General features: G+C 33.4%; 2 protein-coding genes and 1 long non-coding RNA gene across 4 annotated transcripts; 1 reads left to right on the forward strand and 2 right to left on the reverse strand.

Annotated features, from left to right (window-relative positions):
* Positions 1-16687: 16687 nt before the first annotated feature.
* LOC109173120 (beta-galactosidase 8-like) lies at positions 16688-52560 on the forward strand. The gene is made up of 20 exons (XM_019322383.1): positions 16688-16772; positions 42140-42283; positions 42424-42519; positions 48075-48187; positions 48297-48363; positions 48454-48546; positions 48646-48789; positions 48888-48976; positions 49085-49190; positions 49292-49379; positions 49543-49661; positions 49942-50106; positions 50184-50380; positions 50476-50585; positions 50978-51087; positions 51234-51347; positions 51499-51600; positions 51677-51888; positions 51973-52309; positions 52392-52560. The coding sequence occupies exons 1-20, from the start codon at positions 16734-16736 to the stop codon at positions 52497-52499; spliced, it is 2553 nt and encodes an 850-aa protein (XP_019177928.1). The 5' UTR covers positions 16688-16733; the 3' UTR covers positions 52500-52560.
* LOC109173138 lies at positions 32063-33671 on the reverse strand. 2 transcript variants are annotated; one of them, XR_002052853.1, is made up of 3 exons: positions 33461-33671; positions 33069-33114; positions 32063-32229 (listed from the first exon to the last, which is right to left on the reverse strand). It is a non-coding gene; the product is annotated as an uncharacterized LOC109173138 (long non-coding RNA). The 2 variants fall into 2 exon arrangements; XR_002052852.1 differs by having other exon boundaries at positions 33048-33114.
* Positions 52561-52715: 155 nt separating the features above from the next.
* Positions 52716-54400, reverse strand: LOC109173130. The gene is made up of 2 exons (XM_019322396.1): positions 53854-54400; positions 52716-53571 (listed from the first exon to the last, which is right to left on the reverse strand). Exons 1-2 carry the CDS (start codon positions 54227-54229, stop codon positions 52850-52852), a joined length of 1098 nt encoding a protein of 365 aa, XP_019177941.1. The 5' UTR covers positions 54230-54400; the 3' UTR covers positions 52716-52849.
* Between the last annotated feature and the right edge of the window lie 3100 nt (positions 54401-57500).

A 57500-nucleotide genomic window follows, 5' to 3' on the forward strand; every position in this document is an offset into this window, starting at 1 on the left:
AAATAATGGACAAAATGGTAAATATGCAAAAACCCTCAAGTGATAAAACCGGACTTGGTTATGATCCATCTGTTCTCAAGCCTCCGAAAAATTGACCAATTCTACTACTACTTTAAGTAAGTAATAAAGTTCAAGTAGTAAAATTTGTAAAAGGTCAAGAAAGCACAGTGAGACAAGGAATTGGTTACCAAACTGATGTCAAAATTAACACTGTTGGACTAAAGCATCAAAGAAACAATACTTCGTCCAAACAGTACATTAAAAGACAAAAGTTTGTTCCTAAATGGAAATATACCAATGAGTTTAGTGCACAAAGTCCTCATAGGAAAATGGGAAATCCGAGGATTGGGGCAGGGAGAATCTATCCCTCTAAACAAGATTGGTTTGGAAATATTAAACCATGGACTAAGTCCAGATTTAATGCTAATCACAGGCCCAAACAATCTATATCCCACGTGTCAAGAAATCGAGTCAATTTTCAAAAACCGGCACAAAAAATGTTTTCAAAAATTAAATATGATTATAATGTGTTTAATGGTTACCAATCACCTAAACTTAGATCAGTGAGTACAAGGTGGATTTGGGTACCAAAAATGACTAACACCCAAGGACCCAAGTCAAGTTGGGTACCTAAAAATGTTTAATTTGTTTACAGGAAGTTTGGTACTTCGATAGTGGATGTTCTAGACACATGACTGGGAATAAATCAAGTCTTGTGAATCATAAAAAATATCGAAGGACCAAAAGTCGTATTCGGTGGAAATGAACGATACGGCATAACAAAAGGAATCGGCACAATATCTAGAAATGGTTTGAAAATCGAAGATGTATCCTTTGTTGAAGGTCTAAAATTCAACTTGTTAAGTACAAGTCAATTTTGTGACAAAGGATATCTAGTAGAGTTCTTCAAAGAGAAGTGCCAAGTGAAAAATAATTCCACAGGAGAAGCTGTTCTCGAAGGAATAAGAAAGAAAAACATGTACGTTGTGGATTGGAACACAACAAAAGAATCAGTGTGTCTACTAGCAAACAACTCACACGCAACAAGTTGGGAATGGCACAAGAAGTTGAATCATCTAAACTTCAAAACCATCAACAAGCTAGCAAGAAACAAATTAGTTGAAGGTCTGCCCGACATTGCCTACAAGAAAGATCAAATATGTGATTCTTGCCAAAGAGGAAAGCAAGTCAAGACTTCTTTCAAATCCAAAGCTCAAGAATCTACAACAAGACCGCTAAGTCTACTACACATGGATCTATTTGGTCCAGCAGACCCAGCAAGTCTAAGTGGTAAGAAATATACACTAGTTGTTGTTGATGACTTTTCCAGGTACACATGGACAATATTTCTCAAAAAGAAAAATGAACTGGAGCAAAAGTTGCCAGAGCTACTGAAGCTGCTACAAAATGAGAAAGACTTGAAAATTGCAAAAATCCGAATGGATCGTGGAACTGAGTTTGTGAATCAAGTGATTGAAGCCTACTGCATTTCCCAAAGAATTCTACATCAACTATCTGCCGCACGTACACCTCAACAAAACGGTGTAGCCGAAAGAAGAAATAGAACGCTAAAAGAAGCCGCACGAGTGATGATTACGTCAGCCGAGCTACCTAAAAGATATTGGGCTGAAGCAATCAACACCGCTTGCTACACACAAAATTGGAGCTTGATACATAAGAATAAAATAAGACTTCGTACGAATTATGGAAACGGAGAAAACCTAAACTCAACTATTTCCATACTTTTGGTATCAAATGCTTTATTCTTAATAATGGTAAAACATATCTAAAGACTTTTGATGAGCGTGCAGATGAAGGAATATTTTTGGGATATTCATCTACCAGTAAAGCATTCAGAGTATTGAACAAGAAATCAATGGTGGTAGAAGAATCAATTCATGTCACATTTGATGAAGCTCATATGAAGGAAACCCAAAGCAACAAAAATGATCAGGAGATTTGTCAAGTTGAAAAATCATTTAATGATGCTGACATATCTTTTAAAGATCAAATTGTACAGGGTATGGAGCAATCGGATATTGATTGCAATAGTGAAGAACACGTGGAAGCCAATGAAGATGCACACGTTGAAAATCAAAACTCTCAAGTCAATACACAAATTGGAGATCAATCTGATGAGCAAAATGTGTCTACCTCCAATTTACCTACTGAACAAGGAAACGTGGAAAGCCCATGCAATCTACAACCTGACTTGAGATGGCTCAAAAATCACCCTCCAGAGCTAGTAATTGGAGATCCACGAGAAGGAGTAAAAACAAGGTCCTCAAGTATAAATTCTTTATTCTCTTGTTTTCTTTCTCAGGTGGAGCCCACAAGCATTGAAGAAGCACTAAGTGATCCAGATTGGATCAATGCAATGCAAGAAGAGCTTGAACAATTTAAGAGAAATGACGTATGGGAATTAGTTCCAAGACCTGAAAATTACAACGTAATTGGAACAAAATGGGTCTTTCGGAATAAAGCTAATGAGGATGGAATCGTCATTCGAAACAAAGCACGTTTAGTGGCAAAAGGATATTCACAAGAAGAAGGCATAGATTTCGATGAAACATTTGCACCCGTGGCAAGACTAGAAGCCATCAGAATATTTCTAGCTTATGCCGCATACAAGAATTTCACTGTCTATCAAATGGACGTGAAAAGTGCATTTTTAAACGGATTACTTGAAGAGGAAGTCTACGTTGAGCAACCTCCCGGTTTCGAGGTAAAAGGTGATATTAATAAGGTCTACAGATTAAAGAAGGCGTTATATGGGCTAAAACAAGCACCGAGAGCTTGGTATGACACCCTATCAACGTTCCTAATTAACTGTGGTTTCACAAAAGGCCTTGTTGATAAAACCTTATTTAGAATTCAAGAAAATGATCACATTTTATTAGTACAAATTTATGTTGATGATATTATCTTTGGAAGTACTAATAAAATTCTTTGTGAGAAATTTTCTAAGCTCATGCAGAATAAGTTTGAGATGAGCATGATGGGAGAATTGAATTACTTTCTTGGACTACAAGTAAAGCAACTCAGCGAAGGAATATTCATCAATCAGGCCAAGTACACAAAGGATCTTATAAGGAAATTTGGTCAAGATGGAAAATCCTCAATCAAGATCCCAATGAGCACATCTTTACGATTAGATAAAGATGATGAAGGCAAGGATATTGACGAAACAAAATATCGAGGAATGATTGGATCATTACTATACCTCACTGCAAGTCGACCAGACATATCTTACTCAGTGGGAGTATGTGCCAGGTTCCAGTCAAAGCCAAAAGAGAGTCATCTTCTTGCTACCAAGAAAATCATCCGATACTTAAAAGGAACAGTCAATGTGGGATTATGGTATCCCAAAGAAGGTAACCTTACACTAACTGGTTTCTCAGATGCAGATTTTGCAGGATGTAAAATTGATCGCAAAAGTACCTTAGGAACATGCCAGTTCTTAGGGGGAAGGTTGGTTTCATGGTTCAGCAAAAAGCAAAACTCCATAGCTACAAGTACAGCCGAAGCTGAATATATAGCTGCTGGAAGTTGTTGTGCGCAAATTCTTTGGATGAAACAACAGCTGAAAGATTATGGCGTGAACTGTGAAAATGTCAATATATTGTGTGACAATACAAGTGCTATTGCCATAACACATAATCCCGTGTTACATTCAAGAACAAAACACATTGATGTGAGACATCATTTTATCCGGGATCATGTTGAAAAGAAGGAATTATCAATTGAATATATCCCGACCGAGAATCAATTAGCTGATATTCTCACAAAGCCTCTGTGTGAATCAAGATTTTCGAAATTGAGACACGAAATGGGCATGATTGAATTGAGCTAAGTTTCTAAACTCTATTTTATCTATAAGCTCAATTTTTCATCTGATATTTTGACACTTTATCTGATTCAAATTTTCGTGCCTATGTGTCACACATGCAAAAAAATGTCACATCTTTTTAATGTCCACCTATATCTATTAAATGGTGATAAAGCACATAATGCTTATATGTCTTTCTAACCGTATATATATACATATGTACAAGTAGAAATCATCTAGATATGCCAAATCTTACCATTTAAGAGTGATAAGATGGTGTGATGATAAAATGTCTTAAATGAGAACACCTTTTTATGGTAGTTGTGCACAATAAATAGTCTAGAAAGAATAAACTTCTCTCCCTTCCATCTACATAAAAATGTGTAGATACATACATATTATTTTCGAACAGATTTAGTGCTCTTTGAATTTTATTTCAGGTAAAATCAGTCCGAGTATCTAAATTTTTGGCGCCACATCAGCAGACAAATTGGATGGAGAATATATAACCTAAAACTAACTATCAGTTAGGTCAAAGGTTGGAAGCTATTGGAATATCAAAAATATCCCTCACTTATTAAAAGTCAACATTTAATTGTGAGGATATTTGTGTAAAGACACCTCCTTTCTACCCAATCGGTTGGAGAAGCCACCATTACACTCAAATTTTCAAAAGCTTTTCATCTTCCATAGCCAAAATACAAACCTCTTCTTCCAAAAATTCTCAATCCCTCAAATCTCCTAAAAATATCAATCGCATTATGGCCACCATTGGAGATACAAGCTCACAACCGAATGAAGAACACACCACACAACTCAACCTTGCAAAGCTAGCAGTGGGAATCAAGGCCGGAGGAAGTTTTGACCCTCAAGGATTCCTCAAGGAAGCCGAGAACTCTCCTCTTGCACAAAGAATCATCAATGCACTTCAACAAAGCAATCTAATGAGGTTATGTTCTTACTCATATTCTGGATTTTATGATGAAGATGTAGCAGAGTTTTATATGAATGCCAAGGTTGTTGGATGGACCATTGAGTCCACCGTGAATGAAACTCTCATCACCATTGATGAACACGAGTTACACACAACCTTTGGACTGCCCATATCTAGTCCAGAACAACCACTGTTGGACTTAGATGTTCATTTGTATGATCATACGGAAATTTGGACAGAAATTCGGAATGAGAATGCTTCTCTCGAACCAAATCTTTCCGGTCAAAAATCTGAGTTGAAGTTGGAATATGAAATGCTTGTTAAAATTCTCTACAAATGTGTGTTGTGCAAATTAAATAGCATGGAAGATATTTCACCCGTAAGAATTGGTTATGTACATGCTATCATGAATGTGGTTAGGGGTGATTGGAGTAAGCTTGTCTTGAGCCGAATTGCTCACTTTGTGAAAGGTGCAAAAATAAGGAATGGGAAGTTCAACCGTATATTAGGGTTCGGTTTGCTCATTGGAGAGATTATCAAAAGAAAAGGGTTGACTATGAGGTCAAAGAAACCTTTTGGGAGTAATAGAATCCTGTTTAAAAATCATGAAGCAGTTAGTGATCTAAACTCCAAAAGAAAGAGGAAGCCGAGAGGTATCCCAGCTAGAAAGAGACCAGTTGCAGAAATTCTTGGTCTACCCTCTCAATCCCATGAAAACCCCACATCAAGCCAAAATCCAAACACAAGCCATAACCCCACCTCAAGCCTAAACCCTACCACAAACCAAAATCCTACCACATATCTTAACCCAAATGCAAGCCAAAGTCTCTTAAATCCTTTTTCCCAAATTGCCGAATTGGAAACAATGTTGAATGAGGAGATTCATCAAGTTGAAGGATTAGATTGTGTATTAGTGAATGAATACCGTAGAGTCCTAAAGTGGAGAAAATGGAGACTTGGTCCTTATGATGAGTTGATGACTAAGGGACCAAGCATACATGAAGAAGAATTGTGTTCACTAAATTGGATTGGCAATTTTGATGTTTGCCATGCAACCTTGTTGTCTACGGTAAATGGAGCATTTGTGAACAAATTGAAAGCCAAATTGGCTGAAGGTACTGTTGACTGCACTGTTCAAGATGATTTGCCTACTGAAGAAAATTTCTTAGTTGATATGGCCGAATTTGTGACAAGGGATGTTGAAGAAAATTTCACGTTTGATAGATAGTGGCTTATATGATGTGAGTGTGTTAAATCTCACTGAAATAAGTCAAGACCAAAATGCCATGCAAGCTAGTCAACATACGGAGGAAATTCAATCTATTAATGCAGAAAGTGCCCATGGTGACACTCACGTGTTACTAACTCCGGAAAGGGAAGGAAATATAGTGGAAAATCAAGCTCAATCTCACATGCTTGAAGCCGATTTTGTTCAAGAAGGAGCAAGGTGTTTTCCCTCATCCCGAGAAGAGCAAGAACTTGATGGCACACCTACAAATGAGAAGTTAGAAAATCTGGAGAAAGTTGTCTTAAGCCTTGTTGACCGAATGAAGAACATGTTTCAAGGGATCTACACTCATGTGGATCAAGTTGTCAATATTCAAGGTGGAAAATTCGAAGCATCTTTTGATGAAAATCGGAGAAGTCAACAACATTTGATTGATACCCACCAAGCACTTGAAAGACAAGTTGGAAGTTTGAATAACAATGTCAAAGGGCAACTCAATGAGTTCTATATTCAACTTTCACAAATCCTCAAGAATTCTGGAAAGGCAAATGAAGCAATTGCCATGAACCAAAGCCAAGGTATTCTTAATGTTGTTCATCAACATGAAAAGCAGATTAGTGATGTCCACACGGATCTCATCTCAGTTAACACCAAAGTGGGTTGTCTTCGGGGCTCTTATGAGAATATTTCCGAATCCATTTCATCTCTTCGTGAATCGGTTCACATACTTCTTGATTACGCCAAAAAGGGGGAAGAGAGATTCAGTCATTTGGAAAGCATGATTGAGATGATGATGACTGCCATGGCTAGCAGAAATGTTGGCACAAGCAGTAGTAGAGGTGGAGGAGGCAGATCTGCTGGAAGAAATGCACCAAGAAAAGGAGGATTGGAGTATTGGTTCGGTGGTGGTGAAGCTGGCAGTCCAGGAGGATCAAGCAGTGCAAATACCACTAACCGTTCTTTTCGTGATATTGTGTGTGCAGGGGGAAACATTGAGCAAATAAATTGGTACAACCGTGCAGCTCTTTATTTGGAATCCACACCGAGAGATGGTAGAGTTGAAATGCCAAAATTGGTGACTTTGAATGATCTACCAAAAGGAATGAAGAAAAGTGGTCCTAGTGATCAAAACATGTGGGTTTCAAGTGAAAATTTCAGAAGAATTCAAAGCTATGCTAGAGCCTTGATGATTATGGTTCTAAGGGACTACATCAAAGTCAATGATGCCGAGCTACAAGATGGAAAAAGTCTAGAAGAGTGCATCATATGGTATGAAGAAGGTATACTGCCCAGGAACAACATCACTGAAGCTTTCAACTACTCTTCAGTTGGGCAGGTATGCAACAACTTTGCCATTAGTGACAATTTCGTTGATGTTCAGAACCATATTAACAATGTGCTCAAGGAAAAGAGAAACAAAGCGATTAGATGATTTGTATGATTGGTACAATTTTTTTTGTGGTCCACGGGTACATGAATCCATGAATATTTTGGAACAATTTGAAATGATTCGAATTATCTGTTTATGATGCTATTAAGTTATTTCTTAATTTTATTATTTGTCTTGAAAGGTTATATTTTTAGCTTAGAGTGTATCAAATCGCATGAATTGGAAAAATGCAAAAATTCATTATCATTAAAATTCCAAAAATGCGAAATAGGAGTATAGTGGCTAAAAATACCTTTCCTAGAGTCAAAATCATTTGTTAAACTCATCTTGGCTATGTCAATGAAAATAAAATCTTTTGAAAAATAATTGTTTTAAAAGACAAGCCAAATGACTGAGTATAGGTTTTGGCGTCATCAAAAAGGGGGAAAATTGATAGGAATATTTTTGTAAGTTTTGATGAGCCAAATGTATCTTTAGATCCCCTTGGTCTTTAGGTCTTTAGTACAAGCATCATAAATCAGAATATTGAAATCAGAAGGAATCTACCATAGGAAGAACAAAATTAATTTGAGAAATTAATTTTGGTCCTACGAGTATTCATCCGTGAAAGAAGCATAAAGCAATGGCGTTGCAAGGAATGATCGGATGAGCTAAACGGCGAAATGGTAGAGGTCCTTACTCTAAACGATCACACCCGAGATCGATTCCCCCCCAAGGACTTATGCCTTTAATAAGGCAGATTTTTGAAGGAGCTCGATGTGTGCTCAGAAGAACACAATGTGTGTCAAAAGAGCACAATGTGACCAAATCTGAAAAGAGCACAATGTGTCCGAAGGAGCACGATGCTCACCAAAGGGTCACAATGTGACCAAATCTGAAAAGAGCACGATGCTCACCAAAGGAGCACAATGCTAAAAAGCACAATGTTGTCAGAAGAGCACAATGCATCAAAAGAAGCACGATGTTCAAGTCAGAGGAGCACAATGTGGCAAAAGAGCAAGATGATCAGAAATTGGATAAATTCGAAGGAATTTACTCCAAGTCCACTCCAAAATTGCCTGAAAGACATTTGATCAGAACGGAAAAATATTTATGAAGGCTTGAATATAAAAACTTATCCTAGAAATAAATTCTATCAGATGAATTTATTTCAAAGATTCGTTGGATATTCAAATTGACAATTAAAGTAATATTTTTAGAAACAACTAGAAAATCAAAGTTGTGCTAAAAATAATTACTTTGTCAGGCAAGTTGACAAATCAAATCAAAATTGAAGATCTACTACTGTCAACAATATCAGGCTATGAAGATTCAAAATTCAAATATCAAATTATCCCACTCCAACGGATATATTTGATTGAGTATAAAAAGCCATGAAGACTTGAAGACAAAGAGTGTGAGAAGAACAGAGAAAAACGAGATAGAATACAAGTGCAAAATTCAAAAGTGCTAGTGCTCAAAATATTCAAAGAGACTTAGTCTGAATAGTCTCAAAATCTAGTTGGAGAGAGAAATACAAATCCTTGTATTTGTAAATTGTAGAAAGAGTATAGCTGTGTGCAAAATACTCTAGTGAGTGTAGCTGTGTGCAAAACACTCGTAGTTGCTAAGTGTAGCTGTGTGCAAGACACTTAGTTGGCGTTGAGTATAGCTATGTGCGAAATACTCGGAGTTGAGTGTAGCTGTGTGCGAGACACTCGGAGCAGGCCGGGTGTAGCTGTGTGCAAGACATCCGGAGGAAGTGCCTGTGTAGCACTTGTTCACTATTGTAACTGTGTGTGGAAAATAGTGAATTTCTCCTAGAAGTGAAAGGAGAAAAGTGGACTAGGAAGATTACGCCACTTCCGAACCACTATAAATTGCCTCTCTCATTTACATACCGCACTTACATTATTTGCTATATTTATCTATCTCATCCGACTAACCCGTTTACTATTCACGATTAATCTTTATCATCCGGGTTTAGTGTGTTCTCACGTATGCATGTGACTCAAACTTCTCGAGCTTAAATAGTGATTTATTCTAAGCAAGTTTGACGTGTTGCATGTAACATTCGTCACACGTTCGACGTGATACGATATTTATTTACAATCTTGAATATTGTTATTATATATTGAGTGAACCATCTCCTTTATATATTCAAGATATCTCTGTCACTTTACATATCATTTGTACCTAACTTACTTATACTTGCTCACTTAATTTACTAGTTGGGCATAACTCTTTACTATTATTCCGCTGTGCAGTACAAACTTGCTCTATTTACTTGTTACTTAGAGTTGAAGTTACCAAAGAGTTATTTAATTTGAAAAAGCTTGAAAGTCTATTCACCCCCCCCCCCCCCCCTCTAGACTTTCACCACCCTATCGGGACCAACAAACCTCAATCAGTATCAATACAAAATCATGGCACGCATGCCGAAAGGGAAAACTATCTAAACTACGCCCCAAGCCTCTAGCGCGCTCCAGTGATCTACTCGTCTGTGCCTGAAAACCAAATATATCTGTTCAGCGAGAGATGCTGGTAACCCACTCCAACGCGTTGAAATACAATACATAAAAGATATATACATAGATATACGAAAACCATTTCGAAGCATGAAGATATATCCTAAGAGACTCTAGCTTTCAAAACAGGGGATAGACTCGACAGATAGGGATGAGCACAGTCAACAGTTATATCAAGCATATACAGTTTTCCAGCATAGAGAACAAACACGATAGATAGAGACAAGCACATAACCAAGCATATACAGTTGCTAGCATAAATCCTATAGTCACGTTCTCAAAACACACATAACAACATCTTATCCATATCTCATCACATAAACACACTTTGTTGGCGCCACAGGACCAATCGCATGCCCATACATGAGGGTCAGCGCATATAGCTCTGACACGGCCCCGCAGCACCCTGCCCCGTATCGCAACACGGAGGGGTTGATCGCAACCGACCGATGAACCGCAGCTCATCATAGTGTTTGATCGCAACCAAACAGTGGACCGCAGCCCAAGAGTATGTCATCTGACCGCAGCCAGGAAATATGAACCGCAGCTCATGTAGAAACGTTTGATCGCAACCAAACGGTGAACCGCAGCCCGAGAGTGTAAATCTGACCGCAGCCAGCTTCTGAACTGCAGCTCAGGAATAACCAATCCGATCGCAACCGGATTGGGGTATCATGCACACATAACACATAGCAAGCACATGCAACCCACATTAACACATTGGGAAGGGGGAGAAAACGTATAACAAAACCTATGCGTGATCCTTCACATACTAAGAATAATCCTAAGGGGTACATACTCCTTTTACCTAGGTCAACGGGATACCAATTCAACTAGCATGCAATATATAAGACTCATACAACCTACGAACGGTACCCGAAATATCAAACTAGACATAGGCACGATAGACGGAGTCCGTTGGGACACCACGGGGGTCGGGGAAACATCAAACGGGGAAGCCGGAATCCCGATGTGGGGTGTTTTCCAGCGGGTAGCCGGTGAGTGAGGGTTCACCCGCCGGCTGCCCGCCGGTGGCGTAATTCCGGGCAGCGGGGCCGGCTGCCCGCTGCCGGCGTTGCCCATGTTGGCCGCGGGTAGGTGGCGGGTCCCCTACCCCCCACTGACTCTTTTTCACCAAAAATGCCCCGGGAACCTTTGTGGAACCCGAAACCATGCTTAGACACTTTCAAACGCAATTGACAACAATACGTAGACAATTAATGGATTCAAAAGCAAGAACATACGGCACATAACCTATCATGCTTTTCTAAACATAATCAACACCCAAACATACGAATTCCCACCCAATATACCAAGAACAATACCATACGAGTTCCACGATACAACCTAGGGTTCTAATTACTTTTAAATCAACAAGAACACAATTCATCTTCTAATGTCAAGATTCGGTAGGAATATCACATAAACATCAAGAACATCATATAATCATCCAGAACATCAAGAACACCATATAATCATCAAGAACCTCTTAATACCATCAAGATCATCAAGATCACCCATGGAATCATAACACCAATTACCAAGATCAACATAATGAATCGTCAACACACAAAAATATGGGGGAAATCCTAAGAGGGGAATCATAGCTATGAAAATAGGTTTTGTTGAGACATGGGTTACCTCTTAGCCTTAATTAATTCCTTGGCTATGAAGGGTCTTTCTTTAAGCTTTCTTCTTTCTTGATTTCTCCTAGGGGAATTCTTGGAATTCTTGGTGTGGTGAGAGATTATTGTGGTGGGGGCTCTAGGTGCCTCCTATGTCCCCTATTTATATATCTAAGAGTCCTAATTAGGGCCCAAATACTATAGGCTTGCTAACTCTATTCCTTTTAGGACTAGGGTTGGGTTTAGAGAAGAGGGCCCACGGACTATGGTGGGCCTTTTCCAATTTAATTATTGTGATTTAATTCTTTCTTTGGATAATTGGTTAAATGCTTAACTGGTTTTAGGGGGTGTAACACGGGGTGTTACAGCCTTGGTCCCTACTCGTTATTTTCATGATTATCTACCTGTTATGTCTTGCATTGCATGTTTAGGATGCATATTAGTTCTTATGATTATCCTATGATATTGAGTCTGTTAAATATGCCTTGGGTCTTGATCTTAGATTTAAACTAGAGTCTTGTAAGTATACATGTATTCCAGTTTCAAAATGAGTTTCTTATATCTACTTATATTGTACTTAACGCGTTGGAGTGGGTTACCAGCATCATTCTACGACGGTTGTTATACCGAATGTTTTTCAGGTGACGAGCTTTAGCTTCGGAGCGCGCTAGTCGGAGCCTTGGACTTAGCTTAGTTAGTCTTAGCTCAGTAGTTGGCCTGCGTGCCTTGGGATTGTATTGAATGTTGATTTGAGGATTTCTTATGCTTAGTTAGTTTAGCCTGTGCACCTAGGTTCTCAAACCTAGGTGTGGCATAGCACCCCGACTCTTATGGATAATTTTACGCTCTTTTTGGGATTTAATCAATGGATTCGCCTTCTTTTTATAAGTTTTAAATATCTTGAAATTTATGGGTGTTACACTGATGATCCCACCTGCTACACCCAGGCTGTGGGTCACCCGCAGTGGCGTGATGCCATGGACCAAGAATTTAATGCCTTGCTTCACAATAAGACTTGGGAGCTCATACCAGCAAAGCCAGGCATGAATACCATTGCTTGCAAATGGGTCTACCGCACCAAACGGAAAACAAACGGGTCTATAGAATGGTATAAAGCACGACTAGTCGCCAAGGGGTTTAACCAGGTGGCTGGTGAAGACTTTTTTGATACTTTTAGCCCCGTTGTCAAACCGACAACAGTGCGTTTGCTGTTCTCTCTTGCAGTGTCTCGTGACTGGACCCTGCGCCAACTAGATGTTCATAATGCCTTTCTAAACGGGCGTTTGGCTGGAACCGTCTACATGCTGCAGCCACCAGGATATGAGGAACCTGGTCATCCAAACCATGTGTGTCATCTACGACGCTCTTTATATAGCTTGAAGCAGGCCCCACGTGCCTGGTTTAAGCGTCTTCGTGATTTTTTACTTAATACAGGTTTCGCATCTTCAAAGACGAATGTATCTCTCTTTCACTACTCCGCTGGCCCCGCCAGAGTGTTTCTGCTAATCTATGTGGACGACATAATTATGATGGGCAATGATCCTGTCCTAATTGACTCACTACTACAGTGCCTCTCAACCGCGTTCAAGATTCGGGACCTTGGTAAACCGACTTTTTTTCTTGGTATTGAGACTCTTTTCAGTCACGACAATCTGGTTCTTTCTCAGCGTCGGTATATAGGTGATCTCCTAAACCGAGCTGGTATGACGGATTGCAAGCCGCTCGCAACCCTCGCGTCTATGACGAAAGCTATCACCCCAGCTGAGGTAGAGTTCGATAATCCTACACAATACAGACGTTTGGCAGGTGCTCTTCAATACCTGACTATCACACGTCCCGATCTCTCCTTTGCGGTCAACCGCCTATGTCAGTTTATGCACACTCTGACAGTTGAGCATTGGGGCCTCCTAAAGCGTGTGTTACGGTACATTAAAGGCACCCTCAACTATGGTCTTCATCTCTCAGGCTCGCCCTCTTCAAACGTCCATGCCTACTCCGACTCTAATTGGGCTGGGTGTCCAGTAGATCGCAAGTCCACCAGTGGTTATGTGGTGTTTCTCGGGACTAACTTGGTCTCCTGGGTCTCTCGCAAGCAGCGCACCATTGCTCGCTCATCGCCTGAGGCAGAATACAAGGGTTTAGCAAACGTTGCAGCTGAAGTAACATGGGTTGTGTCACTCCTCCGTGAACTGGGTCTTGATTCAGGTTCTCCGGCCACTCTATGGTGTGATAACCTTGGCGCCACATACTTATGCGCCAATCTGGTCTTTCATGCACGGACTAAACATATCGAGATTGATTTCCGCTTTGTCCGTGATAAGGTTGCTTCCGGGGATTTTTTGGTGAATTTCGTGTCTACGAAAGATCAGCTAGCCGACATCTTCACGAAGCCTCTACCAGCTCCGCACTTCGAAACTCTACGTGACAAGCTTAATGCTATCTCCCTCCAACTTTCAGCTTGAGGGGGTGTGTTAAGATATATTTTGTTATATTAGGAATAATTGTATTAATTACCTAGTCAATAGCCTATTAGTTAGGTTGCAAATTTTATTCCTAGTATTGTAATCTTCAGAGATTGATTCAATCAATAACAAACTACATTCATTGTTAGAACTCGGATTGTCATTTGCCAGAACTTCAAGTTCATACGTATGAAGACTACCCATCAATTCTCCTACACTTTTCCTTTCCCATCCGGCATTCTCTTGGATCGCAGTCACTTTCATCCGGAATCTTTTGGGTAGTGATCTCAAGATCTTCTTGACAACACGATCTTCTTGAAACGGTTCACCAAGTACAGCGGCTCTATTCATCAGACTCTGAATTCTACTGTGGAAGACACAGATGTTATCATCTTCATCCATCCTTAGTGCCTCAAATTCTAATAGAACCATCTGAAGCTTAGACTGCTTTACGTCGATGGTACCCTCACAAAGGGTTTCAAGAATTTCCCAAGCTTTCTTTGCCTCTTTCATTCCAGTAACTTGAGTGAAGACAGATTCATGCAGAGATCCGACAATCGAATTCAGGGCTTTGTTGTTGAGGTCTGATGCAGTTATTTCAGCCTCAGTCAATTCCTCCATGGGTTTTGCAGATGTGGTTCCATTTGCATTCTGAACAGTAGGGGGTTTCCATCCAATGATAATGGTTCGATAAACCGTGTTCCTTGTGCCTGGAAGTAAATTTCCATGCGAGCTTTCCAGAATGAGTAGCTGTGACCATCCAATTCTGGGGGTTTCGTGTTTGCCTCCATCCTGATACACTCAGACGACCAGCCAAGACACAAGCAGAGAGAAACACACACAGATAGACAGAAAACGCAAAAAACGAAGTACCAAAACACAACAAAAAGCTTTCCCGTTTGGATCAAGTCATTGTTTAGACTTAAAAGCTCTGATACCACATGTAATTTTGTATGAATTGGTTGACTAACTATTATTACCTACTTTTCTTAACAAACAGATGGTGTGCAATATCAATCGCACATTATCAACCAGATAGTCAAACAGAGAAAACACCAGACAACGAAAAGTGCAGAAAAGGTAAACAAGAAACCCAAGATTTGGTTACCCAGTTCGATACAGTGCGTATCTACATCTAGGGGACGATCACTAATCCGTCCAATCCACTAACCCAACTTCAAAGTACAAAGGTGGAGAAGTACAATCTCACCCGAGTTACAATACAAGGTAACTACCCAATCTACCTTGAACTTAGTGGATTGTGAAGTCGGAGATCTACGCACTCAGAGGTCCACGAAAGTCCCTTCCATGGAGATCAGTCTCTGGTGCAGTCCGCTTCATGACGGGATCCTTCACTGCATCCAACAGTTGCGTGATCTTGTTGTCGACTGGTTTAAGCTCAAAATGTTCTTCTCAAATTCATCAACTCATATCACCATGAATAACAAGTCTTGAGAAGAGCTTTTTCGAACCAGAGAGAGAATGTAATACTCAAGTGCTATCTTTTTTATTCCGGAGTGTATCGGATGGAATCATTAGTCTTTCAATGAATCAACACTTTAGAATATATAGTCTCTGGTTCAGGGAGGTAGCTGTAATCTATCAAATCCAACTACTTCTTAGAAAGATTACATCGATACCCTTTTGAGGGGAGGAGACAACCAAGGTCTTTCTTGTAAAAACACCTCAAGGCATAACTGCCTTCTGCTAGCGCATACGCTCCTTAGACAGTCAGTCTTCTTATCAGCTTCTAGTCTTCACATAAGCTTCTGATGCATTCCCTGATCAATCAGGTCTTCATCTAGTCTTTAGACAGACTCTGACACGGCCTAACTACTTTGCCATAATAATAAAGCCAATTACAAAGTTGGGGTTTAACTATCTAACCAAAACACTAACAATATTGCAGCAGCAAATTGTGCTACTCAAGCAGTTTAGCTGAGGATAATTTTGGAGTTTTTACAACACAAGCAGAAAGCACCTACAACTATTTTATGTGACAACAAGTCTGCAATTTTGTTGTCCAATAATCCTGTCTTTTATGGTCACAGCGAATACATTGATATCAAGTATCACAAAATCAGAGAGTTTGTTGCTGAAAAATAAATCAACATTAGGTATTGTTTAAGTGAATGTCAAGTTTTAAATATCTTTACGAAATGGTAATTGAAGAAGGAAATTGGGGGATGAGTGGTTAGTTAGTTCAGTAGCGTAAGTGGGTTAGTGTTTAAATTTTTTTAGCTATAATTATTTGTTTCTTTTATTGTAAATAGATTGTAGTATAATACATTTTAACATCATGAAAAGTAATAAAAATTCTTAAGGTTGTTTCATTTTTCTTCTCCTTTCAACTATATATAAATATTTGATATATCTATATATCAAGCATTAAGCAAAGCTTAGTTGCAGAAGAGTGAGCAACTAATAACGAAGCAGAAGGCGACGAACCGATCGACGTCGTCAGGTGGGCTCAGGATAAGAGCGGTGGCACGGCGGCCACGAAGCATGATAGAGAGCTCGACCGCTCCTTTCTCATAAAATCTTAAGTTACGCAACTTGTAAGATAAACTCTCAAAAAAATTTAAGGTATTGGCCAAAGAAACCTCCGAAATTAGCGCTTCAAAGAAAGAACTTTTGAGAAATCCCATTTCTGCACACAACAGTAACGACTAACGAGTGTCTCATTGTCTCTGTGTGTGTGTGTGTTCTTGGGGAGGAATAAAGACTGGGCTTTTGATGAGCGGTTAGTTGAGTGGCGATGACGGTGAAAATGAGGGGAGGTGTGGCGGTGGTGCTCGCGTTGGTTCTGTTGCAGTGCTTGGCGCCGTTTGCCGCCAATGTGACGTATGATCACCGTGCATTGGTCATTGACGGCAAACGGAGGGTCTTGATCTTCGGCTCCATCCACTATCCTCGGAGCACTCCTGATGTGAGAAAGCTTCCTCTCCTCATTCTCTCTCTCTGTTAAGCTCTTGTATCTTTCCCAATTGTTGAAGACCCCAACATAGCTTTCATAGCCCCGAGGTTAATTGATTCAACATTAGAATCATTTATAATTTCATCTTTAATTTTATTATCTAAATATATAATAAAAAAATTCATCGCACGCGCATCGCACGGGTAATTGGGCAATATTTGTATAATTACCTAATAATTATTATAGTAATTAAGAAATTAATTGCACAGATATTAGTATAATTGATTAATAATTATTATGGTAATTAAGTTAATAATTACACATATATTAGTATAATTAGAATTAATCTTATAATCAAATAAATGTACACTTTCAAATATTAAAATTGTTTATAATTTCATCTATAATTTTATTATCTAAATATATAATAAAAAATTGTATCCGTGCATCGCACGGGTAATTTACTAGTTATCATAGTAAGAGCATTGCAATGTACATTATCCTTAAAGATACTCGGATAGGGCTTGAGGATTTGATCAAAGCTAAAGCGGGTGATTGTTATTCTTGCAGGATTAGATAACACTTTGGCTAACATGGACTCTAAAAATAAAAATAAAAATAAAAAATTCAAATCATCAAATGCATATGGTGATTGACTAAGGTAAAGATAGATTGAACCCGGCACTCCGGCAGTTGCAATATAAAAATTTCACTAAAAATTTTTGCAAGTTTCAATGTTGCACTAAAAATAAAGAGTTCTATTACATGGACTCTAAAATTTTATTCCTCAACTTTTACTTCTTGATATGACAGACACTGATAAGCTATTTTTTTTATGTGGATCACAATACAAATGTCTATATCAAGATTTTGTGTGTGTGAGTAAAAATTGAGAGTAACAAATGGGAATACACATAATATTTTCTAAAAATAAACGTACACTTGTCGGTAATACATACAAAGTAACAACTTTGTGTGTCGAGCCAACTATTATTTTAGTAAGGAAAATACTACTTCTACTCCTAAATTCAACTCCGAACTTTTACTTCCTTTTCACAAAATTTTTATGTTGACATTTTCATTAGGACCCACATGATGAAGATAACAAATCATCAATTGCCACATCAGGGAGTAAAAGGGAGGGAGTAGAACTAGAGAGTACATGTAGTAGAACTCTTTTAGTAATAATCACAACCATATAATAATAATAATAAAATTTTAAGAATATATATATATATATATATATATATATATATATATATATATATATATATATATATATATATATATATATATATATATATATATTAGTATTTGCCCCGTGCGATGCACGAACAAAAATTTATAAGTATTGTTGTAATGTTATGATATAAAGCAGAACTAATTTTATTAAAAATGTAAGTATAGTTATACATTTTAATATTTAAAAGTTAAGACAATAAAGATGACAAAAAATGCATTCATATTGCTAATCTCATTTGCAATAATGATCTTACAAAGTTAAACGGACAGAGAAAGACTCGGACTACCTCGTGGTTTACACACACAAAAAATAATGATCTTACAAATCTATTAATATGCATTCACACTTAGGCGAATTTTATATTTTCGTACTTGATTTTACTTTACCTAACTTTCTTTGTAAACTATTAAAAAACTAATCAATATTACAAACTATTAAAAAGTTAGTGTATATATATATATATATCTACTATATACTAATAAGAGCCCAAGAGAGTTAGGCCTATAATGGGCAGAAAAAAAGGCGGTCACATTTATTAATCAAATGAATGGCTCAGATTGATCAAATTTTAATTTTTCCTTAAGATTTCCTAATTTATCCTTAATGAATATGATTATCCGTTAACTTTTCCGTTAAATATTACCTTTTCCGTTAATTTCTGATAGTTCACCGTTAACTTACTCATTTTCAATAAGAAAGCTCTTATGTTCGAATCTCATCCCAGTCAAAGTTGGCATAATTAGTACTCTATTTTACTCTTATTAAATTAAATAATAATTTAGTAGCTACATCAAAAAATAATACATATGCATTTCTTTAATTTAGAATTATGAGTCTACAATGTCTTTATTAAAAAAAAAAATTATTCATTATCAATAAATTAAATAAGTCAAATAATTTCATTAGTTATATTGTCTTTATTTTTGTCAAATATAAAAATTCTTTACATTCAAATTCAGCAATTGATTATATTGGCTACATTGTCCCTACAATGTCTTTATTAAAAAAAAAAATCATTATCAATAAATTAATTAAGAGAAATAATTTTATTAGTTATATTGTTTTTATTTTTCTCCAATGTAAAAATTCTTTACATTCAAATTCATCAATTGATTATATTCACTACATTGTCTATTATCTTTTTTGTGCACTATTTTTTAATTAAATATCAAAGTTATAATACAAAATAATGCTATATATTTATTTACCAAGTATTTTATTAATACCATGAAAAAATTAAAAAATATATATTTATTAAAGTCAATCATATTAACTACTTGAGGGATTTGTTGACAAAGAGAGTATTCAAATCACACAACAAATTGAAGTGAGAACTATCTCACAATGTCCTTGTTTGACAATCAACAATTAGCGGTTAGCATTAGCATATTTGACCTGCAAATTATATCAACGATTGGTAAAAAGATATTTAAAAAAGTTAGTTGTTTAGATTAACATGTAAAATGACCTAACGGTATACATATATTTAATAATAATAATAATAATAATAATAATAATAATAATAATAATAATAATAATAATAATAATAATAATAATAATAATAATAATCCTTCTATATATTAAAGCCATATAGCCATAGCCAATCAAATTGTTGCATTTTCCCGCCCATATAAATCTACGTAGTTTTGAACATTAGGATGTTAAACATCAGTTTTTTTTTTTTTCATTTACTAGTATTTGCACCCGTGCGATGCACGGAATGAATTTGTTGTAATATATTATGAATATAGGAATCGATATATAATTATTTAAATTAGAACATCAAATTGTATATAGTACAATTAAAGATATGGTTTGGATCGTTTATATATTTTGATGTTATCATTGCTTAAATTTGTGTAAATAATTGCTCGAATTAATATATAATGTCTAGATGTACGCATACAGTACTATAACTTTGAAGATTTTATTTATCATTGTTTAGTATTTTCATAAATTAGGCAAATGTGTTTGTTCTCTAACAACTCAGTTATAGAAATGAATTACTATGCTTATTCATTTGTATGGAAGATATATTTTTTTGTCTAGATATATAGCAATTTTTTATTTTTATTTAAAAAAATAAAACTTAATATCACCGATTACATTTACACATTATTGAAACCTCTTTGTAGACAACATTGGTAGTGGCAACACAATCTTGTTCATCTTCGTCTAGAGCTAACACCTTCAATCCACCATGACAGGTTACTTGGGTGAAAATATATAATGGTAGAATATCACGCAATTAGTTATCTTTTTATATTTTCAGTTAATTAGTAATATCATATTCATTTTCAGCCAATTATTCTTTTTTATTTTCAGTCAATTAGTCAATTAAAATATCAAATGCAGTGATATTTTTACCTAATTTTCATTCCATTTTCAATTGATGATGTAGATATTATTATTGAAATATTTCCGTTCCATTTTTTATTTACCTTTACTATTATTTAAAATATGCATTTACTATTGATAAATGATAATGTAGAATATTATTATTGAAATAATTTTTCCATTTTTTATTTTCCTTTACTTCTAAATAAAAAAAAATTTTAAAAAAAATTGGACTTCATGATACTTGCCTGCATTGATAGGCAAACAATTATATTTATAAGAGGAGCATTGCTCCTATTATATAGAGGAGCTCTCCTCTTTTCAAACATTTTCAATGTAAGATCAAAATGATCTCACATCATTTATAAAGGGAACCCGTGGCTCCCTTTTGTCTTCTTCTTGTATATATTTTTTAATTTTAACTTTATTTTGAATATCGTTTTGTTTGGATTATTATTATTATTATTATTATTATTATTATTATTATTATTTGATTATTGATAAAATTTGCCAAAATTTTAACAAATTCTCCATTTTAACAATTTATCTTTAATAAAAAAAATATTATTTAATAACTCAGTAATTTGTTCCAAACTGCTAAAACTAAAACAACACATATATATTTTGGGTTAATATTTCCCAGACCCCTTAATAAATTAAAAAATTAGAAGAAAAAAAAAAGCCACTAAAATAAGGTTTCTTAAATAAGAGTCTTTTGACTCGTTGGGCTCAATATGTTGAGAAAGTTTATATGAACAGATGTTACATGTAACATGGTCAACCGAATAGTTATGCTGTGGAACCATGTCTACCTTGCAAGGTGGACACAATTTTATGCTCATAATTACTGAACTATATGTTCATAATTATAAAGCTATATATCTATAATCTTTGAGCTTCGTATTCATAATTATTGAACTCTATATTTACAATTACAAAACTGTATATGTTCATAATTATAAAGCTATATATTCATAATTTTTGAATTTCATATTCACAATTATTGAATCTCTATATTCATAATTACATAACTATATGTTCATAATAATGTTCACAACACTGTGTTCATAATTATAGAACTATATGTTTATAATTTTTGAACAATGTATTCATAATTATGAACAATTTTCAAACTGTGTCTACCTTGCAAGGTGGACACGGTTTCATAGCATAATTTACCGGGTCAATAGTACTTTTAAAAAAAACATTTAGACTTCTCAATACTTGCGCACATTGACGAACAAACAATTATGTTTGTAATATGAGCATTGCTCCTCTTATATAGAGGAGCTCAAAAGCTCCTCTTTCCAAACATTTTCAATATGGGATCAAAATGATCCAACATCATTTACAAAGTGAGCCCGTGGCTCTCTTTTGTCTCCTACTTATTATTTTTAATTTTAATTTTATTTTGTATATCGTTTTTTGGATTATTATTATTATTATTATTATTATTATTATTATTATTATTATTATTATTATTATTATTATTATTATTATTATTTGATTATTGATAAATTCACCAATATTTTAACAAATTTGTTATTTGAACATTTTAACTTTATTCAAAACACCAAAAATATTATATAATAACTTAGTAATTTGCTGCAAACTGCTAAAAACTAATACAATACATACATTTTGGGTTAATCTTTCACAACCCTCACTAATAATAAATAATAAATAAAACTAAAAGAAGAAGACAAAGCTAAGGTTTCTTAAATAAAAACATTTTGACTTCTCAATACTTACCCACATTGATGGGCAAACAATTATGTTTGTAAGAGGAGCATTGCTCCTCTTATATAGAGGAGCTCTTTCTTTTCAAATTAAACATTTTCAATGTGGGATCAAAATGTGTTTGCATCATTGCTCCTCTTATATAGAGGAACTCTTTCTTTTCAAACATTTTTAATATGGGATCAAAATGATCTCACATCATTTACAAAGGGAGCCCGTGGCTGACTGGCTACCCCTTGTTTGTTTTTTTTTGTAAATAATTTTAAATTTATTTTATATATAGTTGTATTTGGATTATTATTATTATTATTATTATTATTATTATTATTATTATTATTATTATTGTTGTTGTTGTTGTTGTTGTTGTTGTTGTTGTTGTTGTTGTTGTTGTTGTTGTTGTTGTAATTTGATTATTTGACAAAGTCGTCAAAATTTTAAGAAATTCGCCGGTTTAACATTTTATATTTAATCAAAACACCAAAAATATTATTTAACTATCTATATTCATAATTACATAACTATATGTTCATAATTATGTTCACAACACTATTATATGCTCATAATTTTTTAACTATATATATTCATAATATTGAACAATCTTAGAACCGTGTCTACCTTGTAAGGTGGACACGATTCAATAGCATAATTTGTCAGGTCAATAGTATTACACAAAAAGCGTTTGGACTTCTCACTATTTACCCACAGTGATAAATTAGTTGAATAGATTTTAGTAAAATTAAGAAATTATTATTTTGCTAATTAAAGAATTAAGTGTAGTAAAGCTAATAATGGCAAGATTAGTACAGTAATAATCATTATTCTATTACACTAAAAATTATTCAATTCATATTACTATACAGTTATTATTATTCACTAGTATTTGCACCCGTGCGATGCACAGAATGAATTTGTTGTAATATAGTAAGAATACATGAATCGATATATAATTATTTAAATTAGAACATCCAATATTATATAGTGCAATTAAAGATATGGTTTGCATCGTTTATATATTTTGATGTTATTATTGTTTGAATTTGTGTAAATAATTGCTCAAATTAATAGCTAATGTCTAGATGTACACCTATGGTGCTATAACTTTGAAGATTTTATTTATCATTATTTAGTATTTTCATAAATTAGGCAAATGTGTTCGTTCTCTAACAATTCAGTTATAGAAATGAATTGGTATCCTTATTCATTTGTATGGAAGATATATTTTTTTGTCAAGATATATAGCAATTTTTTCATTTTAAAAAAAAAAAACTTAATATCCCCGATTATATTTACACATTATTGAAACCTCTTTGTAGACGACATTGGTAGTGACAACGCAATCTTGTTCATCTTCATCTAGAGCTAACACCTTCAATTCATCGGGACAGGTTATTTGGGTTAAAATATATAATGGTAGAATATTACTCAATTAGTTATCCTTTTATATTTTCACAATTAGTGATATCAGATTCATTTTCATCAAATTATTATTATTTTTTTATTTTCAGTCAATTAGAATATCAAATGCAGTGATATTTTTACCTAATTTTCGTTCCATTTTTAATTGATGATGTAGATATTATTATTGAAATATTTCCGTTCCATTTTTAATTTACCTTTACTATTGTAAAAAATATGCATTTACTATTGATAATGTAGAATATTATTATTGAAATATTTTTTTCCTCAAATTTTTAATTTTCATTCCATTTTTAATTAAAATGCAATGATCTGACCATTTATTTGTCTTTTTTTAGTCAATTATGGATCATTTTTTATTTGCAGTCAATTATTAATATTCATTTCATTTTATATTTTCAGTCAATTAGTAATATTAGATTCATTTTCAGTTAATTATTTTTTTTTTATTTTCAGTCAATTAGAATATAGATGTAGTGATATTTTTACCTAATTTCCGTTACATTTTAATTTGATGATTTTTAATTTACATTTACTATTTTTTAAAATATGTCTTTACTACTTGATGATGTAAAATATTATTACTGAAATATTTCCTTTCCATTTTTAATTTTCCTTTACTTCTAAAAAATTTTTTTTAAAAAAAAAAACTTTGTATATTGTTTTGTTTGGATGATGATGGTGGTGGTGGTGGTGGTGGTGGTGATTATTGATCAATTCGCCAAAATTTTAATAAATTCAGTCATTTTAACATTTTAGCTTTAATCGAAACACCAAAATATATTATATAATAACTCAGTAATTTGCTCCAAACTGCTAAAAATTAATACAACACATACATTTTGGGTTAATTTTCCACAACCCCCACTAATAATAAATAAATAAATAAAAACTAAAATAAAAAGACAAAGTTAAAGCTTCTTAAATAAGAACCTTTTGACTTCTTAATACTTGCCTACATTGATGGGCAAGCAATTATGTTTATAAGAGGATCATTGTTCCTTTTATATAGATGAGCTCTCTCTTTAATTATTTCGTGCCATTTTCAATCAAGTATTAATTATCATTTATTTTTTCAATTAGCCTAACTTTCATTCCATTTTTATTTTCAATCAATGATACTTTTCTAATATATAATAATTAGTTAATTATTAATAAAATATTTTATATATTTCCAGTAATATATTCTGTATCATTTTTAATCGAGTATTAATTATCATTTCCCGTTTTCAATATATATATATATATATATATATATATATATATATATATATATATATATATATATATATATATATATATCATTTCCTTTTCCAACCATGCCATTTTTTTCTCATTCAAAGATTTTTTTTTTTGATACATATTAATTAGTTAATTATTTATAACAGATTTTTTTTATATATTTCTAGTAAATTATTAATAACAGATACCTTTTCCAATTTACATATACAATAGTTAATCCGTTTCCTTTCCTACATAGTTAATATGGGGATCATTTTTTTCTTAAAATATATTATACTATAATTTATGTATTCTGTGTCATTTTTAATATCAGTGAATTATTTTTCTAATTAACAAATACATTTTTCAATTGTGCTAATTTCCATGTCATTTCTATTCTTAGTCAAATATTATTTTTATACATATCAATTAGTTTATACTATAAATATTAATATAATTACCGATATATATTTTTAATTTATATATTTCATGACATTTCCAATCAAATAGTAATTATTATTTCCTTTTGTAATTGGACTAATTTTCATTCCATTTTTATTTTCAATCAATGATTCTTTTTTATTACATATTAAGTAGTTATTTATTAATAACACATTTCTTTATTTTCAGTAATATATTCTGATCTATTTTAATCAAGTATTAATTATCATTTTATTTTTTAATTAGCCTAATTTTCATGTCATTTTTATTACCAACGAATAATTCTTTTTAATATATATTAATTATATTAGATAATTATTAATATAATGTTTTTTATTTTCAATAAATTATTAATAACAGATACCTTTTTCTAATTTACATATACTATTGTTAATGTGTTTCATTTTCGGCATTGTTAATTTGGATATTTTTTTTAATAAATAAAATATTATACCATAATTTGTATATTTTGATTCATTTTTAATTTCAGTCAATTATTTTTATCATTAAACTTCCTGCAATATATTATATGCCATTTTTAATTAAGTATTAATTATCATTTCGTGTTTTCAAATATATATATATATATATATATATATATATATATATGTATATATATGTATATGTATATATATATGTATATATATATATATATATATATATATATATATATATATGTATATGTATATATATATATATATATATATATATATATATCTCATTTCCTTTTTCAACCATGCCATTTTTTTCTCATTCAATGATTCTTTTTTGATACATATTAATTAGTTAATTATTTATAACAGATTTTTTTAATATTTTTAGTAAATTATTAATAACAAATATATTTTTCAATTTACATATACAATAGTTAATCCGTTTCCTTTCCTACATAGTTAATATGGGGATCGTTTTTTTTCTTAAATATATATTATACCATAATTTATGTATTTTGTGGCATTTTTAATCACAGTCAATTATTTTTTCAATTTACCTATAGTATTGTTTGGGCTGTTTGGCCATTTTTCTTTTTCATTTGAGTTAATTTGAAATTATTTTTAATTTTTAATTAAGTATTAATAATCATTAAATTTTCCAATTGTGCTAATTTTCATGTCATTTCTATTCTTAGTCAAATATTGTTTTAATACATATCAATTAGTTTATACTATAAATATTAATATAATTGTCGATATATATTTTGAATTTATATATTTCATGTCATTTTCAATCAAATATTAATTATTATTTTCTTTTCTAATTGGAGTAATTTTAATTTTATTTTTATTTTCAATCAATGATTCTTTTTTATTGCATATTAATTAGTTATTTATTAATAACATATTTCTTTATTTCCAGTAATATATTGTAATCCATTTTAATCAAGTATTAATTATCATTTTCTTTTCCGGCCTAATTTTCATGTCATTTTTATTACCAATCAATAATTCTTTTTTAATACATATTAATTAGATAATTATTAATATAATTTTTTTATTTCCAATAAATTATTAATTATTATTTCCAATTTACATATACTATTGTTAATTCGTTTCATTTTTGACATTGTTAATTTGGAGATCTTTTTTTAAAAATATATCATAATTTGTATATTTCGTGTCATTTTTAATCTCAGTCAATTATTTTATACTTTCTCAACTTACTGAAACACAAAGAACCAATAACACCTCCATTAAGGCTCAAACTTACAACCTTCCAAATGGAAGTCCAACCCAGATACCATTAGACCACATAGTCTCGATACATATCAATTAATTTATACTATAATTATTAATATAATTGTCGATATATATTTAGAATTTATATATTTTATGCCATTTTTAATCAAATATTAATTATCGTTTTCTTTTTCAATTGGTCTAATTTGCATGCCATTTTTATTCTCAGTCAATGATTTTTTAATACATATTAATTAGTTAATTATTAATAACATATTTATATATATATTTTTATTTTCAGTAATATATTCTGTGTCATTTTTAATCAAGTATTAATTATCATTTCCTTTTCAAATTGATCTACTTTTCATGCCATTTTTATTCTCAGTCAATGATTCTTTTAAATACATATTAATTAGTTAATTATTAATAATAATTTTTTTTTAATATTTCTATGTTGAAGTGATTTTATGATACTAACAACTATTATTGTAAATAAGTTTCTTGTGTAAATACGATATGTAACCTTTATTCATTTTAAAGTTTTGTTATGTAATATAGGAAACATTGCGATATTACAATTGAAAAAAAAAATACTATTATTTTATTGATTTCCAAAAACATACTATCAATTAAATAAGATTTGATATTTAAAATGGGTAATTAGCTAAAATAATAAACTTTTAATACACTGTTTTAAAATAACAAATTATTACAAACATCTTAGTAAATAACAAAAGAAAATCTATATTCTCATTTATTAGTAATTCTGATTACACCAAGACTAATTAATCTATATATTAATTGTGCAAGTTAGGTGTTGCCACATCCTTTACTAACATCCATGTTAATTTGTCCAATGTCTAAACTCATGACTCATCTGTATAATCTTCATCACAATTAAATTAAAAAGAATATGATAGTTGTTAATCCATCCCATGTCTAAACTCATAAATACAATCTTCATCACAATAAAATAAAAAAGAATATTATGATAAAGAATTGGATATGATACATCTACAATTCAATTTTCATGCATGAAATATATTCACAAAATAAAAAAAATAATAAAGTAATTAATAAATATAATATACAAACAACTTGCTAAAGTGCTTACCTGAAATAGTTGCGAAATATTGCATTTTTTTAAAATAAAACTACCAATAAAATATACTTTATTAAATTTATATACTACTTTTTCAATATATGCAATTGCATATATATTAATAAGACCTAAATATGAAACTTTTAATTTTCATTTACATGATTGTATAGTAAATTCTGTATGGTACTACACAACAAAGGAATAATCCTTATTCACAGAGATTGAACAATGTTATTGATACATCAACAAACTAAGCCTAAAATTATTCAGGAAAAAAAATACAGTATTAATATGATATATATATATATATATATATATATATATATATATATATATATATATATATATATATATATATTAAAAATATAATGGTAGTGAATATAAACATGAAAAAAAAAAATAATACACATATATTTACGATTCGCACTCCTTTGAGTTGTCATCCCCACAATAAAAATTAGGCATGTCTAATTATGCCTAATATATTGAATGTTAATGGTCATAATTAAAATTAAATATTCACCATAATTAAATTTAACCAATATAATAATATATTCTGCACGGTAAATGTTATTAGGCATGTCTAATTATGTCTAATATATTGAAGTCCTATAATACACGAAAATAGGAATAGTGGAATACTATTAGGATGTAAATGGAGATGAATATAAAATTACTATAATTTGATTTGATTTGAGTCTGATTATGCCTAATATATTGAAGTCCTATAATACACGGAAATAGGAATATATCTAATATAAATGGAGATGAATATAAAATTACTATAATTTGATTTGAATATAATGGCATATAATAAATCTATATATAAATAATGGATGATATTACATAAATGTCTCTAAGTTTTGGGGGAAAAATTTAGCTAGGAGGATTTTACTTTTAATTATAGTTATATAGATAGATTAGGATTATTGTTATGCGTGTACATACATATATTTGATTTGGACTTGTGTACCAAGGCTCAATATAATAAAATGGGCTACGAAGATATCATGTCAAAAGTAGCTTAAAGAATATAATATAAATTAGGCAAAATAATTTATTTATTTAAGGTAGAAAATACTAATTTATATTTATAGGCATAAAATACTAATTTAAAAGGAAAGAATAATAATTTATTTATTTATTTAAGTTAATAACATCATTATTATTATTATATTATATTATACTACAGATATATAAATAAATAAATATATATATATATATATATATATATATATATATATATACATATATATATATATATATATATATATATATATATATATATATATATGTATGTATGTATATTATAAAAATGTTGTAAAATGAACTATGCTTGTTAAAAAAAACATAGAAACTTGAATGGCATGTACAAATCTCAAAATCAACATACTAACTCTAAGTTTCAGAAAATCTTACAAAATCATCAAAATTACCGTCTTTATCATCCTCGATCGCATCTCTACAATCTTTCATAAAAACTAAACCAATATGGTTCTGTTACAAATGCTCTTCCTCCTCAATTTTCTTTTGTTGAAGTAGAGCCTCCTTAAATATCTTCAAACTCATACCAGACGATATAAACTGCAAAACATATTGAAGTACGTGAGAATATAGTTAGAAAAATGTAAAAAATTCATACAAAAAGAAAGCAGAGAGATGAGTCTGAGATTCTTTGATTGAAGAAGCCCTTGTATTTATAGGTAGAAAATACTAATTCAAAAGGAAAGTATAATAATTTATTTATTTAAGGTAGTAAAATTATTATTATTATTTATTTTATTTAATTTCCATTTGACATTTACTTACCAAATAAGTTTTACTACAAAAATTTTGGGGGGAAAATTTGTTAGGAGGATTTTACTTTTATATATATATAGATATAGATATAGATATGGTAATTAATAGGTTGTTTTTATATTTGGTAATTAAGTGACAAATTACTATAGATATATTACTTTTTTGCTCATAATTTTTGAACTATATATATTCATAATATTGAACAATCTTAGAACCGTGTCTACCTTGTAAGGTGGACACGATTCAATAGCATAATTTGTCGAGTCAATAGTACTACACAAAAAGTGTTTGGACTTCTCACTACTTACCCACAGTGATAAATTAGTTGAATAGATTTTAGTAAAATTAAGAAATTATTATTTTGCTAATTAAAGAATTAAGTGTAGTAAAGCTAATAATGGCAAGATTAGTACAGTAATAATCATTATTCTAATTACACTAAAAATTATTCAATTCATATTACTATACAGTTATTATTATTCATATGGTAATTAATAGGTTGTTTTTATATTTGGTAATTAAGTCAATAATTAAACAAATTACTATAGACATATTACTTTTTTGAAGCTACTATACGTCTATACATATGCATATAATACTAATTAAACCATTTTATAACCTTTTATTAGGCCGTCCACAAAAAAAATAAATAAAAAAATCTACATATTATTGAAAGGGAAAATGGCACTTTTTCCCCCTGAGTTATATACTTATAGCACTTTTCCCCCCTGAATTATTTAAGTGGCTCTTTTCCCCCCTAAAATGTTAAATGGACATATTTACCCTTAAAATAAATATTTAAAATAAATATTTCATTTATTTTTCTTCTCCAACAAATTATTACTATAATTTGGTTCAAACCAAACAGATATTATAGCAACCAAACCAAAATATTCCAATTACAATTTAGAATCAAAACGCGATATTTAGAGTTTATTAAAATCGCAAATCAAAATGGTCGGTTCATGTTCCGAACTGAAAAAATAAAATACATTTATTGTTGAATTTAGACTATTTTAAAATAAAAAATAAAATAAAATTTAAAATAAAGACGGTTCAAAATCACGAACCGGATCCGGAACCGCCGGTTCACGGTTCATCCAGTTTTTTTGGTTCATAAATTTAATAAATTGAAATCTAAATATTGGATTCTAGATCTGAGTCATAACCGGAAACTTTTAATTCGATTGCTATAGTGTCCGGTTCAGTTCGAACCGAACCATGGTCATTGCTACATATACACAATAATTTGTTGGAGAAGTAAAATAAATAAAATATTTACTTTAAGGGTAGAAATGTCAATTTAATATATCAGGGGGAAAAACAACCACTTTTAAAATAATTGAGGGGGCTAATGTGCTTACATAAATAATTGAGGGGAAAAAAGTGCTATAAGTATATAACTTAGGGGGAAAAAGTGTCATTTTCCCTTATTGAAATTATTGTGCTATAATAATATTAAGAAATAAGATATTAAAGAATTAATTGTAATTAATCAAATAATGATCCAGATTTCAGATTAGTGTATACATAAAATATTATTACGCCATTTCACATCTTTTAATAGACTGTTTTTATATATGATAATTAAGCCAATAATTAGACAAACTACTATGAATATATTACTAATTAAGTCATTTTATCACATTTTATTCGGTTATCCACAAAATCAAAAAATCTACATATCAATATACGAAATTATTGTAATATAATAATTTTAAGAAATTAAATATTAAAGAATTAATTATAATTAATCAAATAATTATCCAGACTTCATATTAGTGTATGCAGAAAATATTAATACATCATTAAGTTGGTTTTATATATAATAGTTAAGTCAATAATTAGACGATAAATTACTATACATATATTACTAATTAAGTCACTGATTTTATAATAGTAATTTTATTGCCTATTAGAATTTGTCAATTATTAAACATTGTTTATGTGATAATTATTGTATGGCATTTAGTACTAAAATTATTAGGTAGAATTTTTATAATTAAGGTATATTATTATTAAATCAAATTTATTAAAAATAATGTGTCCACAATATAAAATAAATTATACTTGTCTTAATAATTATTTATTAATATAAATATACAATTATAAATTTGTATTAAAAAAAAAAACACTGAAACTTCTAATTAAAAAAAATCTCATATAAATATACAATTATAAATTTGTATAAAAAAACACACACAAACTTCTGATTAAAAAAAAATCTCTTCGCATCTCTACAATCTTCCAAAAAACTAATCCATTAGGGTTCTGTTACCAAGGCTCTTCCTCCTCAATTTCCTTTTGTTGAAGTAGAGCCTCCTTAAGTATCTTCAAGCTCATACCATACCATACAAACTGCAAAACATATTGAAGTACGGGGAATATAGTTAGAAAAAGGTAGAAATTTCATACGAAAAGAAAGCAGAGAGATGAGTATGAGATTCTTTGAATGATGAGACAACGGAACAGCAAGATGACTATGCTAGAATTTTTCTGTTAAAATATTCGGTAACAACAACAACAACAACTATAATCAAAATTAGATATTTCACTACTAACTCATACAACCAGAAATTCACACATAGAGCCAAATTAAAGTGAAAGTATTCATATTAATCTCAGGAAATCAAATTTGGGTCTTATTTATAAAAGATGAATGGACTTACATGAAGCAACCACCAACAGAAGGAAGTAAAAGTATTCATATTAATCTCAGGAAATCAAATTTGGGTGTTATTTATAAAAGATGAATAGACTTACATGAAGCAACCACTAATAGAAGGAAGAGACTTGAAAAGAGTTTGGAAGCCATGAAGAAGATGATATTGGTGTAAAGAGATTGATGGTGATGATAATATATATATTGGTTAATATTTTGATTGAATTGGTAAGAAATGATATACTTTTGGTAACAACTTAATTGGAGGAATTAATTAAGACAAAATCATTAGTTTGTATATTATTATTATTATATTATTATTATTATTATTATTATTATTATTATTATTATTATTACAAAAATGTCCCTAAGTTTTGGGGGGAAAATTTGTTAGGAGGATTTTACTTTTATATATATATATATATATATATATATATATATATATATATATATACATTACTTCAATTCACAAAGGTAAATACAATTTTACTTCTTTATTCAGTATTCAGTATACATTACTATATACGAAATCTACTTATTTGAACAATCTTTCTTCAAACGCCTTTTTTAAGCTTCTCATTCTGCAAAATGTCAAAACAAAACAGGAAGGAAACAGTTAAGAAGCATTTGTGGTAAAGAGAAGAAAGAAAAAACTCATCGATCTACAATAATCAAGAAAAATAATCATAGAACAAGTACGTTGTCGTGAAATAAAATAGGCTACCAACGCATGCATTTCACAATTTATAGTAAAAAAAAAATCTTAGACAGACGATTAAGTGAACCTATTGCTCAAGATCGTTTAAGATATTCATAGATAATGCCTTCTCAGACTTTGAGTTCAAAAAATTCATACAGATAAATCTACAATTTTTTTTTGGCTAAATTAAACGAATTAAATACATTTGATAGATAGATTATACTTACAACGATGATAGTCCCAGCCTTCGTCTTCACTGTTAGCTTAGATTTAAAGTAGTATGATTGTCAAATTTGTGATGTATTGAGAGTGGCTAAGCAATATTCAACCATCTGAGAGATAGAGAGAGACAGAGAGAAAGAGCAAGGATGAAGATAAGAAATGAGTAGAAGAGGATTGAGGCGTGATGGGCGAGACTGCGACAAGGTGGGGATAAGCTTCCAGATCCTTCATCCTCTATTTTTATATTTTATTTTATAATATATATTCATTATGCTTCTTAGATAGGTTACACGTACACACACATCATATCATTGCATATTTTTATAGTTATATATATTCATACGATGTGTATATTTTATATATATATATATATATATATATATATATATATATATTTATATATATATATATATAAATATAATAAAGCCACAACTTTTGGTAAAGCATGCTTATCTATGTTTTAAGGTGAGCTGTTTGTTGAGGTTTGGAAAAGCATGCAGGCAGCTTATATGGGGATACTTTGCAGCAAAGAGTTGCTGAGTGGCTGGGTGGCTGGGTGGCTGTATATGGTGGGTGTTTGTTTTAAAAAAAGTAGTGTTCTTCATTCCTATTTCAAGAGTGGTGTATGCAATATTTCATTAGTTTTTTTTTTTTTTTTTTTTTTTTTTTTTTTTTTTTTTTTTTTTGTAATTTCTTGGCTTTACAGTTAAATAATTAGCATTTTGGCTTTGTCATTAAATCATTGTCATTCTTGATTTACAATTAAATAATTCGGAGTGGTTTTTAATATTTTGGTGGGTTATGAATATTTTTTTGCAAGTGAAAGATATGAGATAGCAGTAAAGATAGTAGCAATGTTTGTATTTATTTTCATATGCTTTGGTTTAGACTCAAATAGTTTTGATTGCCAGTATTGTTTGTAAAGATAGCCCTGTTTGTATTTTTTTTCCCTCTGCTTTGTTTTAGACTAAAGCAGTGTATTCATTCATGAGAATGCATTTAATAAAAATAAAATATTCACAAAGAATCAAGTTTCTGTAATTACACGCTACAGACGTATGATTGGCTTAAGGAATTCATTGCATTTAATGCTATAGCTAATTTCAATTTTCAAAACATTGTTGGCTGTTGCAATGAACATAGCAAGTATGTATAAATCGAATTGTTAGTAGCAGTATTAGTTCATTAATAGTTTACCAAATGCCATTCAAATTATAGCGAGGTTCAAAATCTTGGGCATCAAAATGTATTAATTGTTTAGAGCTTTTGAAAATTACTTTTTGTACTATTTTTATCCTTTACTCCAGTATAGATATCAACAAATGCATTGTATATTTTTATGGAATGTTTGATTAGCATCCGAGATCATGGTGAATGTTGTTGGAGGTTACCAGAGAGATCATGGTGAATGTTTTTGGAGATTACCAGAGAGATCAAGGGAGACGAAAAGATAGCCAGGAACATATTTACAAAGGAATTGAATCGGAGAGGTAGTTACTAGAGAGATCTAGGCATTGGAGAGAGCAGTAGAATTGCTACGGAGCAAACTAGAGCAGGACATTGTTGGTTGTTGGATGGAAGCTATGGAGTTACCAGAAAAATGAGGGAAAGACATTGTTGATATTACCTTACTTTGAGACAATTGCATGTGTGAAATTAGCACACTAAACTTATGCATTGGTAAAAGCTTAGGTACTATTTAGTTTTATATAATGACCTAAAATGTAATATCATTCTTTCCTAGAATGTAATATCATCATTTGCCTTTAATTAGTTAAAGTAATACACAAAAAATATTATAAATATTATTTTTGAAAACTCTATTATAAATATTATAAATATTATTTTTTTTATAAATATTATAAATACAACAAATTTGGAAGAATTTATACAAATGAAATAAACTCTATTTAAAGAAGCATCAAAACTGTCGAACAAGGTTTGATTGATATTCTCTTTTCTCTTTATACTGGTGTTGTGGGGTTGGGTTAGTTAAATTTATATTAATGAATTGGGTTTGGTTACATAAATTTATACTAATATGTAATTCTTTGAATTACCATTTGATTGTTTTTCTTTATAAATTAATAATCAACCACTCGATACATTAAGTACCCAATTGGAGCCATAATTATGTGTAAATAAACAATGTCAATAATCATATCAGGTATGATTTGAGATTATGTAGAGATTTAGTCTTAAATTACACGAATCACAAAATAATTCTTTCTCTACTACTAATGTAAGTCTACACGGAGGTTTTAAATAATTTGTAATCTATTCTTTCTTTCAATAATATTATCTTTTAAAAAAAAAAATTGTAAAACAACACTTTTTTTTATTATTAATATAATATTTACACCGTGCATCGCGGACAATTTTCGTCCATCAGTCTTTATATTTATGCAAATGATATTTTCATAACTTTTTATTGTGTTTCTAATTTGTTATGACGAAAAAGTGGACTCGGAGAGGCAAAACTGATAGGAATATAACCTTCTTTAAAGGTTTCAAGAGCATATACAGTACTGTTAGAAACACTTTTGATGAAGGTTTCAAACTCCATTGAGACCTGAAATCATCAAAGAGTATAGTCAGATTTAGAATCAAAAGTAAATCATTATATTTAACATTCATGAAGAAAATTGAAAGGAACCACTACAATAGGAGGCAAGAGGAAAGAAAAATAATCTAAGTCAGATATTCATTTTAGTTTTCTATGAGATTGTATTGCACAAGGTAGAAAAAAAAAACTTGGTGTAGTGACAAATACTAGGTCTTTGATGGAATTTAGATTTTCAACTTGGTGTAGTGACAAATACTAGGTCTTTGATGGAATTTAGATTTTCAACTTGGTGTATTTGACTAAAATACTAGGTCTTTGATGGAATTTAGATTTTCAACTTGGTGTATTTGACTAAAATACTAGGTCTTTGATGGAATTTAGATTTTCTCATAGCATGTACATGCTACTTTCTATATACTCAAAAGGTCTGATCTGTAGTTTTTGCGTCTACTAATATTGTTCAAAAGAGTCCATAGCAAATATGTTTACCTCTTTTTCTCTGATCTGTAGTTTCTGCTTCTACTAATATTGTTCAAAAGCGTCCATAGCAAATATGTTTACCTCTTTTTCTCTTAATACCCAGCAACAACGATCAGTTCTTCGTACATCAAGTTCCTGCTTCAGAGTAGCTAATCAAATTTTCAGCAGCATTTTATTCCTAACCAGGGTCAAATTTTCTGGGAAATTTTTTTTTTTTAATTTAAACAAAAGGGTCGAGAGTCGGATGAGGGCGAAGAACTGGAGTAGCCGAGGGCCGAGGTCGAGAGTCGGATGAGGGCGGAATGCCGGTGAATGAAGAAAACAGAGAGAGATTATTGCAGGAGGGTTTTAGTATCAAGCTGCGCAATATTAAGGGATTAGGGTTAAGGATATTTGGGTTGGGTTTTTTTTTTTTTTTCTTTTGTTTTTTTTTTTTTTTTGGGCTGAATTTTGGCAATGTGAATAATCACTGTTTTTGAAGGTTAAATAAATATGCTGAATAATAGAGTTGATTATTATGTTTATTGACTTTATTCTGTCAATTAATAGTCATAATTTTCTCATACAAAATAAATATAGTTATTAAATAACAAAAATAACAGCTTTTAAATAACAAAAATAAATAGAACAATATTATTAAAAATGGCTTAAATTACTTCAATTCAGCTATATGCAAAAATTTTATAACTGATTGGCACAAAATTACCTATCAATGGGACTTTGTCTTGATCCATCTTACTATAGCTTCTCATAAAAATTTCACAGTGGTTAGTAAAGTGCAAAAACAATCAGTATAATAGTCATTTGAGATCATAGTCATTTGAGATAACTGTGTGTTCTTAAGACTCAAAAACTGCCTTACACAACACAATTTTGGCATTGGAATTTGGAAATAACTAAAAACCATAAAATTCTTTGACATGGTAACAATCAAAGGTTCAATATTCAATTGTTTTAAAAAATGTAGAAAATACCAAAGCCATTTTTTTAATCCTTCAAAAGGTGTCCAAATTAAGTTTTTTACAGATGAAAACTACATTTTGACATAAATAATTAAAAAAAAAGCCAAATTAAAAAAATTTAGGTACATAAATGAATGTTTATAATATATATATATATATATATATATATATATATATATATATATATATATATATATATATATATATATATAATCGCACTCAGGTGCGAATGCTTCATCCAAGCGTGAAATAGGAATGAATTCTGTTCGTCCACGTGTCCAGATCTAATGGATGAGAAACACTAATTTTTTTTAAAAAAAACGCGGTGGCATTTTCGTAAATAATTGAACATCGAAGTGCAAGTAAAATGTATTACAAGTGCATGTAAAATGTATTATAGGTGCAAGTAAAAATTTACACTGAGTATCAATACTTAGTTGCACCTATAGTTCTAAGTATTTGCACAAATAGTTATAAGTAGTTGCACCAAGGTGTATGAATGTTTGCGAGTGGTTTTCAGGGGTATTACTACCCGCTGAACTCATATCAATGAATGTTAACAAGGCAAAATTACATGCACTTATAGGTGAAAGTAGGTGCACCTATAGTTATAAGTAGTTGCACCTATAGTTATAAATAGTTGCACATATAGTTATAAGCACACCCAGGTGCATGAATGTTTGCGGAAAGTGAATGCTAACAAGGCAAAATTACATGCACTTATAGGTGAAAGTAGGTGCACCTATAGTTATAAGTAGTTGCACCTATACTTATAAATAGTTGCACATATAGTTATAAGCACACCCAGGTGCATGAATGTTTACGAAAAGTGAATGCTAACAAGGCAAAATTACATGCACTTATAGGTGAAAGTAGGTGCACTTGTTAGTGATTTTACTTGCACTTCGATGTTCAACTATTTACGAAAATATCACCGTGTTTTTTTAAGTTATTAGATCTGGACACGTGTCGCGCGCTGATTCGTTCGCATTTCCCTCCTGAGCACTTATTCACACCTGAGTGCATCCCTATATATATATATATATATATATATATATATATATATATATATATATATATATATATATATATATATATATATTTATTTATTTATTTATTTATTTATTTATTTATTTAAGTAAACTCAGTGTTAATTGCGTATTTAATATGGCAGAAGATGAATGTTTTCAAAAACAATCTAGCAATCTGCAAAATCATTTGGATAAAGAGAATCATATCAACTTTAGAGATCAGGACATTTCAATACCAGAATTCAACACCCCGTCAAGCACTCAAATGCCGTATGAAAACCACTCCTTGGGATTGTGCAATGGTACAAGGTTTATCATTACACAATTAGGAAACCATGTGATTGAAGCTCAAATTCTTTGTGGCAACAATGTAGGCACCAGGGTACTAATACCACGATTGAGATTGACTCCTTCTGACCCAAGACTACCGTTTAAATTTCAGAGGAAGCCATTTCCAATAATGTTGTCATATGCTATGACAATAAACAAGAGTCAATGACAAACTTTATCTAATGTCGGATTACTATTAAAGAAACCCGTGTTTAAGCATGGACAGTTGTATGTAGCAGCATCTCGGGTTAGTAATCCAGATGGGCTGAAAATCTTAATATGTGGTGACTCTAATGTGGGTTTGAACACTACAGAAAATGTACGTAGTGTACAAAGAAATTTTCAATAATTTGTAATTTTTTACCGATATTCAATGTCATATCATAATGTTATTATTGTTTTGTATATACGTAACAATTTTTTTAAATTTAGAAATGCTGCAAATTTTGAAAAATAGGGCATATAGCCACTATAATAATAAATAAAATTACTCTCAATTTATTAACATAAATGCAATATTTCCAAATTTATGTCTGTGCATCGCACGGGTGAAATACTAGTAATAATAATGATGATGATGATGATGATGATGATGATGATGATGATGATGATGATGATGATTGTTTTAAAAAAAAATTAAGCCAATCATATTAACTACTTGGGAGGTTTATAGACAAAAAGAGTATTCAAATCACACAACAAATTGAAGTGAGAAACTACCTCGCGATGTCCTTGTTTGACAATCAACAGTTAGCTCTTCAATATTAGTATATATTTAATGTTTTATGCCATAATTTTTATTTGATCTCCCTTATGTCCCGTATTTGGTTTCAACCATACCTATACAATTATTTTATTGACAATTATAATCAATCTTGACTATATTATCTTGCATTTGTAAACTTAGAATTACCTATTTAAATACGCAAATTCAACATTCAATTATTTATGTATGAACAATTCCAATATAATCATGCCTTGATATACTTTAAAGTACTTATTAAAAAAAAAAACATTGAACACTATCTCAATCGTGCAATGCGCGTAAAAAATTAGTATATATATATATATATATATATATATATATATATATATATATATATATATATATGTATGGCCCATAAATTTTTAAAAAATATAATTATATAGGCTCAACATTTGTTATATTAAAAAATTTATTTTTTATTATGTTATAACATAATATAAAAAATAATATAACATAATAAAAAATAAAATTTTTTATTTTTATAATACCAAAAAACCGTTATATATATATATATATATATATATATATATATATATATATATATAAAACAGAAGTCTCTGACTAAATTTTTTCGTCCAAATTCAGGGTTATTTTCGTAATGTCAAACATTTAGACAAAATTGTCATTTAGAATTAGTAACTAAAAATTTGAAGTAATTAATTAAATAAAATCGGAAAGTAACTATGATTACGATCTTAATTCTTCCTTTCTGATTTACTTTTTAATGAGTCACCTTTACAGCCATCTTTATCTTATTCATTTGTATATGGCATTGACTTGTCAATGGGCTAATAATTATACTTATTATGGTAATAATAGTAATATTTTCTAAAAATAAACGTACACTTGTCGGTAATACATAATACTGACTAACAAACTCTGTGTTTCGAGTCAGCTATTATTTTTGTAATAATCACAATCATATAATAATAATATCATCATTTAAGAAAAATAGTAAATTTTTAATAAATATTAATATTTTGTTAAATATTTCCACATGAGAATTTACAACACACATCTCACAACATATGAAACAAGTAGGGAAAAAACAAACACTGCCGAATATTAACATGCACTTGCAAGATCAAAAGTTCATAGTACAACTATGATCCAGTCATATACACAACAAAGCAAATCCATAACTTCTTACATCATAATCTCATTTCATGATGTTGTCCTCTATACTACAATCAATAACTCAATTGCACATGACATACTACTAATAACAAAGAAAAGGTCAAGTACCGAAGATGAAGACAATGACAATGTTATCCAAAAAAAAATTACGAAGATTTAGAGAAATTCAAACCAAAAGTAGTATTTATTTATACTATCATTTTTAGACTAAGTATTTAGCCTAGAGTTTTTACAAAATTTTAAACATTTAATTTAATGACAATTATAATTAATCTCTCATATATTATTTTTACATTATGTACCTTGAATTACCAACATAAATAAACAAATTCAAAATGCAATTATCTATGCATGAACATCTCCTATATAATCCTGCATTGATATACTTTGTAATATTTATTTAAAAATAAATATTGGACATTATCTTATTCGCGCAATGAACGTGGAAAACTAGTATATATATTATATAATAACATAAGTGTCTGACCAAGTTTTTCTGCTCAAATTCAGAGTTATTTTAATAATATCAAATATTTGGATAAAAATGTCATTTAAAATTTGTAATTAAAAACTTAAAGTAATTAATTAAATACAATCCAAATGTAAGTATGATTATGATCTTCCTTTTCGATTTACTTTTTGATTAGTCACCTTTACCGTTATCTTTATATATCTTCTCCATTTGCGTATTTCGTGTACATGCTAAGATAGTAATAATTATACTTATTAGTAACAATAATATTTTCTAAAAATAAATAGACACTTGTTGGTAATAAGTAACAACTCTGTGTTTCGAGCCAGCTATTATTTTAGAGATAATCACAATCATATAATCATATAATAATAGTAAAATTTAAGAAAAATATAGTAATTTCTTAATTAAGAGTAGAGATTTAGCGCGTTAATATAAAGATGGTGCCAAGCTACAAGCATTAAGCAAAGCTTAGTTGCAGAAGAGTGAGCAGCTAATAACGAAGCAGAAGGCGACGCACCGACGTTGTAACGTGGTCTCAGGATAAGACCGGCGGCACGGCGGCGGCGCATGATAGAGAGCTCGACCGCTCCTTTCTCATATACTCTTAATTAAGTTACGCAACTTAATTGTAAGATAAACTCGTAGAAAAATTTAAGGTATCGGCCAAAGAAACCTCAGGAATTAGCGCTTCCAAGAAAGAACTTTTGAGAAATCCCATTTCTGCACACAACAGTAAGGACTAACGAGTGTCTCATTGTCTCTGTGTGTGTGTGTGTGTGTATATATATATATATATATATATATATATATATATATATATATATATATATATATATATATATATTTACGGTTTCAAAATCTGTCTTGGGGAGAAATAAAGACTGGGCTTTTGATGAGCAGTTGAGTGGCGATGACGGTGAAAATGAGGGGAGGTGTGGCGGTGGTGCTCGCGGTGGTTCTGTTGCAGTGCTTGCCACCGTTTGCCGCCAATGTGACGTATGATCACCGTGCATTGGTCATTGACGGCAAACGGAGGGTCTTGATCTCCGGCTCCATCCACTATCCTCGGAGCACTCCTGATGTGAGAGAGCTTCCTCTCCTCATTCTCTCTCTCTCTCTCTCTCAAGCTCTTGTATATCTTTGTCTCTCTACACCACCATTTGTTCATGTGTCTGTGCAGTAAAGTTTTAATTTTTATTTTTCTGTGAACATAAAATGCAGATGTGGCCGGACTTGATTCAGAAATCGAAGGATGGAGGTTTGGATGTTATCGACACTTATGTTTTCTGGGACTTGCACGAACCAGTTAGAAACCAGGTTTATGATAATATATATATATATATATATATATATATATATATATATATATATATATATATATATATATATATATATATATATATAATTCTTGAGATTTTTATTCTTTTCCAGATTCACGCGTTTTCTTGGTTGTTCTTCAATTTTTGCCTTTTTATTTTAATTGTTAAGGAAATTTTACTAAACAAGAAAACAAAAAGAATTTCCTTTTATTGGTGTATGTATCAAGATTCAAGAGTCTTAGTGATACGATCACGAGATATACTTCGCGTTACGGGCCTATGGAATACTGAAGAGGAGGAATAGGAAGACTTAGCTCTACCTATGGTGGCAGTAGAGAAGTCTGAGATTAAGGACAGAGAGTTGGAAGAAGAGAAACCTTCTTGAGAGATCTTTATTCAAATTCCAACTTGTCCTTCAATTACATACTCTTGTCATATTTAAGGACTACCAACATACTTAACTAAGGAAGGAAAGATAATTACCAACTATAAAGAGATTCTGAATAATATTGAAAAAGGAAAGAGAATAAATAAGATTGCTTAAATCAAGGGCATGGCTGATCTGTGAGATTTGAGCCTTTTGCGGTGGTACTGTTGTCCCACGAATGCATCATCACCCCCGTCCTGGAGATCAAGCTTGTCCTCAAGCTTGAAGGATGGAAAACGTTGGCAAAAATCATCTAAACTTTCCCAAGTGGCATCTTCTTCCTGCAAGCCTTCCCATTGCACTAATAGATCTGTATTCCCTCTGTTCATACGAGTGGCAAGAATGTTGGCAGGACGCAGTTCAAAACGCCCATTCACAGCGGGAGGCAACAACGGTGTAGTAACCGGTGGAGGCCCATTATACTGCTTTAGGAGTGAAACATGGAAAACATTGTGCACTCTGCAATCACTTGGCAATTCTAATTGATAGGCAACTGACCCAATTCGTTTCTGCACCTGAAATGGCCCAAAATACCGATGTGAAAGTTTGTGAGTGCGCCGCATGGTCAAGGAGTTTTGGCGGTACGGCTGAAGACGAACCCACACCCACGCCCCAGGCTCATAGGATATATCCCGGTGTTTTTGGTTGTAGGTTTGCTCCATACGAGATTGTGCCGTTTTCAAGTGATGTCGAGCATCATGAAGTATTTCATCCCTGGACTTCAAAGCCTCGTCGACTGCAGCTAGCTTTGAGAGGCCCGGCTCATATGAGAGGAGGCGAGGAGGATCCCTACCATAAACCAGCTTAAAGGGGGTGGTCCGTAAAGCCGAATGGAAAGAGGTATTATAGCAATATTCTGCCCACGCAAGTGCCTCCACCCATTTACGTGGATGGTCCCCAACAAAGCATCTTAAATAGAGCTCAATGGTGCGGTTGACAACTTCTGTCTGCCCATCAGTTTGAGGGTGGTAGGCTGACGAACGAGCCAATTTAGAGCCGCTAAGTTTAAATAATTCATTCCAGAAACCAGAAGTAAAGATTGGATCCCGATCACTCACAATAGACTCCGGCAATCCGTGAAGCTTGAATATCTGAGAAAAGAATGCTTGTGCGACTGAAGAAGCAGTGTATGGGTGTTGAAGGGCAAGGAAGTGAGCATACTTGGATAACCGATCGACGACCACCAGGATAACCGATTTCCCATATACATTCGGTAGGCCTTCAATAAAATCCATGGATATGTCTGCCCAAATCTGTTCCGGAATGGAGAGGGGTTGGAGAACACCGGCAGGGTGAAGGTTCTCCCATTTGTACGTTGGCAAACTGTGCACTGGCTGATGAAATCTCGAACATCTGAAACCATTTTTGGCCAATAAAATTCACGCCGTAGGCGGTGGACTGTTTTCTGAACTCCCTCGTGTGTTGCATTATGGGTGGCAGCCACTATGCGTGAAGTGAGAGCAGTATCTGGAGGGATGAATATTTTTCCCTTGTAAAAGAAAAGCCCATTCTGGAAGTTCCAGCCAAGAGATGAATCAGCAATCTTTTGTTCGAACTCCGCTAACCTTGGAAAAAGGCGTGTATGGGTCCTGATGTCGTCCAATAAGTCTGAATGATGAATAGAGAGGGCCAAGCAGCTACTACTTTCTAGCTGGTTCTGTCGTGACAGAGCATCAGCCACCGTGTTAAATTTTCCAGGCTTGTATTGAACCTCAAAATCAAATCCTAGCAGCTTGCTCATCCAATGTTGTTGCGGGGATGTCGTCAACCGCTGTTGAAGGAGATATTTCAAGCTGTAATGATCTGTTCGGATGACAAAGTTCCTGCCCCAGAGATAATGCCGCCAATTCCGTACAGCTTGCGACAACCCAATCAATTCCCTTTCATAGGCTGGAAGCTTCAAGTGTCTGTCTGCTAGCTTCCGGCTGTAAAAAGCTATTGGATGATCATTTTGGTGAATCACTGCACCAATGCCACTACCTGAAGCGTCACATTCAACCACAAATTGAGTGGAAAAATCTGGAAGTTGGAGGACAGGCGCTGAACACAAAGCCCGTTTGAGAGAAATAAAAGCAGCCTCGGCCTCGGAGGACCACTTAAAGTTTTGATTTCGTAAGAGATTTGTAAGTGGTCCTGCAATGATACCATAATTCTTGATGAACCGGCGGTAAAAACCAGCAAGGCCCAAGAAGCTTCTAAGAGCTGTGGTAGACCCTGGCGTAGGCCAATCGGAGACGGCTTGCACTTTCGTTTCGTCTACTGCCACACCTTGGCTAGATATCACATGACCCAAGTAGCTTACATGATCTACTCCAAATGTGCATTTACTCTTCTTTAAAAAGAGTGTGTGTTGGCGCAGCAAGAGGAAAACCAGACGCATGTGTTGGAGATGCTCCACCCAAGAAGCACTGTATATTAAAATGTCGTCAAAGAATACCAATACAAACTTCCGCAGGTAGGGACCGAAGACCTCATTCATCAAAGATTGAAATGTGGATGGTGCGTTAGAAAGGCCGAAGGGCATCACCAAAAATTCGAAGTGGCCATGATGAGTCCGGAAAGCCGTCTTTTCAACATCTTCGGGGTGCATTCTAACTTGGTGATAACCGGATCGCAAATCCAACTTTGTGAAAAATTTGGAGCCATGTAGTTCATCAAGCAATTCATCAATGATAGGTATAGGGAACTTATCTTTAACTGTTCGGGCATTTAGTTCCCTATAGTCAACGCAAAACCGCCACGACAAATCATGTTTTCGGACTAACAAACATGGTGATGAGAATGGAGACTTGCTAGGTCGAATGATGCCGTGATGAAGCATATCCGCACACTGTTTTTCTATCTCATCTTTGAGGAGCTGTGGGTAACGGTATGGTCTTACAACCACAGGGTCTGGTCCGGATTGCAAAATTATGCGATGATCGCACTCCCGTGCTGGTGGCAGCGCCGTAACTTCAGAAAAAATGTCACCAAAGAGGGCAAGCAATCCCTCTAAGACGTCTGCATTTGAACTTGGCGGTGGAATAGCATGCAGAGCAGGGAAAAGGCATCCTTCTTCTGCTGTCCAGGTTACTGCAGTGTTGCAGTGGTAGAAAGTCATCTGCAATGAGTTGAAATCCCAGGTTATAGGGCCCAATTCTCTCAGCCATTTCACCCCTAAAACCATCTGAAACCCAGCCAAAGGAAGCACAAATAATGTTGCTGAAAAACTGTCGTGTCCCTTGGTGAAAGTGACTGCCTCACATACACCTAAAGCAGACAAACAATCCCCATTTGCCACTCGCACGCGGAGGTCCTTAAGCGGTGTCATTCGGAGTCCCAAATCACGCGCTGTCTCAGCGTTGATGAAGTTGTCTGAACTGCCCGAGTCCAAGAGTGCGACGATAACAGTGGCTGCGATTTTGACCCTCACTTTCATCATATTCCCCTTTGTCACCCCGGAGATTGCGTTCAAGCTGAATGCCGGGGAGTCCTCCGTGTAATCCTCCAAAGCAGGTGGTTCTTCACCCTCCTCTAATGTCCATAGCATAAAGAGGTGTCGGCATTTATGACCTGGAAAATATTTTTCATCACAATTGTAGCATAAGTTTTTGGCTACGCGTTCGGCCTTTTGTTCGGGTGTGAGGAATTTAAATTTGGGCTTTTGTCGGTTGGGTGATGGACGTATGGGTAATGGAACACGGGCGGATGACGGGGCAGTTTGTGTACTGGTGTGCAGAGGTTTAGGTTTGGAGGACAAAAGGCCCAACAGGTGGCATTTGCGAGAAAGATCCCTGGCTGTGTTGATAGCTTCATTCAGAGTCGTTGGTTTGGTGCGCTCCACATCTATACGGATTATTTCATCCAATCCACCGGTAAACAAATCTACTCGCTGGTTGGGTTGTACTGTGCCTGCCCGTACCAACAGTGTTCGAAAGTCTTTGACATACTCATCGATATGCCGGCCTGCTTGAAACAATTGTTTAAGTTCACCTAATGCATTAATGCTGCGTGGTGGCCCGAAGCTGAGACAACACTCTTTTTTGAAGGCAGCCCATGAGGAGAACTGCATTAACTCCGTTTCAGAATGGTACCATAATTGGGCTTCCCCAATCATATGGTGTGAGGCAAAAGTTATGCGATCTGAATCCTGAATATTGGCATTTCGGAAATAGGATTCGCAACGTAGCAGCCATACAAGAGGATCTTCATCTCCAGAAAACAATGGAAAGTCCATCTTAGCATATCGAATGAGGGAGTGATTATCATCCGGTGTTTCTTGGATAGCCGAATCCCCTTCCAGTTGGTGCACTGTTTCTGATTCAACTTCGGAGACTGGTGTTTTGCCCTGAGCAATCAGAAGTTGTTTCACCATTTGTTCTAGATTAACAAGGGAAGCTGCTTGTTGGTGTTGTGTTGCAGAGAGGGAAGACACAGTGGCCGAGAGGTTCTCAATTTTGTCAGCATAAGCTTCATGGGAGCGAACAGATTTCTGCAGTGCCTTGAAAGCAGGATCTTCAGTGATGTTACTGCCCATAACGCCGGCAACGGGAACCAAGTTGATACGATCACGAGATATACTTCGCGTTACGGGCCTATGGAATACTGAAGAGGAGGAATAGGAAGACTTAGCTCTACCTATGGTGGCAGTAGAGAAGTCTGAGATTAAGGACAGAGAGTTGGAAGAAGAGAAACCTTCTTGAGAGATCTTTATTCAAATTCCAACTTGTCCTTCAATTACATACTCTTGTCATATTTAAGGACTACCAACATACTTAACTAAGGAAGGAAAGATAATTACCAACTATAAAGAGATTCTGAATAATATTGAAAAAGGAAAGAGAATAAATAAGATTGCTTAAATCAAGGGCATGGCTGATCTGTGAGATTTGAGCCTTTTGCGGTAGTACTGTTGTCCCACGAATGCATCACTTAGTTTGGAGTAATGGCTTGAGCTTCTCCGCTTTTTTGTTTTTGTTTTTGTTTTTCAAAGTTTATCAAACGGATTAGGTAATGCCCAGGGTTAAATTTTAAGAAAACTAAAACTTTTTTGATTATTAATTTGTCTGCCTTTGTTAATTTATTAACCAAAATATTGAAAAAAGTAAAGGCCTAAAGGGTGCTGATATGATAAGGGATTTCTGCAGTATGATTTTGAAGGGAGGAAAGATATTGTTAAATTTGTGAAACTGGTTGGAGAAGCTGGTTTATTTGTTCATCTACGTATTGGGCCTTATGCCTGTGCTGAGTGGAACTATGGGTACATGTTCTTCTTCTGGCTATATTTTTAGAAATTTACTTGTCTTTCATTTTGCAAATGTTGAGGTTGGTGTTAACTAATGTGGGCATGATGTGTTTTCTTGAAACAGTGGGTTTCCTGTCTGGTTGCATTTTATACCTGGGATTGAACTTCGATCTAACAACGAGCCGTTCAAGGTTTGTACGTCATGCTAGTTACTATTTTCCAGTTTTTGTCAATAGCTTCTGTCTTCATATTACCTGTTAATGCAAGTGGTCCTGTTCCAGGCTGAAATGCAGCGGTTCACGACCAAGATTGTTGACTTGATGAAGCAAGAAAATCTCTATGCATCCCAAGGAGGTCCCATCATATTGTCTCAGGTACTATCTTAGGCTGGCTTCTTTGTGTAACGATTTGGAATTTGAATCTCTGGGTGATGAGTATACTGAATCAAGTTAATTGCTTTTATTACCGTGCAGATTGAAAATGAGTATGGTAATGTTCAACGCGACTATGGACCTCGTGCTAAACCATATGTGGAATGGGCAGCAGCAATGGCTACCTCGTTGGATACCGGGGTACCATGGGTTATGTGCCAGCAAGCAGATGCTCCTGATCCTATCGTGAGTTGCTTTCTTCCATCTTATGTATTAATTTCATCTAGTAGTAGTTTGAAAATATCTACTGAACTAGCGAATAATTCGAAGTTGTGAATTGACAGATAAACACTTGTAATGGGTTCTATTGTGACCAGTTTACGCCCAACTCTGATAAGAAGCCAAAAATGTGGACCGAGAATTGGACTGGATGGTAAGTCTTTATTTTCTTGCGTTAGGGTAGACAAGCAATCTAATCCAGTGAAATATGAATTTAAGGATCCCTCTTCTACTCAGATGATATGGTTCTTTTGAATCTCAGGTTTACTTCATTTGGTGGCCCTGTGCCTTATAGACCAGTAGAAGACGTTGCTTTTGCAGTGGCTAGGTTTTACCAGCTGGGTGGAACCTTACAGAATTATTACATGGTATTGTTGGGACATGCAATTCATACTTGCTTTCTCTCTCCCCCTCTGCAAAAATAACAACACATTACTTGTATAATTTGTTTTTGGCTTTGTTTAAACAGTATCACGGAGGAACTAACTTTGGTCGATCCTCTGGTGGACCCTTTATTACAACAACCTATGATTATGATGCTCCACTCGATGAGTATGGTAAAGTTGTTGAATCTTGATACCCAAAATTTTCTTGTCAATTTGTAGGAATTATAGGGTTGGTTAACTATTATGTAATCTACAATTATACTTTCTAGTGCAAATAATTTCTTTTCTGTGACTTGTGTTAAGAAGGTTTTGAAAATCTCCATGTGTGGTGTAGGCCAAATAAGACAACCGAAATGGGGCCACTTAAAAGATCTACACAAGGCTATAAAGCTTTGTGAAGCAGCTATGGTCGCAACTGATCCCACCACCACTTCTCTCGGCTCATATTTGGAGGTACTATTACCTTGACAGTTTAAATGCAAAGAGATTCTTAGTTTACCTTCTTGTTTGCTCTAGCACATTAGGAGTAAACAAGTGGCATTCGTTTTTCTCTACGGGTATTTATCAATGTGCATTGCTGAAGTACCTATAAAATTTTGATATCTACTATTGATTGGCCTTGTTGAATCCAATGAACTTGTGTTTATGCATGATAAGACTTCCATCCATAACAAATCTCGTAAAGATAAAGTCATTCACGAGCATTCTAATGAGAAGTCATTTCCGTTGTCAGGCCAGCGTTTATAAGACTGGATCAGGGCTGTGCTCAGCCTTTCTAGCTAATATCCATACCAAAGCTGATGTGACAGTGACCTTTAATGGAAATTCTTATCTCTTGCCCGCTTGGTCTGTAAGCATCTTACCAGACTGCAAGAATGTGGCGCTTAATACTGCAAAGGTTTGTTTTCAATCTCCTCCTCGAATAATAACATGCAAACACCAACTAGACCTAATTCTTTTGAATTGTGATGACAGATTAACTCTGTAGCAACCATCCCGAGATTTGTCAGTCAGTCTTCTAAAGCTGATACTTCCGGGGCATCACTATCCGGTTGGAGTTGGGTTAATGAGCCTGTGGGTATTTCAAGCGATAAGGCCTTCACAAAGGATGGTTTAGCGGAACAAATAAATACTACAGCTGATGCAAGTGACTATCTATGGTATTCTTTAAGGTACCAAAGTTGATGCAAATGCACGGTTTCCATCATTATCTCCAACTCTTTTTGATGTTTTAGTATTTTGAAGCTTTCACTTCTTGCGTTTGCAGTATTGAAATTAAAGGCAATGAGCCTTTCCTGCAAGATGGATCTCAAGCAGTTCTCCATGTGCAGTCACTTGGACACGCCCTTCACGTTTTCATTAATGGAAAGCTTGCAGGTGATGCAAAACATCTTATGTTACACCGACTATTTTCTCTCGTTATTATCTTTCTAACACTAGCTAGGTCCTTGGTTTTAACCGTCTTATTGACCACCTATGCATATCAAAAGCAATAAAAACAAAAAGTATAGCCCAATATTTGGTGACTATTCTCAATACTTTTGATCTGCAAATGTGCACTAATTGACATTCAATACTAAGCTACTCATTTGGTAAGTTTTGATTTGAAGATGATTGTAAATTTAGCATGACTCACTCTATATATCTTAATTAATATCTCAATATTTTGTTCAAAATAGGCCCTAAATGTAAGACGATTGATGTTAAAAGTATTTGCTTAACCATATAATATTGCCCAAATGTTCAAAAGCGAATTAGTTGTTTACCAGGCAGTGGCAAGGGAGGCAATAAAGATGCTAGAGTTTCAATAGACGTTCCAGTCAGCCTTGTAGCGGGGAAAAATCAAATTGATCTCTTGAGTTTGACAGTTGGACTTCAGGTTAGATATCTCTGATTTTAATGTGTTTAAGTATTTGTAAGAAGCTGTTATTTGCATGTTTGTTCTATACCGATTGGTTTCATCGATTTATTGAGCAAAATGGGATGATTAGTGGATGAACTGTTGACACCTGCAATTGACTCCAGAATTATGGAGGACATTTCGATTTAAAGGGAGCAGGGATTACAGGTCCAGTGCAGCTGAAGGATTCGAAAAGTGGATCAAGTATTGATCTTTCCTCGCAGAAGTGGACATATCAGGTTAATCGTAATTTCAGAATGTATAGCAGTATAGCACTACGTCTTAGCTTTCGAGATTAATTTATTTCTTTAATGTGTCTGCAATATCTTTTTAAGCTCGTACCCTTTCGAAAGTAAAATGTGGACTCATCGTTTTACTCTGAACTTGTAGGTTGGTTTAAAAGGGGAAGAGTTGAGCTTGTTCAATGGAGATTCTTCGCTTTGGATGTCAAAGCCTGCTTTGCCTACAAATCAACCATTAATATGGTACAAGGTAATACTTGTGGGCTGCGTTCTCTTTGAAACAGTTAGTGTTTACAATTACAAATTTGTGTTTCTTGTTCGTTCAGGCCAATTTTGATGCCCCTGGTGGTGATAGCCCGCTTGCTATAGATTTCACGGGGATGGGAAAGGGGGTGGCATGGGTAAATGGACAAAGCATTGGGCGGTACTGGCCAACGTATATTGCTTCAAATGGTGGTTGCACTGATTGGTGTAACTACAGAGGACCCTATAATTCTGATAAATGCCTCACGAATTGTGGAAAGCCTTCTCAGACTTAGTAAGTATTCTATCTGCTAAAGTTAAAGCGTAGCATTTTTTTAAGGAATCTTTGTCATGAACTGGAGTTGTATACATCATGCAGTTACCATGTTCCTCGTTCGTGGCTAAAATCGAGTGGAAATGTGCTAGTGGTATTCGAGGAAGTTGGTGGAGATCCAACCAAGCTATCATTTGCAACTAGAGAGGTAGGAAGTCTATGCTCAAGAGTTTCGGAGTCTCACCCAATGCCCGTAGACATGTGGACTTCAGACCTATCGGGGCATAAACAAGAAGGTGCAACGCTCTCTCTCGAGTGCCCTCTTCCTAACCAAGTGATTTCGACGATAAAATTTGCAAGCTTTGGCACTCCTCAAGGGACTTGTGGAAGTTTTATCCATGGTAAATGCAGGAGCACCAACGCTCTTTCTGTTGTAAAGAAGGTTAGTTCCCTTTTCTTCGTGTTATATAACCGAAGCACTTAGTTTTCCAATCCCAAGACTTTTTAACACGAAACAATCACAGGCTTGCATTGGATCGCGAAACTGCTCTCTTGGAGTCTCGAGCTCCACATTTGGCAACCCGTGTGCAGGAGTTACAAAGAGTTTAGCTGTAGAAGCTTCTTGTGCCTAAGGCACCTTGTGTAGGTATTTGTGAAACGCGAAATTTCAACATAAAATAAAAACGAATAAAAGAATGAAAAAGAAGAAACTTGTACTCCCTGTTACCATATATATATCTGAAAGAAATGAATTATCTTTGAATCAAGAAGCAGTCTTTCAATTTGCATTTTTGTTGTCAATTATACTTTGTGCTACCGTTTTATCTATTTTTGGATACCCTGTGTTATAGAAACGAAGAACTTTCACTGCTGAAATTACAGATACTTTAAATCCATTGACAAGAAATGCATACATATATATACTTAAAACAAGTGTTCGAAACCTGTCACATTTATTGGTTAATTGACACTATTATGATGATTACATTGTGGCAGCCCTCCCAGAGGGTCTCTGGAACCTGCAAAATTTGCAGAGAGGTGAGTAGAGGGATGTTGTTCTGTATTTGTCTTCCCCGCCCATCATAGGCATCGGGACACCTCTCTTGACAGGGCTAACATATGCGGGCTGGTAAGTCTTCCCGAGAACTCCCTCGACTCGGTCTGATAGACCGAAGAAGTTGAACTGTGTTTCCAGGTGAGCGAAAGCGTCCCCTGCGGGGATCTGGTAGTTGTGAACTCTGTTCTCCTCTTCTCCTATAGGCACAACTTTGACAGCCAATTCCACCAGCCCAGAAACTGTCATTTTCACTGTGTTCACATCATCTGTTCTCTCTATTACCACTTCTCTGTCTCCTGTGCTGGCCCTCCATTCTGCCTCTCCTTCTGTGGGGACATTCACAGTCTCCCCATCCCACTTCACAGTTAGGGAGTCCACATTGTCATCCCACCTTGACACTCTCTTGGCTGCTAGGACTAGAGTGTGGGTGTCGAACATCACCGCTAGAGCCTGAACCCATGTGAAGTCGCGAGTCCTCTCCCATGGTCTAGTCCCTATGAAATGTGCATTGATATGCAGGTTGTCGTCTGAGACTATCGCAAAGTCCCCCCCTTTCGCCCCGTGGAAGTAGAACATCACCCCATCACCACCCACAAACCGGGGGTCGTAGCACAATGCACCGTAGCCAGTGCACCTAGGCCTCCTCCCTGTCACAAAAAGAAAGAAGAGGATAACCATCATTTGTCTGTGTTAAGATCAAGCGCTTACCACTACGCCTAAAACAAGCTATAGTGCGTAGCAGCCAGTGTCACATTTCGAAAGAAAGGGTGCTGGACTTGGCCCTTCAAACCTGCGCCCAACTATCCCCTACCACCTGGTGCTGGACTTGACCCCTTAGGCCTCTGCTGAACTATATATATATACACATGTAACTCTGCAGGTTATCTCTATACAGTATACAGCAATGAAATAAGGCAGTGAAGGCTTACATTTGCAGGTAACTTCACATACACTACTGCAATCTACAAAGCAGCCTTTCTGTTTCTTGTTCTTCTTAGGTTTCCTCTGAGGGCACTGAGATGGGCAGGTGAGAGTCTTGTAGTTGCAGGCCCCCCTGGCTTCACAAAAGACGCGTTCCTGCCCGGTTTTTGGCATCGGGGTGAGCACCCTATAGTGAGTGGAAGCTGCATCATATGGATACTTCTTTCGAGTGGCATTGCCCTGAGCTTGGGCAATGGCAGCATCCAAGAACACAGATAGAAGAAGGGAAACCACTACCAGCCACAGCTTTCTACTATCCATATATTCTTGGCTTTTGTGTGTATGTGCCAAAAGACAAAAATATATTGTTTGGGTTTTTTGCATGGAGAGAGTGGGAGATGAGGGGAGTTAAATAAGTGAGAGATGGCCTTGGATTCAGGCTTAAGTCATGTTAGTCTTCTTCTTTCAATGCAAAAACCAGCTGGAGAAACCTCTTCCCTGCATGATATGCATGGCCTAGCTAGCCTCTGACTTTTGACTGCATAATAATATAATAATAATAACAATATTATTATTGTTGTTGTTGTTACCTCTCCTTTTGGCCCCATTACACAAGAATGACGTTTACGCAGTGACACCCTTAAGTAGTGATTACAGGTTCCCGTAGAAAGGCAAATTATTCATTTAAGAAAGACCGATGCCAAGTAAAAGTAAGCTAGCTAACATAGTAAGGTGTGAGTTAAAGTGGCCTTATAAATATCTCCTTTCTAAATAGATACTTGCTCTCCCTCGTCACACAATTTCTCTAATTTTTTGGAGAAATGAAAAATTAGATAAAGAAAACAGAAAATTTGTTTACTTAGCTTATATGTTTCTTCAATTTGAAAAACAGAGAATGGAGAATAAAAAATTGAAGAGTTAAAAAGTAAATGTGAGCTAATGTTTTTCTAATTTGTAAGTTTGTTAGTAACCTTGGCTTTGTAACTTGTAAGTTGAGGTTGTTTTGTAAAACAAGTAAATTGAGGTTGTTAGAACTTAGAAGCTTCATTAGCGTACACAGAAAACCTGTGTTTGTTTGAAGCAAGTATTTTTGTTCATTTCAAATTTCCTTGACTATTCATTATTTCAACTTGTAACACCTACCCATGGATGCCTCTTATTGCCAACACAAGTTACATGATCAAGGTACGTTAGGTCGATTCCCCTAAGAGCTGTCTATTGGTCTTTTTAGTTTGAGTCGGTCAGCTATAAACAATTTAGACTGGTTTACCTTAGTAATCCATTGTCGGATAAGGTCACCAAACGAGCTTCACCCAGAACGCACATTTAGATAATAGTTGCGGGTTTCTTATAAATCTAAGTTGCATCATAATGTAATTCCGATTGAAATATATAAATTTTATATACTAATAATACTAACTTAAATATAACTCAAAATTAAATTGTAAATAACTGGAGTCAAATCTCATTAAACAAACCAAATAAATAAAATGGTATGAAGGGGGAGTAGACACAAAACCTGAGCTTATATAACATACTCTGATTGATTTAGAACAAAAAGTGAAACTTAAAAATTGGTTGGCATTGTGTGAAAGTTAGATGCTTTTCAAGTAAATTGGAATTTTTAGTGCAAATATAATATTTTATTTTTATATATATAGATCAACAAATATTATTTTCATTAAAAGTGTCTTTTATATCGGAGACACCTTTAAATTTATACAACTTCCTTTCGTATATATGATATATGGAGAGCACGTGGGACAAATGGAAGTTCCTAAAAATGATGCGAACTTATCGTGCCCTTTTGGGCTTTGGAGAATGGAGACATGAGCTTTCACCACGTACTTTATCATTTATGTAATATTTCTTCTATAGCTTTGGATCTCTGACCATACCTTAAAATATACTAATTGAATATGTAGTACTGTCGGCCGGATTATACTCCGTATAGTCTACTATACTTATTGCCTTCCATTAATGGTTTAATGCTATATTTTCGATGTTTTAGATCTGGAGATTGAATAAATAAAATAAAATTACTCCATCCAAGATTCTAAAATTTTAATTCTGATTTTTTTATAGATGTATTTTTTTTCATACAACGAATACAACGAAACGATGGTAATCATCAAAATAAAAGAATAAAAAAAAAAAAAATCGTGAATAGGCTACTACAGAATTGTTAGTGGCAATAATATGTCTTAATTCACTTGGAGGAGAGTTCAAAACCCTCACACTGAGATCATATGTTCTCTATTCATATGTGTTGTTATTCAATCTACGGTAAAGTTAGTCTCTCTGTACATGTATTGTCATTCAATCTAGTATTTGTTATATTAGATTGGTTGTAAGCACTACCGTCTATATTAATTTTAACAAAGCGATTATGTAATTTTACTTCACGAGTTAACACTTCATGCTATGTGTGTTACGTGATAAATTCCTAAGGGCAATTCCAATAGGGTTTTTCATGATTTTTTTGCAGAACAAAAATCACTAAATGGATTTTTAACTAATGTGGGGATGATTTTTTGGTGATTTTTTTTCTTGCAAGTTAAGTTTTTTATGTGCTCCACTGCTGAGAAAAATGGAAAATGCATACTGCTTGGGCCACGCGTTTGGGCTACTTCCGCACCCAGCTAGGCGCATTACTGTTCATTGCGCAAATTATGCTGTGGACTCGTGTCCACAATGCATTGTGGACACGAGTCCAAAATGACGTCGTTTTCAGAGAAAACGCGGCATTCCAATTTTTTTTTTAAAATGATTTTGTCTAGCAGTTAACGGCGTTGTTCGTTTGTGGCATTATGAATGTACAGTTATGGAATTATGAATGTAAGTTATGGAATTATGAACACAGAGCTCTGACATTATGAACTTACAATTATGAACATATAGTGATACAATTATGAACATAGAGCTCTAAAATTGTGAACATAGAGCTTCGAAAATTATGAATGTACAGTTATTGAATTATGAATGTACAGTTAGGGAATTATGACTGTACAGATATGGAATTATGAACACAAAGCTTTGACATTATGAACTTACAATATGAACATATAGTGATAAAATTATGAACATAGAGCTCTAAAATTGTGAACATAGAGCTTCGAAAATTATGAATTTACAGTTATTGAATTATGAATGTACAGTTACGGAATTATGAATGTACAGTTATGAAATTATGAATGTACAGTTATGAAATTATGAATGTACAGTTATGGAAGTATGAATGTACAGTTATGGAATTATGAACACAGAGCTCTGACATTATGAACTTACAATTATGAACATATAGTAATAAAATTATGAACATATACTCCTATAACCACTGCTGAAAATTATCCAATTTCCGACCACCTGAAAATGATCAAAAATCATATCAAAAGCCTTGTTCAGACCACTTTTGGGTCCGGAAAAACCTTTATAGCTATGTCCGACCACTTTTTAATTTAGATTTAATTTAAGATCACTTTCAGGTGGTCGGAAATTTCATAATTTCCAGTAGTGAACGAAGCGGTCTGAAATTTAAAAAAAAAAAAAAAAATAGAAGATAACGGTGTCACTAACGGCACTATTACCGTAATGCATGCTTGACACAGATCCATAGCATAACGATTGCTGTTCATTGATCTTGTTTTTTTTCTCT

This window comes from Ipomoea nil, unplaced genomic scaffold (genome assembly GCF_001879475.1).
Source record: "Ipomoea nil cultivar Tokyo-kokei standard unplaced genomic scaffold, Asagao_1.1 scaffold0146, whole genome shotgun sequence".
Lineage (NCBI taxonomy): Eukaryota > Viridiplantae > Streptophyta > Magnoliopsida > Solanales > Convolvulaceae > Ipomoea > Ipomoea nil.

Excerpts from the sequence above, each read along its gene's own strand:
- LOC109173120 (XM_019322383.1), top strand. The coding sequence starts at position 16,734 with ATGACGGTGAAAATGAGGGGAGGTGTGGCGGTGGTGCTC. Across the intron at positions 49,191-49,291 it reads CCTTACAGAATTATTACATG|TATCACGGAGGAACTAACTT; the intron begins GTATTGTTGGGA and ends TTGTTTAAACAG. Across the intron at positions 51,889-51,972 it reads GGAAAGCCTTCTCAGACTTA|TTACCATGTTCCTCGTTCGT; the intron begins GTAAGTATTCTA and ends TACATCATGCAG.
- LOC109173130 (XM_019322396.1), bottom strand. The coding sequence starts at position 54,229 with ATGCAAAAAACCCAAACAATATATTTTTGTCTTTTGGCACATACACAC. Across the intron at positions 53,572-53,853 it reads ATGTGAAGTTACCTGCAAAT|GGAGGAGGCCTAGGTGCACT; the intron begins GTAAGCCTTCAC and ends TTTTTGTGACAG.